This window comes from Vipera berus (genome assembly GCF_964194415.1).
Source record: "Vipera berus genome assembly, chromosome: 3".
NCBI classification, from domain to species: Eukaryota; Metazoa; Chordata; class Lepidosauria; order Squamata; family Viperidae; genus Vipera; species Vipera berus.
Window position 1 is genome coordinate 210,986,804 of NC_138204.1, and position 72,089 is coordinate 211,058,892.

General features: G+C 40.8%; 2 protein-coding genes and 1 pseudogene across 5 annotated transcripts in view; all 3 read left to right on the forward strand.

Annotated features, from left to right (window-relative positions):
• LOC308665540 (mas-related G-protein coupled receptor member H-like) overlaps positions 1-2,575 on the forward strand; it is a gene marked incomplete at both ends in the record, with an annotated part of 18,545 nt that extends 15,970 nt beyond the window's left edge. The window contains one exon of the mRNA XM_081323602.1: positions 1,605-2,575. Within this exon, the coding sequence (XP_081179728.1) occupies positions 1,605-2,575 (971 nt within the window). The remainder of the gene's footprint in view (positions 1-1,604) is intronic.
• Positions 2,576-21,731: 19,156 nt separating this feature from the next.
• On the forward strand, positions 21,732-57,312 carry LOC308666144 (mas-related G-protein coupled receptor member H-like). 3 transcript variants are annotated; one of them, XR_014026043.1, is made up of 3 exons: positions 21,732-21,852; positions 31,598-33,202; positions 56,809-57,312. XR_014026043.1 is itself a non-coding variant. In XM_081324724.1 (2 exons), the coding sequence occupies exon 2, from the start codon at positions 31,644-31,646 to the stop codon at positions 32,586-32,588; it is 945 nt and encodes a 314-aa protein (XP_081180850.1). In that variant the 5' UTR covers positions 21,732-21,852; positions 31,598-31,643; the 3' UTR covers positions 32,589-33,228. The 3 variants fall into 3 exon arrangements, 1 of the variants encoding a protein (XP_081180850.1); XR_014026044.1 differs by having other exon boundaries at positions 21,734-21,852; positions 31,601-33,202; XM_081324724.1 differs by lacking the exon at positions 56,809-57,312 and having other exon boundaries at positions 31,598-33,228.
• On the forward strand, positions 53,508-58,652 carry LOC308665541 (mas-related G-protein coupled receptor member H-like; annotated as a pseudogene). The gene is made up of 2 exons: positions 53,508-53,580; positions 57,477-58,652. The product of its transcript is annotated as a mas-related G-protein coupled receptor member H-like (transcript).
• The last annotated feature ends 13,437 nt before the right edge of the window (positions 58,653-72,089 follow it).

Below are 72,089 nucleotides of genomic sequence, written 5' to 3' on the forward strand. Positions count from 1 at the left end.
CAGCCTGTTGGTGCAGCTGGCTATACTCCTATATCTCCTACCCGATGGTAGGAGAGTAAAGAGATACCGTCCAGGGTGTGAGTCGTCCCTGAGAATTTTCCTCACTCTTCCAAGGCAAAGAGCCCTGGCGATGTCATCCAGTGGTGTCAGGGAACAGCCCACAATGTCTTGTGCTGTGCTCACTACCCTCTGTAATACTTTCCTATCCGCGGCTGTCAGACCAGCATACCAGACTACAATACCATACGAGAGGATGCTCTAGGATGCTCTCTATAGTAGACCGGTAGCGTCTACTAATAAGAGAAAGATGTGCCTGCTTTGATTATCTACTCACGCTGAGGTCAGAAATAAGATTCCACTTAGCCGAGGGAATTGAATGTTTCTGTGCTTCAGTGTAGGGCTCCAATGCAGGTGGTTTAATGGGAGATCTCTGCTTGATATGACATAAGATTGTTGTTGTTAGCTGCGAAGTCGTGTCCGACTCATCGCGACCCTATGGACAACATTCCTCCAGGCCTTCCTGTCTTCTACCATCTTCTGGAGTCCATTTAAGCTCACGCCTACTGCTTCAGTGACTCCATCCAGCCACCTCATTCTCTGTCGTCCCCTTCTTCTATTGCCCTCGATCTTTCCCAGCATTAGGCTCTTCTCCAGTGAGTCCTTCCTTCTCATTAGGTGGCCAAAGTATTTGAGTTTTAGCTTCAGGATCTGGCCTTCTAAAGAGCAGTCAGGATTGATCTCCTCTAGGACTGACTGGTTTGATCGCCTTGCAGTCCAAGGGACTCGCAGGAGTCTTCTCCAGCACCATAGTTCAAAGGCCTAGTACCTAGTACAATTGTTTCCTTGTTTTAAGAGGAAAGGAATGGTTTTTGGAGTACATAAAAAGTTTGGGTATGAAGCATGGAGATTTTCACCTACAATCCTCATCCAGATTATAGCATTCAATTGTTAGGAAACACATACACAGGGTGGTGATTTAAAAATAGTCTAGATAGATAGCTCAGCTGAAGGAGAAACATTTCTTGGTGTGTTGAGAGCAAATGCAACAAATACATATGAAATGCTAATTTTATATTAGTAAAGCTGCCGGTTAATTTTGTACAATGTGCAAAATTGGATGAAAACAACAGAAAGCAATATTTAGAATAAATCTATGCCCAATCATTGCATGATACTGCTCTCTGAACTTTTATGGTAGAAAGGAAGTTTGGAGATTTAAGAAGTACAAGTATTTCTCTGGTACCTAATATAGTGATTGAAGTCAATGGCTGTTTCTCACCTTCATTTTCAGTTCAGGCTTTATTTCAACTCTTCCACTCAATCTGCCTTTTGTAACATTACAAAAAGGACTCGTGTAGAAACAAGACTTGTGGATGAATACAGATTAAAGCGGCATCAAGCATGAATGCATTGATTTTTTTTTTCCATTTCTAATTTATTTTGTTTTAGTTATTCATTAATCCATGTGAGGCCAGGCTGAAATAATTCTTTAGCTCCATGTCAGGGGAAAAAAAAGAATGATATCCTATATCTTTTCTTCCAGCAGGAGTCGCTATATACATCAGAACACCAAATTAATAACTGTCCATCGTGCTGAATTTTAGTGCTGTCCTTGCTGAATGCTAGAATGGAATATAACATATCACACAATGCAACGGAGAGCTTCCACAATAGGACCAGTCTTCCAGAAGATCAAGGCACAATTCCTCTAGGAGTGTTTTTGATGATCACCATAACTCTAGTTATCTGCCTTTGGGGACTTGTGGGAAACGGAGGCACCATCTGGCTTCTTGGGTTCCACATTAAGAGGAATAATTTCTCAGTTTACTTCCTGAATCTCTCCATTGCTGACTTTGGTGTGCTCATAGGTCTGAGTGCTATTGATATATATTGGCTTATAGCCAAAGCTAGTCATATAGAATATGGTGATCCACTAAAGACATTATTTCGGGGTCTTTTCTTGTTCATGTACAGTACTGGTTTATGCATCTTGACTGCTATGAGCATTGACAGGTGCACTGCAGTTTTTTTCCCACTTTGGTATAAAATGCACCGTTCCCGGAAAATGTCCACCATTGTATGTAACATAATATGGGTGTTCAACTTCCTATATTCTTCTCTACATGTCATTCTCTTGTTAACGACTGGATTTTACATGCTAAGGTTCTACCAATTTCTCCTGAATGCCCTACTGCTCACTCCTTTGATGACTCTGTCTACAGTAGCCCTTTCATTGAAAACCTGTCTACTACCTTCTCATCATAAGCAAGGAAAACTTTGGGTCACCATCTTGATCACTCTTCTCTTTTTTCTCTTTTTTGCTTTTCCGATGAATGCTATTCAGTATCTCTCACTCTATTATCCCCAGTTTGATAATCCTTATGTCTATGAATATGCCTATATTTGTTCTTCCTTAAATAGCACCGTTAACCCACTCATCTATTTTCTGGTAGGAAGAGGCAAACAAAGACCATCTAGAATGGTAATCAGAGTGATATTTGAGAGAGTTTTTAAGGAAGAGGAAAGCCGTGGAGAGGAACTTGAAACCTCAGTCACGGCCAAATTAGATGCATAAGCGAGATTCAATGCTTTAGAAACAGTAAATCCAGCATATCTAGAGAACTTCTAATCTCTTGGACCATAGAGGATCCTTAATTCCAGCCTTCACCTAACAAGTCAATGAAAAGTGGAAAATGAAATCCAAAATCTGGAGATGTTTAGGTCACATAGGGATCTCTACTGTTAGAATACGGTACAAAGACAATTTTTAAGAATTTGCTTATGCCAGAAATTATTTTCTCTCAAGCATGATAAGAGAAGAATTAATGGAGAAGTTGTGATGTGTTCCAGAAGTTAAAATAAGCATAACACATAAAATGTTTGGTGGCATTAACCTTTTAAGACCACAAGATTCTTATAAGAGGATATATAGGGGGGGACAAATGATTATGTTTTATTCTGCCTTCTCAAATAAGGTTTCATTTGGATTCTATGCATGATGAGCTCCATTGTGACTATACTGAAAATGATATACTAAAGATAGATATACTGGAGGGTGTTCAAACAGTGGATTGGGCTAATCAGGGGTAGGCAACCTCAGCTTTTTTATGACTCGTGGACTTCAACTCCCAGAATTCCTGAGCTAGCCATGTTGTCTCAGGAATTCTGGGAGCTGAAGTCCACGAGTCATAAAAGAGGCGAGGTTGCCTACCCCTGGGCTAGATGATTAAAGGCCATCAATTTTTGTATGCATGGATGCTTCTGATACATAATAAAAAGATATGTGTGTGGAGAAACTCAATTTTCCTGGTTTTCCCCCATCTTTCATTGATGGTCCTTTTAGACAGGAAATCAAGAACTGAAGGACCATGGACACTTGATGAATATTCTTTGTTGAGCATTTGTGTCATGAAGAAGTTGCCGAAGAGAAAAGCAGCTTCAGTATTCTGTATAGGATTTTCTAGTAGCAGTGAAATGTTTCCTTCTGCACATTAGAAATAACATTGCAAGCGTAAACCTACTAACTAGCAATGCATTTCAATAAACGGCTTGCCTTAGTAAAGAAATCATTTGTTTTCTATTATTTATGTATTTATTCATCATATTTATATTGCTGTTCATCTCACCATCAAGTGACTGGATGGCATACTGGGTGGGCAGAAGTAATTGGGAAGAAGTGGTCCCTCAAGTAACCTGGCTGCATGCCATGTAGGACTTCATCCACATTTTCACAGTCTACAAGCACTGAGTTTAGACATACACACCATTACTTACTTTGCCAGAAGCAGAGATCTATAATTGGGTATAATCAGCATACTCATGATATCTCAACCCATAGCAATGGATGAGCTTACCCAGTCACCTTATATAGATGTTAAATAGGAGCTAAGAGAGAGACTGACCCCCTACAGCACCCCACACAGCATGGGATGAGGGCAATATCTCTTCCCCTCAAATCACCATGAACTGGAATTGAGTCCTAGAAAGGGAGGCAAACTAGCATAAGACCAGTCCTATGACTTGATCCATAAGGATATCAGGGTTGATGGTACTGAAGTTTCCAAGAGGCCAGGTAGGACAAGGATGGATGGACAACCACCATCCCACTCATGGCAAAGATCATTCCAAAGTAGGACCAATACCGTTTCCATCCCATACACAGGACTGAATCCTGATAGAAATGGATCTAGACAATCTGCTTTATCTAGGGCCCTCTGATATTGTTGTGCAATCTCCTTCTCAATCAACTTCAATTAAAAAAGGGAAGGTTTCCTACAGGATAAACATTGTCCAGTATAGTGGGGTCCAGCAATAGCTTTTTGAGGATCTATGAAAAAGAAATCCTCTTTAAAAGACAGTGGAAGAACCCTCTCATTCAAAGAACTTGCCACCACTAGAACCAGCTTTCACAATACACCCCCCCATGTGCTGCAGTTATGTTTGTAACACACAAGGCAACTAAACCCCTCCAAAACATCCTAAGCAAATCGAAAGACCCAGCAGCCTCAGAAGAAAGCATCTGTCATCTACAACATAAAGTGAAAGGACTGTTGGAAGTCAGCACCCACCCACTCTCCTAAAGAAGGAAATATTTTTTTGGGGGGGATATTAAAAAAGGGCAGAATGTTATATTTCCCCAAAGGAATAATACAAAAATCTTAGAAAGCTCCAAGTCTCCCTCCCCCAAGCAGAAACCAAGTAGGCCAGCTTTTAGAAATGAAGATTTGATAATCCTTTCAGAAAGACTGTAGCCAGAAAATTTGAAGCTGATGGGATTAAAAAGACAAAGATCCATAGAACCAACAACCTCTCACCCAAAAAATCAACAGAGGACATACAGTCATCAGCCACAGCTGCAGGGAAGCAGGATATGAACTTCAGGACATAATAGGATTAACTCACCACCATCAGAATACTAAAAGGGTACACTGAACCTCAGGTCAAAGTTCATGCCACAGGAACAACTTCAAACACAAAAGCCCAAGAAGGTATAAAAATCCAACACTCCCAACAACAGTTGGTCAGCTGCTCCACAGCCACATGTCTTATGGTTCTGCTATTCAATAAACTACAAACTTCTTTCCTAAAGCAGTCTCCATTTTGTTTATTCCCAGCTTGGACTGGACTCTGATAAAGATTTTTCTTTCAACAGGACTGTAACAGCAACTATATTGAACAAACAGACAAAGATTACCAGAGCACATCCATGAACAACAACTAGTAGTCAGAAGACATGATGAAAATTGGATTGGATCCTGCATGATGAAAATGGATAGTGATTAATATTTATATATATTTATATGTAAGGTTGTAGGTATGTACATATGTTGTATATAGCATGGTTACATGTGTATTATGTATGTGTACACTTTTGAGAGCAGGCAACAGAATTTTATTTTCAGGAACCAATTTCGTTGGACACCTGGGAGATAATTTGGGTCAGAAATGTTAAATTTACCCAGGCTCAAAATTTAAGAGAAAATTTTTACAAAATGTTTTATAGATGGCATCTGGATCCCAAGAAGTTGTCCAACATGTATCCTAATCTGCAGTCTAAGTGTTGGAGGTGTGGTAGCTTAGAAGCTACCTATTTCCACATGTGGTGGACTTGTAGAAACATAAAAGCCTTCTGGATTAAAATTTGGTGGAACATTCAAAAGATTTTTAAGAGGAAGATAAAGTTTTCCCCGCAATTGTTCTTACTGGGTATCGTTGTAAATTGTGATGTCAAAGAGACTAATCTGATGTTGAATATGATAACGGCAGCACGGTTACTGGTGGGACAATATTGGAAGAAGGACAATCTGCCCACGGTAGAAGAATGGGTGTTTAAAGTTTCTAATCTTGCAGAAATGTCCAAGATTTCTGCTTATTTAAAGGATCACTCACAGGAGAGATATATTTCAGTTTGGAGGAGATGGATAAATTATATTGAAAACAAATATGGGACCAAAAAGTTCCATTTAGCTTATGAGTAGAATTTAGTGGGATATTGTTATTGTTAGTAGTTATGCTAAGAGAGAGTTAAAGCGCAGTACGAATTTGGTTGATTGTATATTGTGTAAATTTTTATTTAGAATATGATTGTTGTAACTATAATCCTGTATTTAGCTCTGGGAAGTGGGGGGGGGAAGTGGGGGGGTTGGGGTGGGAGGGATTTGGGGATATATTGTAAAATATTGTAAAACTCTTTAATAAAAAAAAAAGAATTTTATTTTTAATGTGTGCAATGTGCCCACACATTTGTATTTTCTGATGAATGGAGTTAGATACTTACACAAACTAGCTGACATGGGAAACCTGTCTATGCTCAGCAGGGCAGCTATCATGGTCTTGTTGAAATATAAAACATTTATTTCCTGGAAGGAGAAACAGTTTTGCCTGCACAGATGCTCCTAGTGGACTTCTGTGGAGTCCAAAGATATTGCCCCAAGTAAATATCATGCTAAAAGGAGAAGAGGATGAGATGATTAGATAATGTCATCAATGCAATGAACATGAATTTGGGCAAACTCCAGGAGACAATGGATGATCTGCTATGCTATGGTCCATGGGTCATGAAGAGTGGATGAGACTTAGCAACTGAACAGCAATAATAGCTTTGTTCCCTGTGCCATTTGTCTGGTAAACTCACAAGATTCATGTTTTTCACCATACGCATGTATACATAACCCAAACTAGACTGTTGTTTCTCTGTGTCATATAATATGTGGGTATATGCATAATTCTGTATTTATTTATTTATTTATATTTTTGTCATATTTAGGTAGTGTATGTCAGAGGTGGTGACCCTCTGAGAGCTGTACGCAATGAAATTTCATTTTAATTTATGCCGATTAATGTACATTCAAAGTGACAAGAGAGTTATTATTCTATTCTATTCTATTCTATTCTATTCTATTCTATTCTGTTCTGTTCTGCTCTGCTCTGCTCTGCTCTGCTCTGCTCTGCTCTGCTCTATTCTATTCTATTCTATTCTATTCTATTCTATTCTATTCTATTCTATTCTATTCTATTCTATTCTATTCTATTCTATTCTATTCTATTCAACAATAAATATCATGCTAGCAGTAAATGCTTTTATTTATTTATATTTTTGTCATATTTAGGTAGTGTATGTCAGAGGTGGTGACCCTCTGAGAGCTGTACGCAATGAAATTTCATTTTAATTTATGCCAATTAATGTACATTCAAAGTGACAAGAGAGTTATTATTCTATTCTATTCTATTCTATTCTATTCTATTCTATTCTATTCTATTCTATTCTGTTCTGTTCTGTTCTGTTCTGTTCTGTTCTGCTCTGCTCTGCTCTGCTCTGCTCTGCTCTGCTCTATTCTATTCTATTCTATTCTATTCTATTCTATTCTATTCTATTCTATTCTATTCTATTCTATTCTATTCTATTCAACAATAAATATCATGCTAGCAGTAAATGCTTTTACTTGCCACTATTCTTCTTAAATTCATTTAATGGAATAAACTTGAAAGAAATGAATGGATAGCATCATGAGAGGTGCTTAGAGGTATTTTTTTACCTATGTTGACAATTTCTGCTATAGTTGGGCAGACGGAAATAAATTAATAACTATTTTTAATCAGTTGTCCTATTTCTCTCAACTTTGCCAAATGTGATTTTTTTTTCTTGACTATCATCTGCTTGTACCACACATTAAAAATATGTGAGTTTCTCTTGCTACCATCACCTTAAGAGAACAATATGTCATACTAGTCCAATATTAATTGATTCTTGTGGATCGTTATTCTCAGAGGCCATCTCCAGATTCATCACTCAGAGGCATCTTTTTTCAGTCAAACCTTCTCAGTGCCTGATATTCACAACTATACATAATCATTGGAAAGACCATTGTGCTTTAACTATTCTGTTCATTAGGTAAAGGTAAAGGTTCCCCCGCACATGTGTGCTAGTCGTTTCCGACTCTAGGGGCCGGTGCTCATCTCTGTTTCAAAGCCGAAGAGCCAGCGCTTGTCCGAGGACGTCTCCGTGGTCATGTGGCCGGCATGACTAGACGCCAAAGGCGCACGGAACGCTGTTACCTTCCCACCGGAGTGGTCCCTATTTTTCTACTTGCATTTTTACGTGCTTTCGAACTGCTAGGTTGGCAGAAGCTGGGACGAGTAACAGGCGCTCACTCTGCTACGCGGCACTCGGGATTCGACCCGCCAAACTGCCGACCTTCTGATCAACAAGCTCAGCGTCCTAACCCACTGAGCCACCGTGTCCCTTATTCTGTTCATTAGTGTAATAGAAATATCCTTATTCTCCATAAGGATAAGGTCATTGTCTTCATCCCTAGAATTAATTTCTATTTACTTTTCCAGCCCACTCCTCATCAATTCCTTGAGGTCAAGAAAAAGAAATTCACCACCTTCATCTCTTCATGATCAAAGTTCATTCAGAATGCAGGTTATCTTTCCCTTTGTCTTTTTTAATATTTAGCATTAATGTAATGTTTCCCTTTAACTTTTTGTTTTCATAATGAGTGCTTTTATTAGATAACCAAGAGACATCACCTGCATATATTGAATGACTGATGCTTCAGTTTATCTGCTTCTGCTTTTTTCCTTCTTCTTTAATTAATAAAAGCTTATGGCTTGCCACTACAATTAAATACTAGGTAGTAGTTGGATTCATTCCCTCTGCTTTCAAACGGTATTTTCTTGTTGCATCATCATTTTGAGGATGCTGGAATGAGCAAGGCTAAAAGGACAAACTGAACTAGGCGAAATAATTGCACCAACTCAAACTTCCCCCAGTTTTGTAACATTAATTGTTCATGAATGAGGAAAGGCATTTCCAGGACACTTTCTTTACAAAATGACTTATCTGTTAACCCAGGGGTGTTAAACTCAATTTCATTGAGGGCCGCATCAGCATTGCGGTTGCCCTCAAGGGGCCGGGTGGATATGGCCTGGGTGGGCGTGGCCTACTGGGTGGGCGTGGCTAGAGTGTGTATGGTCTACTGGGTGGGCGTGGCCAGCTCTACATCGTTCGCATCAAGGGTGCCTATGGGGGCCTGGGCAGGAGTGGGACAGATCTGAGGGTCTCTGGCAGAAGGAGGGTCTCTGGGCTAGGGCCAAGGCAGTGGGGGCCGTTCCCTCACTGTTTCCAGGATGGCTTCGTGGGCCACATGAAACCACTTTGCGGGCCGCATCCGGCCCCCGGGCCTTGTGTTTGACATGTCTGTGTTAACCAGTAGGGTCAACCTAAAGTTTCCTTTGAAGATCAAAAGCACCAAATTGGTGCTACCTTTTTCCTAAGTTCACCTGAAAGGAAACTTTCATAGTGGAAAAATGTTTTCTAACATTCACTACTGCAGTATCTTGAGATATCAGTTATCTAAACAGTTGTAGATGATGATCTCATGGATTCTGTCACTGTCTTCTCTCATATCCTTCAATTGAATCTGGCAAAGAGTTCAATAGCACTATTCCTACATAGGATATCAGATGTAGCAGCAAACACATGTGTTGAGACCAATTTATGTACCTTTTCTCATCAGATTATTCCAGAACCAAATGATTCTGGAATAATCATTCTGGATTTCAGGATTTGTAGCAGTGACAATAATGCACATCTGGAAGCAATAGTATTGCCACACACACACACACTTTTGATCATAGCAATGTTTAATTGACTAAGCCAGTTTGATCTAGTGGTTAAAGCACCAGCCTAGAAACCAGTATGAAAGCTGGTTGAATGACTTCGGGCTAGTCACTCTCTTCTCTATCAGCCCAACTGACCTCACAAGATTGTTGTTATGGGGGAAATAGGAGGAAGAAAGAGTATTATGTATGTTTGCTGCCTTGAATTATTTATAAAAAGTAATAAAGGTGGGGAAAAATAACAGTCATTCAGTCATTCATTCATTCATTCATTCATTCATTCATTCATTCATTCATAACAAATCTCAGTGGGAAATACCTTTTAAAGAAGGCACATCCACACGTGCATTAATGATTCACCTGTGAAGATGGTTACCAGCATCAAATTCCTGGGTGTGGAGCTAATGAGTAGGCTGGCTTGGTCGCTGAATAGTGAGAAAGTGGTGAAGCAGGCACAGCAGTGCCTGCATTTTCTGCATCACCTGAGAAAAGTTCATCTTCCTTCCCCTGTCCTGACCACTTTCTACAGAGGGATGATTGATCGAGAGCATCCCGTCATACAGCATCACAGTCTGGTTTAGAAGCACCACTGCTTCAGACAGCAAGGCGGGGCAGAGGGTGGTGAGGATGGCTGAAAAGATCATTGGCAGTTCCCTCCCTTCCATCCAGGACACAGCATATAAATGTTGCTTGAGCAGAGTCCACAAGATTGCCTGGAACACTACACATCCTCTTCACGACCTGTTTTCCTTGTTACCTTCTGGGAGGAGGGGGTTTCGTGGTATCCCAAGCAGAACATCCAGATTAAGACACAGTTTTGTTCCATACCTTGTGATTTCTAAAGCATCCTCCTTCCGTTATGTATTCAAGATGGACAGTGATTAATATTTATATGTAACTTATATGTAAGGCTGTAAGTCTATACATATGTTGTATATAGTATGTTTAAATATGTGTTTATTCCAGGTAGTTTTGAGAAGAGAAGAGAAGAGAAGAGAAGAGAAGAGAAGAGAAGAGAAGAGAAGAGAAGGGAAGGGAAGGGAAGGGAAGGGAAGGGAAGGGAAGGGAAGGGAAGGGAAGGGAAGGGAAGGGAAGGGAAGGGAAGGGAAGGGATAATTAATATGGTATGATATCACATGATACATCAATATTAGTGTCATGTTTGTCTTCATTTTTATATATTGTTCTGCTTCTTGCCATTAAGTGATATTCAATAATTAATGCATATTTAAATTATCTACGTATTACTGAGGTTATTATTTGTTGTAATATATTTTGTAACAATATTCTGCCTGTGTACTTTTAGTAAATAATTCAGCTGATGAGTTATTATAAAAATGATATAAATGGTTTATCACAATTTTGCAATGTTTCTGGACTATCTGAGACATTCATATGATTGGAATGTCACTGGAAAAAGCCCTTTGCTGAGCAATAGTTTATTTTCCTTTCTAGAACTTTTCTATTTTCCATCATAAGGAATTCATACCAAGAAAAATCCAAGAATCCAAATAGTGAGTATAAACTCTGTTTTAGCTCTGTCAAATATATTTTAAAAATGCAGTTGTGGGATTGTGATGAACTCACCAAATTTATCTATTTATTTGGAAAAACAAATTAATACAACTGCCGAACTCACACACACTGTAATATTATTCTATTCCATTCCATTCCATCCCGTTCTTCTAATATGACTCTGATGAGTTGTTATAATGAATGATATAAATTATCACAATTTTGCAATGTTTCTGGACTATGTGAGACTTCATATGATTGGAGTATCATTGGTATAAGTAATTTGCTGAGCAATATTTCAAACATCTATTGCTTCTCTGCTGCTGGAAAACCTCTCTCACGGTCTTCTTCCCAATCTTTCTGCAGAGACCAAGATCACCATCAAAAGTTGATCTGATTTGTCCCTTGTTGGGTCTTGCATGAAGCTCCTACTTGTAGTAGGTCCCTCCTTTTCCTTTTCAGCCTTGGGTAGAGATCTTGTCTCTCTTAGTTTTTAGTTCTCTTCATCCAGGTAAACCACCCGTTGACCTTTCATCTCTCTCTCTGACCTAGAACTAACAACTGTTCCATCCCCTCAGTTAATTCCACTTTCCAACTTTTCTCTCTGCTCTCATTCTCTCCAATTTTGCGTCAGACTAGCAACGTGTTTTCCCAGCAATTGAGAAGTGGTTGCTCCTGCAAGACTCAACATCTCTATAGCAGGCTGGACAAATGGGACTCTTGTCTCAACATCTCTGCATACCAACCCCAAATAACAGTCAGATCAGCTTAGCATTCCTCCCTCTTGCTCTTCAAGGCCAGAATGAAGAGTGTTCTCCCCATTTTATACTCCATTTGTTGACTCATACCAACAGACGTGTGATGCCAGTGGGTTGGCTCATATGCCATAGTCATTACCTTCAATCTTCCTTCATGCATTTGTTTTTAACTGTGTCTTTATCTATTCTCTCTGATTCAGCCACAACATTGTACTCTTTTTCCTACTGGTTTGACATTACTGTTAAGGAATTTGTTGTGCAGAGGTCTCCTTGTGCTACCAAAGAGTTGCACAGACAAGGAAGGGTACTGAGAGCAGCAAGAGTCACACAAGAGTACACTGAGTTGTAAAAACAAAAAGTAGTTTACTTTAAGGTGGTGTAAGAACAAAAATGCACAGTCAAAAATAAACAGTCCAGGTCATAAACAATAGCAACAGTCCAAGGAGTAATCCAAACTACAAAGTCTTCTTACCGGTCCAGAGGTCAATACACAGTTCAGGTTTACAACAGTAGTAAACCAACAGCAGAGCAAAAACAGTAATAGTAGAGAGCAGTGAATTCAGAGAGAGAGAGAGAGAAGCTACGTTACTAGCTCCCTCTTATGGCCATGAGAACACTTACACACCCATTGGCCAATTAACAACTTAAAGACATAGCATTATGGTTAATATATTTTCAACCCAACATTGTAGGCTAACACCATATGCCTAACAATTACTATATTCAAACAACATTTATGCAGCACTCACTCATTCCCACCAAAACATATTGTGTTTTATGAGACACAGTTTTTTAATAACCTATTCCCTTCGATATTTTTCATGAGATATGCAATTTCTATCTTCATAATCATAATAATATAGGTATCAGGATGTAAAATATATTTTACAGTTCTATAGTCATCTATGGGAGCAAATAATTGATACTGGGTGATCATGGAAAACTAAGGTTTGATTACACCACCCAGATTCATATTTTGTGAGATGGGAAGCTATAGAAATTTGATAAATAAATAAATAAATTAGCAGGATTAGCTGCAAAGATGGTCAGAATATGAACAGAAGAGCAGAAGGAATAGCTAGCTAGAAAAGCACCCCAGAAGAAAATGCAAACCACATATTTACAATGTCTAATAAACTATATGATTATACCAATCTAGTCACCAATGTGGCATTTGTAATGGAGGAGAATTTTGCATGCAGATCATAGATTCGGGCTATACCTGGTTAGTACTGAGATGAAAGACAAAATTCCATGGAAAATACAATGCAAAAATGGTATTTTTATGTTATCCTGCCCCAGCGGCAAGAATAACATTCTGACCTGGTGAATGTATATAAGTTCTAGGGCTTAAGATACACTGAGAAGGCGAAGAACAGAATTCTGACCAGTTTATGAACTCATGTGAACTAAGTTATAAAATAATCCTAAACCTAGTATTGAATAAGAGTGATTGCCTGGCCCCAAATCACAACATGAATCTCCACTGACATTTTGACCTTCGTGGCGCTTCTTAACCTCTAGTTTGGATAAAAGCCATTCAGCAATATTGAAGAAAAGGGATATGAAAATTCAGCTTCACTTTTCTTGATCAAGAAAGTGCAAGTTAAGTGAGTTTGTATAAACCGTGTAATGCATGAATTTCTGCTCCATCTCCTCCTAGCATTCACTTTCTTTACTTCACTTTTTACAAAGTGCCCTTTTCCAAAATAATCTGTTCAAAGCTTTACAAGACAAGCTTCTGCTTCTGAAGATACCTGTTCTAGATAACTTGCTGATAGCAACCCTGAATAGCAAAAGCCTAATTATATGCAAGGAATCGTCCTTTGAGATCAGCCCAAGCAGAATCTTTCGCAGAATTAGCCCTGCTCAAAGCAGAATTTCCAAGGGTCAAACTCTGAAAGACACATGAGACAGATCTCTTATAGTTAAGATTGGGAAATGCTCTGAAACTGTTTTCCTCTGTTGTTTCTGCATTCAGACCTTGCACAAATGCTCCGAGAGTGAACGCCCATCAACCACATTCATGGACTCTCGCATGACATCACACCAAGCAAGGAGGAGAGGAGGCCAACGCTGAGAGAAAATAATGTAAGTGTGGTGACCCTGTGTCCTTAATTATAAAAAAAAACAGACTCCCTTTTTTCAGAAAGCTGCTCTTTATTAGAATATGCATTCTGGTGAAGACTGTCTTGGTCTTGCTCTTGAATTTTGTTTTGTAAAACAAATTTATCAACAATTCAAATGTGTAGTCCTGATGAACCACTTTCAGATGTATCCCTTTTTCAGATGTCTTTTTCCCCCACCCAAGAAAATAGTGTCATGTTAGTAAAGAGGGAAAGGGGCCCTTCAAGGTTGACCAGCCCTTCTTCTGAGGTCCTTCAGTTCTGAGGTAACCTCTGCCTGGGGTGACCATTGACTGGAAAATTCAGTCCAATGGCTACTGTCATCCCCTTCACTACAAACTGGTTTCTCCCTCCACATCAGCCCTCTGAAGAACTGGAGGGGAGGATGGAAAGTCACCCACACCCCACCAAGGTCTGGCTAAATCCAGAAGGGAACCCAAGAAAAATTGTCCGTCGGAAGCTTGCCACAAGAACTCTGTGGGTGCCAGAAGGCCAGGCTTGGAAAAAAAAACCACTTTACTAAAGGTGACCAAAAAAAGGATGTTTCCACACACAAAACACACAGTTTAAATATGTAAAACAAAAACACAATTTGCTACAATGTTTGAGGTAACTCTCATCCAAGATGCCCCCTCACTCTCTCATCAAAGATGTTCCAAGGTTTCCCGCCAAAAATCTGACAGAATCCCCTTCTTTCCCCTTATTGGCTCCCAGTGATCAGGTGACTTCCCCTGAGCATATCAGGCAGCCTGATGATTTAAAGGGCCAGCTGCTCCTTGCTACAAGGGGGTAGCCCAGTGTGCAAAGAATTGAATTCAACCAAGAGATTGTTGAAACTTTGGAGGTTTACTTGGGAAAGGAGGAAAAGGTTATATGATTCTGACTTAAGGGCTAAGATCTTCTTTGTTCCAGTTATAATCAGAAGCAAGTTTGTTGGGAATGCCAAAAATAATTTTGCAAAGCCGAGTTTCTCAACTACAGCAAGTTTAAGATGTGTGGACTTCAACTCCCAGAATTCCTCAGCCAGCATTTTGAGAATGCTGAATTCTCAGTTCATTCCCACAATGACAATTCTGGGAGTTGAAGTCCACACATCTTAAAACTGCTGACATTGAAATACTCTGGTCTGGAAATTGGTCACTCTCCATTTTCTTTCCACCATCGGAGATCAAAATTTATATCTTTATCTGAAATTTATCTGAGAACCAGTGGTTAAGGTGCTGGCCTAGAAATCGGGAGATTATGAGTTGTAATCCTGGTTTAGGCATGAAAGCTGGCTATGTGACTTTAGCCAATCACCAGGAGATGGTGAGTTCTAGTCCTGCCTTAGACATGAAAGCCAGCTGTTGACTTTGGTCCAATCACTTCCTCTCAGCCCAGTTTACCTCACAAGGTTGTTGTTGTGGGGAAAATAGGAGGAGGAAGGAGTGTTAGATATATTTGATGCCTTGACTTACTCATAAAGTAATAAAAGCAGGATAAAAATATAATAAATAAATAAATACTTTGCTGGGTGTCTTCTATTTATTTACCTTTATTTACATTAAAGGTTAATGTTTTCATTGGATTATTCATTATATTTGGGTGGACCTTTAATTGTTCTTTCATTCTAAATAACTTTCTAAAACAGAGATTTTCAACTTCAGCAGATTTAAGATGCATGGACTTCAAATCCCAGAATTCCCCAGCCAAGCATTCTGAGTTCTAGACCAGTACACCAAACTGGTGTCTCACGCTCTTCAGTTCTAGGTGTTTTGGGGGGGAACATTTTTTAATGGGTGTGATGTGATAAAGCCCAAGAAATTCCCTCCTTACTGATTGTTGTCATTTTATTTGTTAAATGAGCACCAATATAAAGTGTTACCACATCTGGGGAAAGTTCTTACTTAGTTCCTGTTTTTGCTGATTTACTGTATGCCAGTCAGATTTTATGAGGTTGAGTAAAAGAGTCAGGAGAATTGGGGGGGGAAAAAGCAATTCAAAGTGAAAAGATGATTGGTGGAGAATACATTTATTCACTCATTCATTAAACGTATAGGACACTCTTCCATATAAATGTTGTAGTTGTAAAGTTGGCTAAAGGGGTAACATATAAAGTGTTACCTTCCACATCATTTTAATTGAAGTGGGATTTCTGAAATTGATGATTTAAGAAATAAATATTTCCTTCCAGTTAAAAGGTCCAACCCCCTTGAGCGGTGGGGGGGGGTTGGACTTGAAGACCACCACCTGTCTGCCTGTCTCATATTCTTAACAAAAGATTTTGGCACTTCACTCAGAGATTCAAATCCTTTCCGACACTGTTAAAATTGTTTAAAATTGTTTTCATGGTTAATTTCATGGGAGTGGGAGGCACCGTTTTACGGTGGTTCTCCTCCTACCTCCAGGGCCGCTCGCAGTCGGTGTTGACGGGAGGGCAGAGATCCGCCCCGAGGTCTCTCATTTGTGGAGTCCCTCAGGGGTCGGTTCTCTCGCCTCTCCTGTTCAACATCTATATGAAGCCGCTGGGCGAGATCATTCGTGGCTTCGGTGTGGGGTATCACCAGTACGCTGATGATACCCAACTTTTTCTTTCCACCCTGAACCAACCCAGCGATGCCCTCTCTGTGATGTCCCGGTGCCTGGAGGCGGTTCAGGTCTGGATGGGGAGAAACAGGCTTCGTCTCAATCCCGCCAAGACTGAGTGGCTGTGCATATCGGCATCTCGGGTTAACCAAGTTATTCCACCTCTAACGATGGGGGGTGAGGTGTTACCCCCCGTTGATAGGGCTCGCAACTTGGGCGTCCTCCTGGACTCACAGCTCAATTTTGAAGATCACATAGGAGCCGTGACCAGGGGGGCTTTTGCACAGGTTCGCCTGGTGCGCCAGTTGCGTCCCTATCTGGACCGAGACGCCCTACGCACAGTTACTCATGCGCTTGTGACCTCCCGTTTGGACTACTGTAACGATCTCTACATGGGGCTGCCCTTGAAGACCACTCGGAGGCTTCAACTGGTGCAGAATGCGGCCGCGCAAGTTGTAATGGGGGTCTCCCGATACTCCCATGTAACACCTCTACTCCGCGAGCTGCATTGGCTTCCGGTTGCCCTCCGGGTGAAATTCAAGGTGCTGGTTATCACCTATAAAGTCCTACATGGCCTGGGTCCGGGGTATTTGAGGGAACACCTGCTGCCGTCATCAAACGCCCTTCGCCCAGTGCGCTCCCACAGGGAGGGTCTGCTCAGGGTCCCACCGGTAAGAGATTGCCGGCAGGTGACACCCAGGGATAGGGCCTTCTCAGTGGGGGCGCCTGCCCTCTGGAACCAGCTGCCGGTGGAGCTGAGGACTGCTCCCGACCTCCGATCATTCCGCCGGGGCCTGAAGACCTGGTTCTTCGAGCTCTCGGGCCCAGACTGAGGAGAAATTTTAATTTGGGGTTCTTTTTAATCGACTACAGGGTCAATTTAATATTTTTAATTTGGTTCTTAATTTTTGTATTTTGGATTTTTAATTCCCTGTAAACCGCCCTGAGTCCTCAGGGAATAGGGCGGTATATAAATATAACTAAATAAATAAATAAATAAATAAATTTCTCATCAACAATATATAATATGAGTATATTTTTATGTAACTACTGACAGCAGAAGCTAGAAAGAATAATAAGTGGAATTGATTGCATTTGGAGAAGTGAAAGAGAGAGAGAGACAGAAAGATGGAGACAGACAGAGGCAGACAGGAACAGGGGCAAAAAAACAAACAAAAATAAGATGCATTGAATAGCAGTTTCTGTATTGGATTTTCGGTTATTATGGCGTCAAACTACTTACAATAATCAGTATGTTCTTTAAAATATATTTAATCTGGCAATCAGTGCATGGTTAGTTTAAAGGGTGAAGAATATTGGCTAATTATAATAGATGATCGCACTAGTTGGTAACATCTGATCTATATTTCATTTTATAAAATACTCCTGCCTGCCAAGTAAAGCTGGAAAAAAGATACTCATCAAACCAAGCTCACTACATTCTCATTTCTCAACCTAGTTAAGATGTCAAACATCTTCATTCTAAGTTGGTTTCTTTCCCCCCCAAAAAAAGTAGCAGTTTTCCTCTAAGAATTGGATGATTGTGTACATTCTCTTAAGGAAATTGGGAGGCTACTTAATGAAGAGGGTATTCACAGTTATGGACAAGAGGACAGCATTAAAAGTTTCAATTGCTCACAGAAACTGCTGCAACGTTTTCTAGATACTGCTCCTATTCTTGATCTTAAAAATTCCACAACCTCTATTTCCTATGCTCACCACCCAAAAAAAAAACGGCTAAAGTCATATTCCTCAAATCAAGATATTTATGCTGAACTTAAAACTAAATTGTGAGCAAAGCACTGGGTGCGTGTTGGCCAACATCTCAAAATAATGATGAACAAAGGGTAAGAAAACTGGACAACAAGGGGACCCCCCCTCTATATTTCAGGGAGGAGAAGAGCCACATAAAGTTGGGTGATGATGCAGGATGCAAGGAGTCATGTTTTATCCATGAAAATAGCTATCTTTTCCTGGGTTTCTTATATGGGTTAAGTGAAATTCTTTTCCATTGTTCATTAAACCCCATCATACCTATTTTAAGGATTATATTCCTATTCTAATAATGAAAAGAAATAGCAGTTCTAGTTCTGGGGGCACTGAGGTTGGAGACACCTCCGAGGGCGTCAAGAAATTTGAGGTCACATTGGTAATAAGCAAACATGGATTTCCATCTTGAGTTGCTTCCAGTAAATTTCCGATAAAGGAACTGAATCTGCATTTGTACACAAAATGTTGCCATGCTTCTTCTTTTACCCAAAAAGGCATGAATTTGGGGAAATGTACATTAGCTCAATTTAAGGCATAGTGTATAAATCTGTATGCATATCAAATTATATAGTAATTCCAGAGAGGTTTCTGGAGGCATTGCTAATGCCAATTGACTTCCAAACCTATAAACATTAAGCATCTTTCATCCCCGTTCAAGATGACAACCTATTTTGTAAACTGAGCTAGCCCATTTTGCTCATTATCTTCAATGAAGATCTGAGCTTTTTTCAGTGTTAATTTGACTACTCTCCAGGGATGGTCAGCAGAACATTCTGTCAAAGCAATTCTACAATGCACTTTGCAAATCTTTTTCAATTCCATCCCAACAACATCTCCATTATATGGCTTTATCATATTAAAGAGCAATTCTGTTTTGTATTTGCTCAGATGTGCTATAGTTTCCTTATTGGTATTGTTGTTTTACTATCCCTGCCAGATTTAAAAATCCCGTTTCTGGAAAAAAAAAAGGTCGGCAGTTTGGCGGGTCGAATCCCGAGTGCCGCGTAACAGAGTGAGTGCCTGTTACTCGTCCCAGCTTCTGCCAACCTAGCAGTTCGAAAGCACGTAAAATGCAAGTAGAAAAATAGGGACCACTCCGGTGGGAAGGTAACAGCGTTCTGTGCGCCTTTGGCATCTAGTCATGCCGGCCACATGACCATGGAGACATCCTCGGACAAGCGCTGGCTCTTCAGCTTTGAAACGGAGATGAGCACCGGCCCCTAGAGTCGGAAACGAGTAGCACGCATGTGCGGGGGAACCTTTACCTTTACCTTTACCAAGTGTACTTTTTCCTTCTCCCTCAAAGCACAATTGCAGTGTACATAGTAAATCAGTGTTCGTCCAAAATCCTGAAGAAAGAAGAAGAACTGAAGAAGCTTCTTGGATAAGAAGTGAAACTTTTTCAAGGAAAAGCGAAGAAAGTCCAGTTGCCATTGGAAAAGCACTTTTGGGATAATCATGTTTATGTTTATGTTTTTATGTTTTTATTTGATTTGTATACCGCCCTTCTCCCTAGGGACTCAGGGCGGTTCACAGGGCATATATAAATAACGATACAAAAGTTAAAAAGAAATTAAACCAATGCCCAGTTAAAAAACAATAATACAATACTAAAAACACCAATTTAAAAAACCCATAATCCCCCATCAGGCCAGACCAGCTAATTCAAACAAGTGGGTCTTCAGGCCGCGACGGAAGGTTCGGAGGTCTGATGTCATCCGGAGCTCCACCGGCAGTTGGTTCCATAATGCCGGAGCGCCCACAGAGAAGGCCCTCCCCCTGGGGGCCACCAGTCGGCATTCCTGATCGGGGGCACCCTGAGGAGGCCCTCTCTGTGGGCATGACCTAGATGACTGAGAATCTCCATAGACATTTAATTTCATTGGAATCTGTCTTTCTTTTTTTTATTGCAAATTTTATTATTTAAAACTTTGGACAAGGTGTTAATGGTCTGACATTCCTTCTTGTCTAACATCATTTTTGTGTTTTATATACATATATACATTTTATGTACATATCATTTATATATAGTTATACAATATTCCATCCTATCGACCACCTCATTCCAGTAATATGTGAAATCAGCATTTTGTATATATCTATTGAGATCTTCCTTTCTGTTCCCACCATAGGTAAAACTTATTCCAAATTTTGTAGTAATCTGACTGATCTTTATTTTTTACTTCCAAAGTTAACTTGTCCATTTCTGCGCACGCCCAAATTTTATTTATCACTTCTCTCTCATCAGGTATTCACTATTTTTCCATTTCTGGGCGAACGTCATTCTCGCTGCTGTGATGATGTGTATCATTACTGTATATATACTGTAACTCTTCTTTAGTGTGTTTCTCTGTTGTTATGCCAAGTAGGAAAAATTCTGGTCTATAATCTACTCTCCATTGGCATCTGTCTTTCGAGGACTTTCCAAAACTTTTCATCAGTCAATTACAGTCCACCATCTTCCCTCAGTGGCACCCAAAATTGAAGTTGAACTCTGTGCTTTTAATCAGAGTTTCAAAAATTTCCTCCAAGAGCCTGTGCTGTCCGGAACAATTTCAGATGATTGATGCCTGCATATCTTTTGGAGCTTTAAAAAGGTAAAGGTTCCCCCCCCATGTGCGTGCTAGTCGTTTCCAACTCTAGGGGCCGGTGCTCATCTCCGTTTCAAAGCCGAAGAGCCAGCGCTTGTCTGAGGACGTCTCCGTGGTCATGTGGCCAGCATGACTAGACGCTAAAGGCGCACGAAACGCTGTTACCTTCCCACCGTAGTGGTTCCTATTTTTCTACTTGCATTTTTACATGCTTTCGAACTGCTAGGTTGGCAGAAGCTGGGACGAGTAACAGGTGCTCACTCTGCTATGCGGCACTCGGGATTTGACCTGCCAAACTGCCGATCTTCTGATCAACAAGCTCAGCGTCCTAACCCACTGAGCCACCGCGTCCCTTTGGAGCTTTAGGCACTCAATTATTGGACTTTCATAAGCAGCTAATCCCATACTTGGACATATAATTGGAATCCTCCTCAATGTAGCATGTTCGATCTGGCTCTATCTTTCACATTATTATTGTTGCTTTGAAGTTATTATGGTTTGTTCTTATTATTCTGGTATTGGTGGCACCTGGCATTCTGACAAAGCAGGTATATTGGCAAGCTTTCCTCTATTAGCACACTTAACCTCGTAATATTCATTGCTTTCAGAGCTCGCTGAAAAAATAGTTCCTCATTTCCTGGCAGGAATGATTTCAAAAAAGGATGCACTTGTTTCCTAATAGTTGGGCACCCAGACCTCACTTATTGTGGGTGTGTCTCTCGTGCTCCACCTCTCCTGAACATACATAAAGCAATTCTGTAATATTTTCTCCTCAGGGATGAGTGAGTGGCCATAATTCTTCTGAAGCCAGCATTGAGATTAAGACGAAAAGCCTTGACATCTAGAAGAAGACCTTGCAGTAGTCTAGAAGGAGAATTTCTAGTAGTCTTCTTCAAAGAGAAGGTAAGACTTTCCTAGAAACTTTACATTTTCTATCTGTAATCCTTCATCGTATACTTTTCCTCCAAAGAGTTTGATGGAATCTTCTCGAATTCTTTCTAACCAAAATGTCTCAAAATAACCTTAAATGTTTGGGTTTTTTTTTGTTTCTATTGATCTGTCATCACCCCTTTCTATTACCTCTGTAGTGGCACCCACTAGCGAAATCTAAATTTTAACCATTCATCGTGGTAATATTTCCATTGAATAAAAGTGCTAATGGAATAAATAATTAGATTTGTTAGATAATCCCTTTATATGCTTTCATGATTCCCAATATACATAAGAGAATTTTGTTTTGTTTTTTTAATTTCATGTGGTTTCTTCTTTTTTCTACCTCAGAGTCCATCTGACCCGTTTCATAGGCAGACTGTGATTGCTTTTAAACTATGCAATCCATGCATCCTCCTCACCCATGTAAAGAATTTTACATGCTTTGAATGAGTTTCTGCTAATGTAGACATGCTGTATATTTCTCATTATAAATATGCTGATGCATACTTTTTCCTAATATAGGTATTCTGCCAACACTATTCCATAATATATATTTTTTAGTTTCCCCCTGCTATACATATTTATATATTTCAGATAATACAAATATCCAGTTTAGGATATTGGGAAATAAATCTGGGTTCAGAAATTTAAAGTGGACATTTGTTGACATTTTAATGGGAATTTACCCAAATGCCAACTAAGAAGCTTTTCCTACTTCCTAACTTCTGAACCGTTTTTCATGCTCTTCTATCACCAACATACCTGGCTATCTCACTAGAAGAGAAACCCTAATAGCAAGGTTCTAGTAAGTGTTATGAGCCAAAGAGCAGGAGGTTTCAGTCCAAACTGGGGAAGAGAAAGCATTTCAAGGCTGCAATCAGTTATTTAAAACATTTGTGGGTGGGTGGGTGCATGCCTTCTACTCAGTCTCAACTCCCAGTCTAAAGAAAAGAAATAGGGGAGACATGGTAGCAGTATTCCAGTATTTAAGGGGCTGCCACAAAGAAGAGGGGGTCAAATTATTCTCCAAAGCACCAGAGGGCAAGATAAGAAACCATGTTGGAAAATGACCAAAGAGAGAAGCAACGTGGAATTAAGGAGAAAATTCCCAACAGTGAGGACAATTAACCAGTGCAACAGCTTGCCTCCAGAAATTGTGGGCGCTCCATCGCTGGAGATTTTAAAGAAGAAAGAGACTAGACAGTCACTTGTCTGAAATGGTATAGGTTCTCCTGCTCGAATAGGGGGCTGGACTAGAAGACCTCCAAGGTCCCTTCCAGTTCTATTCTATTCTATTCCTAACAATCACATGGAGAAGTCCATGAAGTTTCCTTGGCATCATTCTCTGATTTGCCAGCCTTCCAAGGGCTGAGAGAGAATGAGTGGCCCAAAATCAAGCGATGCTCTGAGCCTAAGAATGAACCCCTGGCTTCTAGTCTGATGCCTTAATTACTGTGCCAAACCATAAACCAATGTTCCAAATCAGACCTTTTGGGCACAGGTATAAATCAAATTTAATTATAAATCAAAATGTAAGCTTTGACTAAATGACTAATGGAAGAGAAATGTTACAGCATTTTTGCCTGGAGAGCTGAATGATGGTGATGGAATGGGATTGCTTAGTTAGGTGATCCAAAATACTCAGGTGAAAATGAATTCATTTAATCCAGAAACAGCACAGTAGCTCATACTTATAAGATAAGCAAAAAAAAATGTGACCCATGTGAAAAAGGGAAGGCCAATCTTCTATAACACAGTTGTGAAATAATGCCAGTCTTGTGGGTGGAAGTGTAACAGCTGATTGAGAAACGTTCAGTGATTTGATATTGCTAAAAACTGGACATGTTTTACAGCAAGTGGCACATTCACAAGAGAACATTCTGTATTCTCATTTATTAAATGTAAATACCAGGAGTTTTGATATTGCAAAGCAGGAATTATGCAAGCTTAACATTTCCAGAACTTTCAGCATACGCACTGCTGACAATGCTAGCGTTAATTATGGAAACTATGTCAGTGTTTATTAAAAAGACACTGAAAAGAAACAAATTTAGTTGTTGCAAGGGTACACTACCGGAGAACCTAATTTGAGAGTGAAGGTTCATTCTGTGAGCTTGTGGGTTGGTTTCCAAACGTTTCATTACCGGGCTAGGTAATGTATTCAGCGGAGTTCAGGGGATGTCAGCATCAGTGTTCTTCTGTTTATGAGGACTTCAGGTGTGGGTGTGTCAAGTGAGGGTTGAAGCCCTTATAAACAGAACACTGATCCTGACATCCCCTAAACTCTGCTGAATATGTTACCTAGCCTGTTAACGAAATGTTCAGAAATGCTTTGGAGAATAGCTTAACTCCCTCTTCTTTCTGGCAGCCCCCAATATCTCAGGGGCTGCCCCAAAGAAGAGGGAGTCAAGCTATTCTCCAAAGTGCCTGAAGGCAGGACAAGAAGCAAGAGATGGAAATTAATCAAGGAGAGAAGCAACCTAGAACCAAGGAGAAACTTCCTGACTGTTAGAACAATCAACCAGTGAAACAACCTGCCTCAAGAAGCAGTGAATGCTCCAACACTGGAAGTTTTAAAGAAGAGACTGAACTGCTTGTTAACTATTTAGATTACCTTGCTAGGCCCCAAACATGGGACAAATCTTTATTTCCTGTTTCAGCCTAACCGAAGGCCATCGACAGGCAGTAGTCACAACAGTGACAGCTCATATTTGTGTAATTTTTTTTAGATTGCTAACAAAGAATTAAAGGGAGACTGATATGCATTTCAAACTCCAGCACTGGAATTTTTTTAAGAAGAAATTGGACAGCCATTTGTCCAAAATGATATAGGGTTTCCTGCCTGAGCAGGACATTCGACTAGATGACCTCAAAAGTCCCTTCCAACTTTTATTATTATTATTACTATTATTATTATTATTATTATTATTATTATTATTATTATTATTATTATTATTGTTGTTGTTGTTGTTGTTGTTGTTGTTATTATTATTATTATTATTATTATTATTATTATTATTATTATTATTATTATTATTATTATTATACCAACCCACAAACTCAGAGAATGAACCTTCACCCTCATCCTACACCCAAGCTACAGATATTCGCCACTATTGCAAAACCTAATTTGGATGCAAATGTTATCATTTTCATTTTCTACTTGATGTCCCATTGCCTGGAGGCGGTCCGGGTCTGGATGGGGAGGAACAGGCTTCAGCTCAACCCTGACAAGACTGAGTGGCTGTGCGTGTTGGCATCTCGGGAAACGCAGAATATTCCATCTCTTAATATGGGGGGTGAGTTATTACCCCCCGTAGATCGGGCTCGCAACTTGGGGGTCCTTCTAGATTCACAGCTCTCCTTAGAAGATCATATAGGAGCTGTGACTAGGGGGGCCTTCGCCCAGGTTCGCCTGGTGCGCCAGTTGCGGCCCTATCTAGACTGGGATGCCTTGTGTACAGTCACTCATGCGCTCGTGACCTCTCGTTTGGACTACTGCAATACTCTCTACATGGGGCTGCCCTTGAGGACCACTCGGAGGCTTCAACTGGTGCAGAATGCAGCCGCGCGAGTGGTGTTGGGGGTCTCCCGATACTCCCATGTTACACCTCAGCTCCGTGAGCTGCATTGGTTGCCAGTTGCCCTCCGGGTGAGATTCAAGGTGCTGGTAATGACCTATAAAGCCCTACATGGCACGGGTCCGGATTACCTACGGCAGCACCTGCTGCCGGCATCAACCTCCCTCCGTCCAGTGCGCTCCCACAGGGAGGGCCTCCTCAGGGTGCCTCCGATCAGAGAATGTCGATTGGTGGCCCCCAGTGGGAGGGCGTTCTCTGTGGGCGCGCCAGACCTATGGAACCACTTGCCGGTTGAGCTCCGGATGGCCCCCGACCTTCGCTCCTTCCGGCGCGATTTAAAAACTTATCTATTTGAACAATCTGGCCTGGTCTGATGGGTTTAGGGTTGGATCTAATTTTAACATAGTTTTAATTATTGTATTATATCGGGCATAATTATTTAATTCCTTTTAACTTCTTTTTTATCTTTTGTATTTATATTCTGATATTTATTGCCCTGTACACCGCCCTGAGTCCTTCAGGAGAAGGCCGGTATAAAAATTTAATAAATAATAATAATAATAATAATAATAATAATAATAATAATAATAATAATAATAATAATAATAATAATAATAATAATAATAATAATAATAATAATAATTTTCAATATTTACAGTTTATTGCATTATTCTAAAAAAGAAAGTACATATTAGAAGCACATATATATGCAGATCAGAATTGTCCCATTATGTGCAGCATTGTTTACTTCTGAGTAAGCCCCAACAGAATTGGAGAATGGGAAATTCTTACCATTAGATTTACTCTGCATTCCCAATCAAGGATTTGTCTACTAAGCAACTTTTAGAAGTCAAACTCATTTACTCGCAATTTTGCTTAGTTCTTGCTATTGTGACACAATTGTAACAAGAAATGTCCACCATAGCGTTACAACCAGCGCTAAATTCAGAGTCTCATTTACTATTGAAATCTTCACTATATAAAGTGCCCAATGTTTATATTGTTTCACCATCTTTACTTGTCACATAAAGCGTGAATCACTTAAGTTGATTAGTAAACCATTCTTATTTAAGAAGCCCAACTAGCATTGGATCCTCTTGGAAAGCTATGCAACATCAAAAGTGGAAGGAGATTAGTGGAAAATTAAAGACAAAGGACAGACAGACAGTGGTTAAGTTGCTGCTAAGAAAACAATCAACATGCCCATGAAATTATCACACCATTAATTTTGACCTAGGGAGGACTTAAGAACATATTTAGTTAGTTTCTAGTTTCTAAGCAAATCAGTTAAATTTCCCCATTCTTAACTAATCTGGAAATGATAACATTGTTCTTCCTATTGTGTAATTCTCCAAATGTTGATCATTTCAAAGATTGCATCCAGCAAAGCTTAATTTAGGGGAAGTTGCACATAAAATGGTTTATTTAATGGGAAATAGAGGGCAACTAATGATTGTTCAGGAAGATTGCATATAAAAATAAATATGAATATTTATATGCTTAATTAGCCATAGGTGTTTAAGCCAAGGAAACGCAGAGGTGGTTTGTGAAGCAGACTTAATAGATTTATGCCTGAATAGCGATGAAACTCATGCAACTCTCTCACAGCTTCTTGCTCAGGATTCATTTAGCTCAAGGTTTATTTACCTTTAAAGATTCATTTGTTTATTTAGTTTGCATTCTTTTCCCCCTCATTTGCATTTATTTAAATAGCAGCACACATTTGGTTCCTCAGAGACAAAGCACGTACATAACTCTTTTGTGTGTGTGCACGCGTGTGCACATGCACTTATGTTTGTATGCTTGCTTTGTCTTAGTATATTTAGGTGGGTTTTTTTTTTTAATCTTTGGGATTTGAGTTTCTGTAACTAATGTATTACAGTGTATGTGTGCATATTTCTTTGATGGCTCAGTCCCCATACAAATATACAAAATATGGCTGTCAACAATAATACTAATCACAGGCTAGAAGAACATATTTTTAACTGAAAAGACAATAACTTCATTTATTGGTGAGTGAGAACACTTATGGATTTTTTGTGTAAAAAGTTTAAAAATGAACTTATAGTTTATCGTTTTGTTGATTAGACTGCAGAAAAGAAGATTAGAAGCAACTTCTTTATATTGTTCTTCTTTCTTTTTGATCTTTCTGCTAATCTTTTTCTTTGAACAGTTTTTTTCTTTCATTTTTTTTTTCTTTTTCTCTTTTCTTTTTTTAACTCTTAATTTGTATTGGGAAAGTCCCTGCAGTTTTCTTGCCAACACTTTTGTAAATGGTGTTTGTGTATGTGTGCATTTGTGTTTGCATGTATATGTGCATCAGTGTTTGTATGAATATTATATATATAATATTATGCCTCTTGCTTACCTGCATGTCCATTGCTTATTTTGCAAAACCTTCAGGCTTGCATTTAACCTTAATCTAAGGATCTGTGAGAAAGTACAAATTCTATGCAATGAAAATATTCATCCAAGCACAGCCTGTTGCTCATCGATATCCATGCACAAAAACAGTAGAAGCAACCACTTGTAGAACAGTAACTTGTAAATTAAGCAATATTTAGTAAATAGCAAACTCATTTTTAATTATTTACTAAGTTGATTTGACCTTAGTGTTAGGCATTTTTTGTATTTTTCCCATTATTGCATTTTTCTCACAATTATTATTCTTTTTTTAAAAAATCTGATAATCAAGACTTTGTTTTGGCAAAAAAAAAAAAATTCAAAGGAAAAGAGAATTTTGGAGAAGTTTTCCTGAATGGAAGTGTGATATTCTGGAACTTAACTAGGGGAAATAATGCATCCATTTTCTCTGCCCAGAATGTTACTGAAGAATATCTGAAAATATAGAAACTACCTCTGCCATCAGTGTATATTATGCACATATGTCTATTTATTTATTTAACAATATTTATACCCCACCCTAGTTCTTGCGGAGTCTAAGTGGGTTATGAGATTGTAAACCCTAAGAACAAAACGGAGTTCATTAAAATTGTCAATAAACACTCTTATAGGCACAAACAGTAAATTAATTTAAGGACCAAATGCATATTTTAAAAAAATGTTGGCTAATTTGTAAAATACCATCATCCTCACTTCTGGAAGGAGAGTTTTCTATGGAATGGAGACCACCACCAAGAAGGCTTGTAGTTGGGTCCACACACCATGTACTGAGACAGTTTCCAAAAGGAATTTTTAAAGGACACAAGACACACATAGCCTGGCCAAAGATGTTATAATCAAAATCTAAAATGAGGAAGCAACAGAAAATGCAAATAAGGGCATATTTATAGTGCAAGATTTAACTGCATCGTGAGAGATAGAAGATAGTCAGTAAACTGACTTACTTCTTCCTCTATTATTCTTCCTCTTGATTCCTCAATCCAAGCATCAAAAGACATTTCACTAAAAGCATTGTTTATACATATCCTATTTATGTACTGCTGTTTTCCTGTCTTTTTGTTAAGTGCCTCTGAAAGATTTTTTTTTTCATCTAACAAGGCAAAACAGTTTCACCAAAAAGCATTAATGAAAGCTTCAGGACAAAGGTGAAAGCAACATAAGCAATTGAATCTTTGCTCATTGTTTGAGAAAACACCACTTCGTTTTTGTTGTTTATTTTAAAAGTATAATTAGTCCATTGTAGGAGATATGACATCTTGAAAGAAAATCTAATAAAAGTGAATATAGGCTGGTTCCCCGTTTTAACCCATCAGACCATTTTTATCTTGTACATTTTCCCCTTTCTTTTATTCTTGTTCAGAATAGAATAGAGCTGGAAGGGACCCTGTGGGTCTTCTAGTCCAGCCCCCTGCTCAAGCAGGAGAACCTATACCATTTCAGACATGTGACTGTCCAGTGTCTTCTTAAAAATCTCCAGTGATGGAGCACCCACGATTTCTGGAGGCAAGCTGTTCCACTGGTTAATTGTCCTCAATGTTAGGAAGTTTCCTCTTAATTTATTTATTTATTTATTTATTTTATTAAATTTATATGCCACCCTTCTCCCTAAGGACTCAGGGCGGTGCATAGCAATAAAAATTAAAAACATAAAATAGAAAATTTAAAAAAGAATTAAACAATAAATACAATAATTATATGACGATTTAAAAACCAGTAAAAAGCTAATTAAAACTGTAGTCAGTCCAGGCCTGCTTGTTGGAACAACCACGTCTTCAGGTCACGGTGGAAGGACCAAAGGTCAGGGGCATCCGCAGCTCTGGGGGCAATTCATTCCAAAGGGTCGGCGTGCCCACAGAGAAGGCTCTCCCCCTGGGGGTCACCAGCCGGCATTGCCTGGCCAACGGCACCCTGAGGAGGCCGACTCTGTGGGAGTGAACTGGGCGATGGGAGGTTGACAATGGCAGCAAGTGGTCTCGCAAGTACCCCAGTCCTAAGCCATGTAGGGCTTTAAAGGTTATAACTAGCACCTTGAATCGCACCTGGAGGGCAACTGGAAGCCAATGCAGCTCGCGCAGGAGTGGTGTAACATGGGAGTACTGAGATACTCCCATAAGCACCCGTGCGGCTGCATTCTGCACCAGTTGAAGCCTCCGGATGCTCTTCAAGGGCAGCCCCATGTAAAGAGCATTGCAGTAATCCAAACGAGAAGTGACGAGGGTGTGGGTAACTGTGCATAGGGCATCTCGGTCCAAAAAGGGGCGCAACTGGCACACTAGGCGAACCTGTGCGAAGGCCCCAGGTTGCTTCTCTCTTTGGTCAGTTTCCAACCATTGTTTCTTGTCCTGCTCTTTGGTTCTTTGGAGAATAGTTTGATGCCCTCTGTAATGTATTGGGATTTTACTTGAACTGTTTCACGTGTCTGTTTGAATGCTGCTTAAGGTTGCTCAATTGGTGTGTCTGTGTAACGGTCACTGACTAGCCAGACTTGCTGTCTCCAAGAAGATCATTGGATGATTTGGGGCGGGAATGGGTTCCTTTAAACCTATTGACTGCCACCTAGTGGCCAACCATATAAGTAGCTGTGCAGAAGCCTCTGTTTCAGTTCTGTTCCTGTTTGCCTCAATAAAGCAATGTTCCTGTTTGCAACCTCTCGTCTCGCTTACTGCCAGCAAAGAACTCACTACACAACACCCTCTTCTTTGTGGCAGCCCCTCAAATACATTGCTATCATGTCTCCCCTGGTTTTTTCTTATTTTTAGACTAGCCAAACCTCCTCCTTCCCTTCCTTCTTCTTTCCTTCCCTCTCTCCGTCTTCCCTCCCTTCCATTCATTAATCCATGTTCCTTACTATTTACCACTTTTAGATTTGAGGTCACAATCTTCCATGTTCCATGAATACACCAGATGGGACCATAGATACTAATCACCACCACCCAACATTGCTTTGATGAATCAAAGCTTTCACCTAACACATTTTATTCAGACACACAAGGGAAAATTACCACCCTTAGTTCAAACCATAAAATCTAATAGTAAGGACAGGACTGATCAGTATGGGTACTTTTGGCCAGTTGACCACAAGTATAATCAAAACCCAATTCTACTTCGAATATGCTCAATCTAGTCTATCCGATTGCTAATTCAGAGACAATCTTGCAAGCCAACATGCCCTTGCTAACATGCCACCAATTAGACTTAGATGCAATATTCTCACATATTCTGACATGCAATCAATATAAAGCCCTACATGGCCTGGGTCCGGGCTATTTGAGGGAACACCTACTGCCGGCATCAAACGCCCTTCGCCCAGTGCGCTCCCACAGGGAGGGTCTGCTCAGGGTGCCGCCGGTGAGAGATTGCCGGCGGGTGACACCCAGGGATAGGGCCTTCTCAGTGGGAGCGCCTGCCCTCTGGAACCAGCTGCCGGTGGAGCTGAGGACTGCCCCCGACCTCCGATCATTCCGCCGGGGCCTGAAGACCTGGCTCTTTGAGCTCTCGGGCCCAGGCTGAGGAGAAATTTTTAATTGGGGTTTTAAGTATACAGGGTCAATTTAATATTTTTTAATTTGGTTTTTTAACTTTTGTATGGTGGATTTTTTAATTTCCTGTAAACCGCCCTGAGTCCTCAGGGAATAGGGCAGTATATAAATGTAACTAAATAAAATAAATAAATAAATAAATTTTTAGGAATGATGATAAAGCCTAATGCCAATGTTTCTCTTCTGTTCCAGCAGGAGTATCTGAAGCCCCAGAAGGAAGACAAAAGACTGGAGCATCATGGATATGGCATCCCCCTCTCCATTCAGTGTCTTAGCACAAATCAACGAAACATCCAGTGGTAAAAACAGAACATGCTATGATTCTGGCATAACTGATGAAGTGCTTATTTTTGCAATTTTCACCATGCTCTTTTGTGTGTTGGGAATGTTGGGCAACGGCCTTGTTATCTGGCTGCTGGGATCCAACGTTAAGAGGAACACTTTCGCCATTTATATTATCAACCTCTCTGTTGCGGACTTTGGTTTCCTCACCGCTGAGCTGATTATCGAAATCCACTGGCTTTTTACACACTTGTATTGTGACTTTCCCTACGAACTCTTCCAAACGGTCCTGCTGTTAATGTACAGCGCTGGGCAATTTCTCCTGACAGTCATCAGCATGGACAGGTGTATTTCGGTCCTTTTCCCAATTTGGTACCGATGCCACCGGCCGGTGCATCTGTTCACCACTGTGTGTGCTGTCATCTGGGCCGTCTCCTTCATCCTCTCTTCAATTCACTTCACAATTATAGCTGTGGGTGGATTTGGAAAGAGTTATACTCTGATGTATCAGTTCATTGTTAATGCTGTGCTTTGTCTCCCACTTATGACAATCTCCAGCGTTGTCTTGTTTGTCAAAATCTGCTTCATATCCAAGAGCCAAAGGCGGAGAAAGCTTTTGACGGCTATTTTGCTCACTCTTTTCTTCTTTTTACTCTTGGCTTTTCCACTAAATGCCTTTTATTTTATCCTGTACGTTTTCAAATATATACATCCCAACCTTGTACATTATGGCTACTTGTGTACCTGCATCAACAGCGGCATTAACCCCCTGATCTATTACCTGGTGGGGAGGCAGAAGGGTAAAACCCGGAAGGGCATCAAAGAGTTGTTTCAGAAAGTTTTCAAGGAGGAGGAACTCTCTACTGATGAACTGGAAACTTCGGAAGGTTCCAAGATATGAACATTTTACTTTCACTATTGTCATTCAAAAGATACATTCGTTTCTTTCCAACCAAGCTCTTTTTTTTAATTTAAAAGAAACTGGTCTTTATGCTGATTAATTTCTGCATTTATCCAGAATTCATGCAGACAATTATCTTTGTGGGAAACAAAACATTTCTCAAGTTGGACTAACCTATTTATCAAGTATTCCTTGAAGACTAATTAGCTTGGTCTTCTTCAGTCTTCTCCAGTTTGAGTGGCCTTCAATTTTGTGTATTTGAAATTTAATGTCGATCCAGTAGGACCATTGTTGAGAATTTTCAAAGCTGACATTCATACCTTTGGAAGGTGTCCATCATAGGTGCCCACATGTGACTTTCAAAATATCCCAGGTTCTGTCAGCTACATGACCAAAATGACATGACATGATGATAATGGAACTCTAGTTCAACACTATCTGGAGGATCCTATATCTGTATCTCTGTGAGACCAGGATTCATCAACTCAGTTGAATCAAAAGGTGGACAGCTGTTACAACAAGGAAAGACCTTATAAACTCACATTTAAATGAAAACATTTTTGGCTGATTCCAGAAGAAAAGAATCAGAGAAAAGACTGAAGCAATTTCAAGTGGTAATATCTACAAATTGATCTTCCTACATGTGTATATATATATATATATATATATATATATATATATATATATATATATATATATATATATATATATATATATATATATATATATATATGTATGTATATATATATATATTGTACTTATAACAAATGGTTGAAATGTAATTGCTGTAACTTTATTGTCTGTGCATACAGATGAGATTTAAAGCTTTCACATCATTAGGGCAGATACAGAAGCAACTGCAACTATATCTTTTATAGAAGGAAAATAAATAATATTATTTACTCAGTGTATTCCCCCTAAGAAGCTAGCAAGAAAGCTTGGAGTTGCTCTGGACTTTTTTTGCTTCTTGTGAAAGTGTAAATGACTATTTTAGAAAAAAAAATCCTTATGGTTCACGTGCTATGGCTCAATGCAGAGAGAAATGAATCTTGCTATGTTATAATCACATGGGGCTACCCATAAAGACAATTTTAAAAATTTCAAATGGTGCAGGAAGGGTAAGGATAGCTACTTGGCATTCTGATTTTATTATATTTAATGTCAATATCAGTGTCTGCCTATTCAACTTAAGAGAGAAGTGGTAGGTATCAAATTCCTAAATGGTTCTGGGTTAACATTTATAAGAACGTCTCTTCTCTCCTATCAACAGAAGGCAGTTTGCCTGCCTTGGGAAATAAAGTAAACATTCTAAGCTTTGTGGTTTCATATTTTAAACTCATTTAAATTACACAGGCATCACAATTATAGAAATCAATAGATGCTTGAACCTGTGTCTTAGCAAGGTTATTTTAGCCTCAAGCAACTTCAGTTGCACCAAGGGACAATTTTTTCTTGCAGTAAAAGCTTATAATATTTTATTTTTCATACGGTTAAATAAAAGTTTATATCTTCAGATGTGGACGTTTCTGTTAATGCAGCTCTGCAATAAAGTAGATTTTTGCTCATCTGGTCACGTTTCCTGCCTGGTTTACCCAGGACAGACAACACAGGACAGGGGACAGATGGTTAAGCACACAGCAACTAAATGCTAGATGAATTGAAGACAAGAGAATGCCCGAAGAGAATGTGATTTCTTTGCTTCTTTGTCCTGTCAGGCAAAGGAGCAACAACTTGCTTCTGCAGAGCACAATGCTACCAGGTGGCTTCTTCTCTCACTGCACCCAGAATGAAAGTAGAAGGGGAACCAAGAGAGGCTTTTGGCTTCCCACCATCTGCAAAGGGGGTGTCACCATGGCTTGTGTGCAATGGTGACATTGCACCGGGAGCAGTTGTAAGAGCTGCCGAGGGCAGGAGAATTGTTCCAAAATACTTCAATCATCTGGGGCAGGCACAGTGCCGATGTTGTTGTTGTTAGTTGCGAAGTCGTGTCCGACCCATCGCGACCCTATGGACAATGTTCCTCCAGGCCTTCCTGTCCTCTACCATCTTCTGGAGTCCATTTAAGCTCACGCCTACTGCTTCAGTGACTCCATCCAGCCACCTCATTCTCTGTCGTCCCCTTCTTCTATTGCCCTCAATCTTTCCCAGCATTAGGCTCTTCTCCAGTGAGTCCTTCCTTCTCCTTAGGTGGCCAAAGTATTTGAGTTTTAGCTTCAGGATCTGGCCTTCTAAAGAGCAGTCAGGGTTGATCTCCTCTAGGACTGACCGGTTTGATCGCCTTGCAGTCCAAGGGACTCGCAGGAGTCTTCTCCAGCACCATAGTTCAAAGGCTTCAATTCTTTGGCGCTCAGCCTTTCTTATGGTCCAGGTTTCACTGCCATACATTGCAACTGGGAAGACCATAGCCTTGACTATACGCACTTTTGTTGACAGGGTGATGTCTCTGCTTTTTAGTGTGCTGTCTAGATTTGACATGGCTTTCCTCCCCAGGAGCAAGCGTCTTTTAATTTCTTGGCTACAGTCCCCATCTGCAGTGATCTTGGAGCCCAGGAAAATAAAATCTGTCACTACCTCCATCTATTTGCCAGGAGTTGAGAGGGCCAGATGCCATGATCTTGGTTTTCTTAATGTTAAGTTTCAACCCAAGTTTTGCACTCTCCTTCTTCACTCGCAACAAGAGGCTCTTTAGTTCCTCTTCACTTTCTGCCATTAGAGTGCTATCATCTGCATATCTTAGGTTGTTGATGTTTCTTCCGGCAATCTTAATTCCAACTTTTGATTCATCTAGCCCTGTCTTTCTCATGATGTGCTCTGCATATAAGTTAAATAGGCAAGGCGACAGTATACAGCCTTACCGGACTCCTTTCCCAATTTTGAACCAATCAGTGGATCCATGTCCAGTTCTCACTGTTGCTTCTTGGCCTGCATATAGGTTTCTCAAGAGACAAATAAGATGGTCTGGTATGCCCATCTCTTTAAGGACTTGCCACAGTTTGATATGATCTACACAATCAAAAGGCTTTAGCATAGTCAATGAAGCAGAAGTAGATGTTTTTCTGGAACTCTCTAGCTTTCTCCATGATCCAGCGTATGTTAGCACTTTGATCTCTAGTTCCTCTGCCTCTTCGAAATCCTGCCTGTACTTCTGGTAGTTCTCGATCCACATACTGCTGGAGTCTAGCTTGTAGAATTTTAAGAATAACTTTACTAGCATGAGAAATGAGTGCAATGGTGCGATAGTTTGAACATTCTTTGGCACTGCCTTTCTTTGGAATTGGAATGTAAACTGATCTTTTCCTATCCTGTGGCCACTGTTGAGCTTTCCAAATTTGCTGGTAAATTGAGTGTAGCACTTTTACTGCATCGTCTTTTAAGATTTTGAATAGCTCAGCTGGAATACTGTCACCTCCACTAGCTTTGTTGTTGCTCAGCTTTTCTAAGGCCCACTTCACTTCACATTCTAGGATGTCTGGCTCGAGGTCAGTGACCACCTCATTGTGATTATCAGGGACATTAAGCTCATTCTTGTATAGTTCTTCTGTGTAATTTTGCCACCTCTTCTTAATCTCTTCTGCCTCTGTTAGGTCCCTGCCATTTTGGTCCTTTATCATGCCCATTTTTGCATGAAACGTTCCCTTCATCTCCCCAATTTTCTTGAAAAGATCTCTGGTCCTCCCTATTCTATTGTTTTCTTCTATCTCTTTGCATTGTTCATTTAAGAAGGCATTCTTATCTCTTCTAGCTATTCTTTGGAATTCTGAATTTAATTGGGTGTATCTTTCTTTTTCTCCCTTGCCTTTCGCTTCCCTCCTTTCCTCAGCTATTTGCAAAGCTTCCTCAGACAGCCATTTTGCTTTCTTGCATTTCTTTTTTTTGGGATGGTTTTGGTTGCTACCTGTTGTACAAAGTTGCGAACCTCTGTCCATAGTTCTTCAGGCACTCTGTCTATCAGATCTAATTCCTTAAATCTATTTGTCACCTCTACTGTATATTCAACGGGGATATGATTTAATTCATACCTGACTGGCCTAGCGCTTTTCCCTACTTTCTTTAATTTAACCCTAAACTTTGCAACAAGAAGCTCATGGTCTGAGCCACAGTCAGCTCCTGGTCTTGTTTTTACTGACTGTATAGAGCTTCTCCATCTTTGGCTGCAGAGCATATAGTCAATCTGATTTCTGTGTTGACCGTCTGGTGATGTCCATGTGTAAAGCCGTCTCTTGGGTTGTTGGAAAAGAGTGTTTGCTATGACCATCGTATTCTCTTGACAAAATTCTATCAGCCTGTGCCCTGCTTCATTTTGTACTCCAAGGCCAAACTTGCCTGTTATTCCAGTTATCTTTTGGCTTCCTACTTTAGCATTCCAATCTCCCATGATGATAAGGACATCATTTTTTGGTGTTACTTCTATAAGGTGCTGTAGGGCTTCATAGAACCGGTCAATTTCATCCTCTTCAGCACTTGTGGTTGGGGCATAGACTTGGACTACTGTGATATTGAATGGTTTGCCTTGGATTCGAACTGAGATCATTCTGTCATTTTGAGGGTTGTATCCCAGTATTGCTTTTCCTACTTTTTTATTGACTATGAAGGCTACTCCATTTCTTCTGAGGGATTCTTGCCCGCAGTAGTATACCTGATGGTCATCTGAATTAAATTCACCCATTCCTGTCCATTTTAGTTTGCTGATACCTAAGATGTCAATGCTCAGTCTTGTCATCTCTTGTTTGACCACGTCCAGCTTTCCTTGAGTCATGGATCTTACATTCCAGGTTCCTATGGAGAAAAAATCTTTACAGCATCGGACTTTCCTTTCACCACCAGACATATCCACAGCTGAGCGTCCTTTCGGCTTTGGCCCAGTCGCTTCATTCTTTCTGGCGCTACTAGTACTAGTCCTCTGCTCTTCCCCAGTAGCATATTGGACGCCTTCCGACCTGAGGGGCTCATCTTCCAGCGTCATATCGTTTTGCCTTTTGGTACTGTCCATAGGGTTTTCATGGCAAAGATACTGGAGTGGGTTGCCATTTCCTTCTCCAGTGGATCACGTTTTGTCAGAAGTCTCTGCTATGACCTTTCCGTCTTGGGTGGCCCTGCACGGCATAGCTCATAGCTTCATTGAATTACGCAAGCCCCTTCGCCACGACAAGGCAGTAATCCATGAAGGGGACAGTGCCGATACCAACATGAAAATTCAGTTGATTTCTTCCAACATGGAACTTCACCCTCTTCCCAATAGGTGGCTCCCAAGAATGGTGAGAGATGCAAGTAGTCACCAACAGGGGGCGTACTGAAGAAAGGAACATTACATAAATTGGGTACTGATTTTTTTTTGCTTTAGGGGTGGACTTTCCTTTTGAGATTGACATTTGTTTAGTGAATTGTTGATAGTAAGTGAGAGAATGTTGAGAATTCTTCAAAGGAGATTAAGTTGAGCTTTTGCATTTTTGGCTTTATGCAGTTTCTATTGTTGTTTAATGATGTGGAAAAATATGCATTGCACCTACCTAGCATTGCAAGGTTGTTTCAGCATCACAAGCTGGCTGATGTGCTAAGCAACCAGAGGAAGGATACCTCTCATGATCCCAGCTTAAAACTCATTCCTAAAATCTTGTTGCATATGATCTGTGGAAAAATGGGAACCAGGCAAGAGAAGTGGTTGTGTTCCTTTATATCAGGGGTGTCAAACTGGTGGCCCGCAGGCCGGATGTGTCACATGGAAGCCGTGCCCACCCCACTGCCCGCAATGGCAAAACCATCCCAATATGCTACGCGACGCCATGTGACATCGTGAGCTTGACATGTCTGCCTTATATGGATGAATGGGTGAATGGTTTGAGAAATACAAAGTCTTGCTTCACCCAAACCCACTTCGAATTGCTTGCTGCAGCAATTGGGTAATGATATAAGCTCTGGAGTGTGTTAAGAAAGCTTTATGAAACTAAAGGAACCCTAATTAAGGGAAAAACCAAAAATTGAGACTTTAGAGGGCCTTGCAAAGAGATTGGACTTACAACCAGGGCTTTCTTTTCTCATAGAACGCTTAGAACGGAGTTCCGGCACCTTTTTTGGATAGAACCTTGTAAGGTAGGCAAGGCGGGTTGTATGACATGTTTGAGTTCCGGCACCTTTTTCTTTTCAAAAAAAGCACTGCTTACAACAATCTGAATCACATAAACTCAGTCTAGCCCAATTTATGGAGATTTCATTCTTAGAGTGACATATAAGAAAAAGAGCCCTAGCAACCTCATAGATGAACCCTGTGAAGAAAGAATCAGAGAAGAACTATGGTTGCGGGAATTGAGTATGTCTAATCTAATGAAAAAGGGACGCGGTGGCTCAGTGGGTTAGGATGCTGAGCTTGTCGATCAGAAGGTCGGCAGTTTGGCGGGTTGAATCCCGAGTGCCGCGTAACAGAGTGAGCGCCTGTTACTCGTCCCAGCTTCTGCCAACCTAGCAGTTCGAAAGCACGTCAAAATGCAAGTAGAAAAATAGGGACCACGACGGTGGGAAGGTAACAGTGTTCCATGCACCTTTGGCGTTTAGTCATGCTGGCCACATGACAATGGAGATGTCCTCGGACAAGCACTGGCTCTTCGGCTTTGAAACGGAGATGAGCACCGGCCCCTAGAGTTGGAAACGACTAGCACGCATGTGCGGAGGAATCTTTACCTTTACTTTTTAGTCTAATGAAAAGAAGGATTAGTAGTGACAGGATAGCAGTCAAATAAATAAATAAAAATACATAAATATTGATCAGTTCCAATGCATTGCTCCCTGTCAGAGTGAAGCCCAGAGATAACACAGTGAAATATAATCAAGTCCAGTCCTTTACCTGCTTACAACTAATGGCTTCCCATCCTAATACTGACCAGATCTGATCCTGCTTAATCTTTTTCAAGAACAGATACTTAAAGCTAAATCATGTACATTGTTCTGTGCTTTAGCTTGTTGGGTAGGAGAGATACTGGGTGCTGTTTACTGCTGGTTATGTGTGAGAGTAGTGTGTCAATCCAATTTATTGTGGTTCCAATCCACATACCGTCTGGGGCTTAATACTATTATGAGCCACTGTTGTGTGTAAACAAAATGAAAACAAGTCTATGTGTAAGGTTTGTAGGAAAGACCTTGGAGATAGGGCGAAGAGGTGCTGCCAGGGAACAATCAGGTAAGAGATAGCATAGCTGACAGAGACATAGTGGGCAGAGCAAGAGGCTCAGGAGAGACACCCCTTCCCCAATATTGATGCCAATCTTACTAGGCATATCAGACAGGGCCAGATAACTAATTCTACTTTATTCTAAAACTTTATTGTAAAATTACATTAACAGAATATTGCAAATCTGATAGTACAATTCTCCTGTCATCTCCTTTACAACCCAAGAAACTAGTTAAAGTCCTTTTCTGAGCCTCTTGCCTTCTGAGCTGTGAGCTCTGCTATCTCTTATTCTCTCCTAGGTGGCATCTCTTTGCCTTGTCCCCCAAGGTCTTTCCCACATAATATTATACTTTCCATCTTTCCTTATGTTGCAGGCCAAGGAAAATTACTGGAGAATTGGGGTACGTTGGAGATGTCAGCTTCCCCACATTTGGTGCTGCCAGGCCCCTCTTCACACAGAATGCCCAACTCAACCAATGCAGGTGTCAGGCAGTGGGGCGGACTTACAAAAGCACGACCACAATGTTATATCACTGTGCTTTTGTAAGAGCAAGTAAATTGTAATTAAATAACAAGCTTCTTCTGAAGCAAGTAGGCTGGCTGCCTTCTCATCACCATCACCTTCAGGAAAAGAGCTGCAGCTGAGCACGTTCCCGTAGAAGGGGATTTATGCAATGCCCAAAGTGTTTCTCAATTGCTAGAAGCATCCTGTCCTCTGCCCTTTGTCTCTGATTCTGTCTTGTCCCTGTCCTCAACTTGCTCCTGACCACTAGAGCCTTTGAAAGCTCTAGTACACTCTCTGACCTTCTGACCTTGCTTTTGGTCTCTTCCTTGGCTCTTGGTGCGAGAAATAAATCAATTTAAGCAATTATTTTATTCATGCACTCCCTGTGAACTTCCAGAATCAACAAAATGAAATTTGTCAATAGCTGATATGAATCATGCATCTTACGAAAGGAAACAATGCAACAAAGAAGCACATAAAGCTGCCAGATAGATAATTAACAGCATGCTAAAAATAATAGACCTATTGCTTTTAAAGAATAGTAAACCAAACAAATCCTTTAAGATATAGAGCTTTAAGAATGCACAAGAAGGACAGCCCAAAGTCTGCAGGTACACATATATGGAAAGTTAAACTATCAGATTTAGATAAGATCATTTCCCCACTAAAACTGTACATTTATGAAGAGATAAACACTTCAAAACATATTTACACCAAGACACTTTTTTTTACTTATAAATATCCCCTATCTGGAAACTTCAAATTGTAATCTACCTCAAGATCCAAAACAATCTTGACACGTAAACCCTAGGTGCTATCTAACAGAATGAAATTCAATGTAGAAAAAAGTAAGGTTCTACACTTAGGTAGGTAAAGGTAAAGGTAAAGGTTCCCCCGCACATGCGTGCTAGTCGGTTCCAACTCTAGGGGCCAGTGCTCATCTCTGTTTCAAAGCCGAAGAGCCAGCACTTGTCTGAGGACGTCTCCGTGGTCATGTGGCTGGCATGACTAGAACGCCAAAGGCGCACGGAACGCTGTTACCTTCCCACCGTAGTGGTCCCTATTTTTCTACTTGCATTTTTACGTGCTTTCAAACTGCTAGGTTGGCAGAAGCTGGGACGAGTAACAGGTGCTCACTCTGTTACGCAGCACTCGGGATTCGACCCGCCAAACTGCCGACTTTCTGATCAACAAGCTCAGCATCCTAACCCACTGAGCCACCGCGTCCCACACTTAGGTAAGAAAACCCCAATTGTATAAGTATAAACTAGGTGAAACTTAACTTAATACCAGGAACAGCAAGAGAGATCTTAGAGTCCTATTAGAAAATCATTTAAATATGACCCAATAGTGTGCGGCAGCAGCCAAAAAAGCCAAAATGCAATCCTAGGCTGCATTAATAGAGAATCAAGATTATGTAAAGATCTAGTATCACTTTACAAAGCCCTAGTAAGGCCACACTTGGAATAGTGCATCCTGTTTTGGTCACCAAGATACAAAAAAATAAATAAATGTTGAGACTCTGGAAAGAGTGCAGGAAAGAATAGCAAAAATGATTAGGGGGCTTGAGGCTAACATAGAAAGAATGGTAAGAGGAATTGGGTATGTCTAGTCTAATGAGAAGGAAGGACTCACTGGAGAAGAGCCTAATGCTGGGAAAGATTGAGGGCAATAGAAGAAGGGGACGACAGAGAATGAGGTGGCTGGATGGAGTCACTGAAGCAGTAGGTGTGAGCGTAAATGGACTCCAGAAGATGGTGGAGGACAGGAAGGCCTGGAGGAACATTGTCCATAGGGTCGCGATGGGTCGGACACGACTTCGCAACTAACAACAACAACAAGTCTAATGAAAAGAAGGGGTGGAGGTGGGGAACATGATAGCAGTGTTCCAATATTTGAGGGGCTCCTACAAAGATGAAAGGGTCAAATTATTTTCCAAAGCACTGAAAGGCAAGACAAGAAACTAAACCAAGTTGGAAACTAACCAAGGAGAGAAACAACTTAAAACTAAGGAGAAATTTCCTAACTGTGAGAATAATTACCAAAGAAATACTTTGCCTTCAGAAGCTGTGGGTAAAATCTTTCAAAACAAAGGCTGGACAACCATTTATCTGAAATGTTATAGGGGGATTGAATTAGAAGACCTCCAAGGTCCCTTATAATTCTATTATTCTATGTTCTACCTTTGAGCACTGCCATTATGCTCTTGAGTAAATATTCATCCTTTCCAAGCAGTGTATCCAGTATTATTCTTACATGATCCCAGGAATGGACAAGAATTCTTCTGACATCGGTAGACAAATACCTATTGAACACTCTCCCTTGTGGTAACACCAATGCTGCTTCCTTAACTCACATTCTGGGGTCTGCCTATATATGCATGCTTTTCTTGCTGTGCTCTCAATCTTCTTTCTATAATCTCAGACCTCAGCGCACTCCCACCATGCCCATGATTCTGCTCTTTAGCTTGCACACTGCACATTTACACATATGGACCCTGCCTGCCAAATGTTCTTGTATTTCTTTTTCCCCCTAAAGCCAAATCACATTTCTCACATTTTTGAGTTTACATGAATAACAGAATAAAAAAATGGAAGGAACCTTGGAGGTCATCTAGTCCAAACCCCTGCTCAGGCAGGAGAACCTATACCATTTCAGACAAATGGTTGTCCAATCTCTTCTTAAAAACCTCCAGTGTTGGAGCATCCACAATTTCTAGAGGCAAGTTACTCCATTAATTAATTGTTCTAACTGTCAGGAAATTTCTCCTTAGTTCTAGGTTGCTTATCTCTTTGGTTAGTTTCCATCTGTTGCTTCTTGTCCTGCCTTTGGGTGCTTTAGAGAATAGCTTGACTCCCTCTTCTTTGGGGCAACCCCTTAGATATTGGAACACTGCTGTCTTGTCACTCCTAATCATTCCTCTTTCTTTTCATCAAACAAGACATTCCCAATTCCAGCAACCGTTTCTGATATGTTTTAGCTTCCAATCCCCTAATCATCTTTGTTGCTCTTTTCTGTATTCTTTCTAGAATCTCAACATCTTTTTTACATCATGGCAACCAAAACTGGATGCAGCATTGGAAGTGTGGCCTTACCAAGGCATTATAGAGTGGTATTAACACTTCATGTGATGAACATGATTACATGATCTGGATAGCTTCCACATTAAATTCTGTCTAGCCCTCATGATATTAATAACAAGTTCCCAGACATTAGAAAGCAATACTTTTTTCACCTATGATCAAGATTTATACACAAGGTTCTTCCTAAAGGGGAAAAAGAAGATCTACTCCTCCATTTTCTTTTCACTCAATTCTTTCTACCGTCAACTAATTCGAAATAGGACCTTTGTACAAACAATTCACTCCTTTCAAGGAGAAGACACCACTTGGTATATTGCTTTCCATGAGTTCTTTCAGAGGGAGGTGAGTGAGGAGACATTATCAGGAAATTGCAAATGCCAGTTCTTGCATAAATGCATTTTGTGCCAGAGGTACAAAAGGGCAGAGTTGGCATCATGACATTGCAATGCATGTCTCATCACCGTGTCTTCATCATGATAGGAACAAATGTTTATGGTTGAAGTTTTTTCATTAGCATAGTGTAAAGCAGTGGGAAATGTCCGTCTTTCAAATGCCATACATTTGGATCAAGACTTGTTATACTCAATCTGGTCCTTAGTCCTATTTGAACAGCAAATGTATAACACTCTTGCAGCTTTAGCAAGTTTGAGGGTCCAGATATATTAACCTTAGATTGTTGCTTCCTGCTTTGAAAGCCACTAGGCCTATTTCATTATTAATGGCTAAGCAGTTACATTTTGATCCTGAATTACATGACAAATTGACATGGTGGAATACAATAGCATACAATTTATATGGAATAAAGGCTAAGGAAAGAACCGCTTTGACTATTTGTGCTGGTTATGGTTTCCAAAGATTTAATGACTCAGAGCTAAACTTGTATTGGATGAAAGAAAAATAATAAGATTGATTGATAGACTGATCGATCAACCAATTTGACCACTTAAATCCTCCCTTATCAGTCATAGCAAATGCCAAAGCAAAGAAAGCAGAAGGCAAGTGAAATAACGCAGCCTCTTCTCTCACTGTTGCAAACCAGCTTCATAGTGGTATAATGCTTCAGTAAAATGAAGATATACTTTGAAAATGTGCGTATTACCAGAATCATGGATGAGACAAAAGAAGTGAGATCAACAATAATTTTTATGCTAATTATCATCAGTTTTTTTAATTACAAAAAATATCACAATTTGTGCAGAAATAACACCACGAACTTAAGAATCAAACCCCAAGTACAAATTATCCCATTCTTTAAAAATCACCCCATTCCTACAGTATCCAAAATCAGATATGGATACTTTATGTTTCATATCTACTATCCACTCTTGTTCCTCTTGATGACCTTGATCTTTGGATTGTTGTCTTACAATCATATATCAAAAAATGCCCACAGAATGAAAGAGGAGGAATGAATTCCTTTCACAGTTTTGGCTTTAAGAGGGGTTGGACTTAGACCATTTGTGAGAATGTAATGGCTCTTGGCTGATGACTCATTTAACTCTGCCTCCCAGCTCTGCCTGGTCTTTTCCTACACTTCAGGTTCAATTTTTTATGATCAAAGTCCAACCCCTCTTAAATTCTGTTAACCCTTATCTGGTGCCAATTTAAATTCTTGTGTATAAGCTTGAGCAATAAATCATCTGAGCTGCAACTTAATGCATGGTCCTGATTCTTTGTGCCTGACAAAAATTATCTAAATGTAACTGTCTTTTCTCTTCTGGAATGCACCTACTTCTTTCTGGGAATCCAGACTACATTCACCCCATTTCTAAAATTTCACCAGCTGGTCCTAAAGAATGCTAGAAAGAGCTCTCTCTCTCTCTCTCTCTCTCTCGCTCTCTCTCTCTCTCTCTCTCTCTCTCTCTCTCTCTCTCTCTCTCTCTCTCTCTGTGTGTGTGTGTGTGTGTGTGTGTGTGTGTGTGTGTGTGTGTGTAAGCACATGCATATGTTGAATCACTCTTGCAGAATTCTCTAATCAGAGCACATGTCAAATTTCAATATGAAGTCTGAAGCTTACCAGAAGTGTGGCCTGCTCAGCCTCTGAAACTAATTCTGGCAGACATCATGAAAGTAGATATTTTTCATTGTTATCTCTGACTACAGGCAGAGATTGCAATCTCTGTGGTTTCCTCGGTGTTATCTGTGGTATCTCTCTGTGTCATCTCTGTAGTAATCATCTATAACAGAAGAATATGATATGGGGGGAAGCATATTGACAGATATCAAGACAGATGAGAAAAACTCATATTTCTCCATGATTGATGGTCAATTTTGAATGAAACTGTATGTACATATTTATCTGGGGTTAAATGGAAATGTAAGAGTTTGAAGCTTGGATGTAATAACGAAGGTGCTAATAGCCACATTGTGTATTATTACTACTGTGTATTACTACAGGTAGTCCTCAACTTAACAACAACAATTGAGTCCAGAATTTATGTTGCTAAATGAGAAATTTGTTAAGTGAATTTTTCCCCATTTTATGACTTTTCTTGCCACATTTATTAAGTGAATCCCTGCAGCTGTTAAATTAGCAACACAGTTATTAAGTGAATCTGACTTCCCCATTGACTTTGCTTGTCAGAAGTTCTCAAAAGGGGATTACATGACCCCAGGACACTGCAACTGTCATAAATATGAACCAATTGTCCAGCATGCAAATATGAATCACGTGACCATGAAGATGCTGCAACGGTCATAAGTGTGAAAAATCATCATAAATCACTTTTTTCAGTGTCATTGTAACTTTGAACGGCCACTAAATGAACTGTTGTAAATCAAGGACTACCTGTTCATAAATATGTTGTGTATTTTACACTTCAATATCTGCACGGGTGCCCCTGTAGGCCTCTGTTCTCTGCACCAAAAGCTTTCTCAAAGGAACAGAAGCCTTCTGGGATGTGATCTTACACCCCTGCAGGCTTCCATTCTCCATGCCAAAAGCTTTTGCAAGGGGGATGGAGGAAAACAAGATCTAAAGAAAACAGTTTCACTTGCATATGAGATAGCAGGACAAGAAGCAACGGATGGAGACTAATCAAGGAGAGAAGCAACCTAGAACTAAGGAGAAACTTCCTGACAGTTAGAACAATTAACCAGTGGAACAACCTGCCTCCAGAAGTTGTGGATGCTCCAACACTGGAAGTTTTAAAGAAGAGACTGGACAGCCATTTGACTGAAATGGTCTAGGGTTTCCTGCCTGAGCAGGGGGTTGGACTAGATGACCTCCAAGGTCCCTTCCAACTTATTATTATTATTATTATTATTATTATTATTATTATTATTATTATTATTATTATTATTATTATTATTATTATTATTATTATTATTATTACAGTCACTTTTTAGCTATATACCTCTGTGCACTGCTGATTTTAGAAAACTGAAGCAGCTAAGGGGAACTTAAGGGGTGGTAAGGAGAGCATTTATTTATTTATTTATTTTATTATATTTATATACCGCCCTTTCCCGAAGGACTCAGGGCGGTTTACAGGGTGATTAAAACAAAAAATACAAAAGTTAAAAACAGTTAAAAAAATTATATCCGTCCCTGAACAAATAAAACCCCAGTTAAAATTAAAATGAGGTATCTCAGTGGGTGTGGGAAGGCCTTGGATCGCCAGAGGTAAGTAGTCTTTTCCGGCACTAGCCCTCCCCGCCCCCATGGTCTTCCCCACCCTGAGGTACCTCATGCACACTTAATGACCCGTGCATTCAATTAACATTCAATAAACAAATTCATTGGAGAGAGGAAGGATGGGGTTCATTCGTTTAAAGTGATTCAAATAACATTACAACCATATTAGGGTCATAACTCGAGCACTACCAGTATTGAGCAAATTATAGTAACACCTATGTAACACCAATCCTACACGAACAATTAATCAGTGGAAGGACTTGCTTCTAGAAATTATGGGTGCTCCAACACCTATAATTTTTAGTTTTAAAATTTTTAGTTTTAGTTTTTAAGAAGAGATTGGACAGCCATTTGTCTGAAATTGTATAGGGTTTCCTGCCTGAGCAGGGGGTTGGACTAGATGACCTCCAAGGTCCCTTCCAACTCTATTTATTTATTTATTTATTTATTTATTTATTTATTTATTTATTTATTTATTTATTTATTTATTTATTTATTTATTTATTTATTTATTATTGGGACTTATATGCCGCCCTATCTCCCAAAGGACTCAGGGCGGCTAACAACAATAACGTACAATAAATACAGAAGTTAAATAAAAAATAAAATTAAAGGCCCCTGTAGAATAAATAAAAATTAAAATTAAAATAAATTAAAAATTAAGAGTTAAAAATTAAAAACATAATTAAAATCCCTGTCAGTCCAGGTCAGCCAGGTGGAAAAGGAGTGTTTTGAGGCCGCGGCGAAAGGACTGGAGATCTGGGGCCATCCGAAGCTCAGGGGGGAGATGGTTCCATAGGGCTGGCGCTCCCACAGAGAAGGCTCTCCCCCTGGGGGTCGCCAACTGACATTGTCTAGCCCAGGGGTGTCAAACTCAATTTCATTGAGGGCCGCATCAGCATTGCGGTTGCCCTCAGGGGGCCGGGTGGGTATGGCCTGGGTGGGCGTGGCCTACTGGGTGGGCATGGCTAGAGTGTGTATGGCAGACATGTCAAACACAAGGCCCGGGGGCCAGATCCGGCCCGCGAAGTGGTTTCATGTGGCCCACAAAGCCACCCTGGAAACAGTGAGGGAACGGCCCCCACTGCCTTGGCCCTGGCCCAGAGACCCTCCTTCTGCCAGAGACCCTCAGATCTGTCCCACTCCTGCCCAGGCCCCCATAGGCACCCTTGATGCGAACGATGTGGAGCCATGCCCACCCAGTAGGCCATACCCACTCTAGCCACGCCCACACAGTAGGCCATGCCCACCCAGGCCATACCCACCTGGCCCCCTGAGGGCAACCGCAATGCTGATACGGCCCTCAATGAAATTGAGTTTGACACCCCTGGTCTAGATGCTGTTACAAGTCTGGATGGGGAGGAACTAGATCAGTCTCAGTTCCAACAAGACCTCGGAAGGATGGAAGGCTGAGTCAACCTTGAGCCGGTCAGGATCGAACTGCTGGCAGTCGGCAGAGTTAGCCTGCAATCCTGCACTTTAATCACTGCACCACCATGGCTCTACATTATAATTCATGGAGATATTTTATCAAAAAGCAGAGAAGCTTGTTGAGAGAAAAATCTTCATCCGGGTCCAGTCCAAGCTGGGAATAATCAAAATGGAGACTGCTTTAGAAAGAAGGTTGTAGTTTATTGAAGAGCCAGACAGAAAGATGGCTCTGAAAAAAAACAAAACCTGACCACATGGAGCAGAGTGGTGGACTTTTATACCTTCTGGGGCTCTTGAGGTTGTTTCCTGTTCCTGTTTGAGGCTTTGTATTTCCTGTGTCATGTACTTTGACCTGAGTCTGAGTGTGCCCTTTTGGTATGGGTTGGTTAATCCTATTATATCTCCTGTCCTTAGAATTTGGGTGGGGGTATGTAGATTTTAGGGGTCTTTGTCTTCCTAATTTCTTCAGTTTCCAGCTGGAAGGCTCAGACCTTTCTGAAAGGATTATTAAATTTGCATTTGTAAAAGCTGGCCTCTGCCTAGGGGCTGGGGCTGATCTCTGGGGGCTGGTTTCTGTCTTTTTTAAAAGAACTTCTCCATTATTATTTTGGAGAAATATATTCTGCCTTTTTAATATTACCCCAAATATTTCTTTCTCTGGATTCTTCCCACAAGCTATTTTTCAACAACTTTCAGTGAATTCTGCGATAAATGATTCTTTGCTGGCAGAGGGCCACAATTATTTCCTATGTATATTTTTCTTTGATTTATATTCCATTATTTATTTTGTACAGTTCAGGCTCCCACTCTCTATTTTCCACACAAGAATTGCAGGTCTGTGAACTGGATTGAGCTGAGTCAGAGACTGTCCCCAAATCAACTGTTTTTGAAGAAGAAAAAAAAAACTAGAGTTCATGGTTGTCCAAGGTGCTTTTTTTTTTCTTCAATAGGCAACTGGAGTTTCTTTGTTTTTTTTCTTGAAGACATTTTGCTTCTCGTCCAAGAAGCTTCTTCAGTTCATAGACATAGAGCTCATGGTGTCCTGGTTTCTAGCATAGCACCTTGGAATCTACACCAAACTAATGTTATAATATCCTATATAATATCTTACTTTACTTCCTATTGGGAAAATGCTAGGTTGGGGTCTGTGTGATTTTTTTAGTTCAGTTTTTTTTAAATTAACTAGCCAAAAACTTGCTTTTCACTCTGTGTAGGAATAATGTTCTTCTGCTTGTGTGAAAATCCTTTGAAATTCTAATGTATTTGGGACACTTAACATGACTGTTCAATTTACTGATTTTCATTTTAACTTTAAGGCTGTGTTTATTTCTTAAGGTATTGATTTATCTTAATTGATGGGGGAGTTAACAATGTTGTAAAGCTGGCTAATAGGGTAACATATGTGTTATAAGCAGTGGTGGGATTCACCCAGTCCACACCACTTTGGCAGAACCAGTAGCTATTTTTTGTTGCCCAGGCCCAGAATGGACTTCCAGAAGCGGCATCCACACAGAGAACTGGTTGTTCACATATTTAAATCCCACCACTGGTTATAAGTCACTTTATATGTTACCTCTAATAGTCAATTTTACAAGTTCACCATTTATATGGAAAAGTGCCACATCATCACACTGAATCATTTCGCTTTTTCTTTGAAATTCTCCTGTCGCTCTTTTACTCAACTTTATGAATTGCCACTTCCATACAGTAAACCAGTAAAAAAAGAAACTTTGTGGTCGTTGTTGTTAGCTGCGAAGTCGTGTCTGACCCATCGCGACCCTATGGACAACGTTCCTCCAGGCCTTCCTGTCCTCTACCATCTTCTGGAGTCCATTTAAGCTCACGCCTACTGCTTCAGTGACTCCATCCAGCCACCTAATTCTCTGTTGTCCCCTTCTTCTCTTGCCCTCAATCTTTCCCAGCATTAGGCTCTTCTCCAGTGAGTCCTTCCTTCTCATTAGGTGGCCAAAGTATTTGAGTTTCAACTTCAGGATCTGGCCTTCTAAAGAGCAGTGAAGGTTGATCTCCTCTAGGACTGACAGGTTTGATTGCCTTGCAGTCCAGGGGACTCGCAGGAGTCTTCTCCAGCACCATAGTTCAAAGGCCTCAATTCTTTGGCACTCAGCCTTTCTTATGGTCCAACTTTCACTGCTATACATTGCAACTGGGAAGACCATAGCCTTGACTATACACACTTTTGTTGGCAGGGTGATGTCTCTGCTTTTTAGTGTGCTGTCTAGATTTGCCATAGCTTCCTCCCCAACAATAAGCATCTTTTATGGTAGCATATTGACCCCCAACAAACTGGGTCCTCATTTGACTGACCTCGGCCTCGGATGGAAGGCTGAGTCAACCTTGAGCCCTGTCAGGATCTAACTCCAACAACAAACAGCAAGATTGGACTTTCCTGGGCACATCACACCTGTTCAAAGATGCCATACAAAACCTTGAACTGAGTGCCTGAGATTCTACACCTAGCTTGGTGTAGTGATTAAAGGCATAAGATTGTGAGTTCTAGTCCTGCCTTTGTCATGAACCCAACTGGATGACCTTGGTCAGTCTCTTTCTTTCAGGCATATGAAGAACGGATGTGCAAACCACTTCTGAAATCCTTGCTAAGAAAATTACACAGACTTGTCCAGTTGCCAGTAGGCAAGGTTGTTTTGAAGTCACCAAGAGGAAGGAGACATGAAATCTTATGACTAATAGGACAGTTCTGTGTAAATCTTTACCTGGCTGTTCTGTTTCAGAACTGAAGAAGCCTCTTGGATGAGAAATTTATTTATTTATTTATTTATTTATTTATTTATTTATTTATTTATTTATTTATTTATTTATTTATTTATTTATTTATTTATTTATTATATTTTTATACCGCCCTTCTCCCGAAGGACTCAGGGCGGTGTACAGGGAAATAAATATAAAAAACAGAATATAAAAGTTAAAATACAATTAAATATAATGCCCAAATTTAAAATTTAAAACAATAATTAAGAACATATTTAAAACCCCAACCCTAACCCATCAGTCCAGGCCAGATTGCTCAAATAAATACGTTTTTAGATCACGCCGGAAGGAGCGAAGGTCGGGGGCCATCCGGAGCTCAACCGGCAAGCGGTTCCACAGGTCTGGCGCGCCCACAGAGAACGCCCTCCCCCTGGGGGCCACCAATCAGTATTCTTTGATCGGAGGCACCCTGAGGAGGCCCTCTCTGTGGGAGCGCACTGGACGGAGGGAAGTTGACGCCGGCCGCAGGTGTTGCCGTAGGTAATCCTTCAAATGTCTTCAAGGGAAAAAAAATACCAAGAAAGTCCTTTTGGAAAGGACAACCATGACCCGGATGGTTGAGAATCTTCATTGATGTGCTTCAGCAAAGGTTCAGGTGATGCAACATCTCAAGGTTGCTTTGCCAACCTGCTTCTCAAAGTGAAATACAGTAACTGTGTTGCTTTTTGAAACAAACTATCTTGCAGTCATTTCTTTGGAATTCTAACCACAGGAGAAAGTTGAGAGAAATCTCTTTAACACATATTCTGGATAGAGATAGATTTGAATGGTGCTGGCCTGTTGCTTCCAGGCTGGAATAATGTTCTTATGCTTGCGTGATAATCCTTGGAAATTCTAATGTATTTGGAACACTTAACATGACTGATCAATTTACTGATTTTCATTTTAACTTTAAGGCTGTGTTTATTTCTTAAGATATTGATTGATTTTAATTGTTGGGGGGAGTTAACAATGTTGTAAAGTTGGCTAATAGGGTAAAATATATGTGTTATAAGTCACTTTATATGTTACCCCTATTAGCCAACTTTACAAGTCCACCATTTATATGGAAAAGTGCCACATCATCACACTGAATCACTTTGCTTTTTCTTTGAAATTCTCCTGTCACTCTTTTACTCAACTTCATAAATTGCCACTTCCATACAGTAAGCCAGTAAAGAGAGAATTTGGAAAGAAACTGAGATAAGCCTTCTTCCCCAGTCCTGACACAGAATGGCTCAAGTTCATATGAATTGGTTCAATTTTATTTCTTCAAACTTAATCCCTTGTCTTTCTTTCTAACAGTAAGGCAAGGAAACAAATAAAAAACCCACTCAAACATGACAAAAACACTAATGAAAACGTTTTTAAACTTCTAGGCCTAAAGCAAATAAAAGCTACTCAGCAAACCATTGAATATCCTAGATCATGATTTTCAAACTCAATCACATTGCATGACGTATTGTGACTTTTTTTGCCTTTGCGGAGCTGGGGTGGGCGTGGCCTGTGTGTGATGCATCTGGCCAGTGGGCCACCAGTTTGATACCCCTGTCCTAGATAAAGATAAAAAAAAATGTCCATACACAATACAGGATACAGAATGAGCAATCTTCTAGAGAAGAGTTTCTCAACCTCAGCAGTTTTAAGATGACTTCAACTCTCAGAATTTTCATTCAAGGACAAACTCAGAATCCAGCCTTCTCAGAAAATCCAAAATGTTCTTCACAGCGGTGTTTCTCAACGTCCTTGACTTTATATTGTGTACTGTTATTTATTAAATTCTAAGACATCCATAAAAGGGACATGGTGGCTCAGTGGGTTAGGACACTGAGCTTGTCGATCAGAAGGTCGGCAGTTTGGCGGGTCGAATCCTGAGTGCCACGTAACAGAGTGAGTGCCTGTTACTCGTCCCAGCTTCTGCCAACCTAGCAGTTTGAAAATGCAAGTACAGAAATAGGGACGACTACGGTGGGAAGGTAACAGCGTTCTGTGCGCCTTTGGCATCTAGTCATGCCGGCCACATGACCACGGAGACGTCCTCGGACAAGCGCTGGCTCTTCAGCTTTGAAACAGAAATGAGCACCGGCCCCTAGAGTTGGAAACGACTAGCACGCATGTGCGGGGGAAACTTTACCTTTACCTAAGACATCCATCTCCCCTATAAGAAGACTCTGGATGTCTTACCAGTTATAAAATAAATAGAAAAATAACTGAAATATATTTAAATATTAACACTATGCAGATTAAAAATTTAAAACTGTACCAAAACTAAAACTAAGAGATAGACGGCATGGGGATGAGATCTTCTTACCTAGTTGATCATCTCCAATGGGGGCCCATGACAATTCACCAAGGTCAACTCGACACGGCCAATTCACTGTGGGACAACTCGCTATGGGACAAGCGTTATAGTAATATCAAAGATAGAATCATTAAAGATGCAAAAAGAGGGGCAGAATGAAATGTGAGCTGCAAAAAATAGAACATTTTTTTTAAAAAAATATTTTAAATAATTAAATAGAATTGTTAAATTGTCCCAGAGCAAGTTGTCCGGTGGCAAGTGGTCCTGCAGTGAGTTGGCCATGAGTTTTCCCATTCTGTTCCAGTAGTGAGTTACACCACCACACAAGCACACATTTTAAGATATGCGGACTGCCTGGCTGGGGAGTTCTGGGAGTTAAAATCCACACATTATAAACCTGCCTGCTGAGGTTCAGAAATCCTGTTCTAGAAGGTTATTTTTGGGGTTTCCAACAATGTTGTTTCTGATTACACCTGAACAAAGAGAAGGACCTTAGCATTCAGGACAGGATCATATCACCTCTTCCTCGTTTCTCAAATAAAACTTCAAAGTTTAATCTGTCTGTCTGTCTGTCTGTCCGTCCATCCATCTATCCATCTATCTATTAAGTTAACTAGTTATAAACCTACCTATATTCTATCACTCTATCAATCAATCTATCTGCCTGCCTGCCTGCCTCTCTCTCTCACACACACTAATCTATCATTTATCACTATCTCTCTTTCTATCTCTATCTCTTTCTATCATCTATTTAACCTACTTATCAATCTACCTAATTTTACCTACCTATTGTCTGTCTATCTATCTGTCTGTCTGCCTGCTATCTATCTATCTATCTATCTATCTATCTATCTATCTATCTATCTATCTATCTATCTATCCATCCATCCATCCATCCATCCATCCATCCATCCATCCATCCATCCATCCATCCATCCATCCATCCATCTATCTATCTATCTATCTATCTATCTATCTATCTATCTATCTATCTATCTATCTATCTATCTATCTATCTATCTACCTACCTACCTACCTACCTACCTTTCTATCTATCTATCTATCTATCTATCTATCTATCTATCTATCTATCTATCTATCTATCTATCTATCTATCTATCTATCTATCTATCTACCTACCTACCTACCTTCCTATCTATCTATCTATCTAATCAGATTGCAGCTGGTACTTTAAATCATCAGCCTGCCTGAGACATCCAGATGAGAGTCACCTGATCCCTGGGAGCCAATAAGGGGAAAATTCTGTCAGATTTTTGGCGGGAAAATTTTGGTGAGAGAATGAGGTAGAGTCCTGGAGGAGGAATTACCTCAAGCAAGGTATGAAATTGTGTTATTCCACTACAGTCACAACTGTGTTGGGGTTGTGTGTATTTAAATGGTGTATTGCGTGGTGTGGAAATTTGTCTTCTTTGGGCACCTTTTAATTGTCTTTTTTTAAACTTATCAAGGTATAAAATGCAAGTAAAAATAGCAATTTGGGGAAGTGGGAAAGGGGAAGAGGGAAGTGTGGTATAAAAGGGAACAAAAGGGAAAATATTAATCTGTAAACCAAAGTAAAGCTGAGTTTTCCTCTCCTTGAATATTGGTGCACTGTTTTTATCCAGACTAGAAGTTAAGAAGTGCCATGAGGCACTAAGAGACCTTGGAAATTCATGTTGTGATTTGGGGCCAGGCACTCACTCTTTTTTGGATTAGGGTTAGGGTTGTGATTATTTTGTGGCTTAATTCACATACCGTATATACTTGAGTATAAGCTGAATTTTTCAGCCCACTTTTTGGGCTGAAAAATTCCACTTCGGCTTATACTCCAGTCAACAAAAAAAAAACTTACCGAGGACTTGTGCGCGGCCGAGGCTTTGGTGCTTCCGGGATCGCGCGCACCTCTCCCAAGCCACCGCCATCCGGAGACCTGCCGAAGTTTGGGGAGGTTTGGGGAGGTGCACGCGCACCTCCCCAAACCTCCCCAAACGTCGGCAGGTCTCCGGACCTCCGCGCCCTGCCTGCCTGCTTCTTTCCGCTGCGGAAAGAAGCAGGCAGGCAGGGTGCGGAGGTCCGGAGACCTGCCGACGTTTGGGGAGGTTTGGGCGCCTCCCCAAACCTCCCCAAACGTCGGCAGGTCTCCGGACCTCCGCGGCAGGCAGGGCTGGATCTGTGCTCCACAAGCCTCTGCCGCAAGTGTCTGCCGCCGGCGGTTCCAGCCTCCGCCGGCAGCAGAGGCTTGCGGAGCGCGGATCCAGCCGGTGGCAGAGGCTTGCGGAGCGCGGATCCAGTGGGGGGGAAAAGCCCTTTAGCAGGATTTGCCTGCATGCCGGCGGAGGCTGGATCCGTGCTCCACAAGCCTCTGCCGCCGGCTGGATCCGCGCCCTGCCGCCAGCAGATGCTTGCGGAGCGCGGATCCAGTGGGGGGGAAAAGCCCTTTAGCAGGATTTGCCTGCATGCCGGCGGAGGGTGGATCCGCGCTCCGCAAGCCTCTGCCGGCGGCAGGGCGCGGATCCAGCCGGTGGCAGAGGCTTGTGGAGCACGGATCCAGCCTCCGCCGGCATGCAGGCAAATCCTGCTAAAGGGCTTTCCCCCCCACTGGATCCACGCTCCGCAAGCCTCTGCTGCCGGCTGGATCCGCGCTCCGCAAGCCTCTGCCGCCGGCGGAGGCTGGAACCGCCGGCGGCAGAGGCTTGCGGCAGAGGCTTGTGGAGCACGGATCCAGCCTCCGCCGGCGGCAGAGGCTTGCGGAGCGCGGATCCAGCTGCCGGCGACAGAGGCTCGATCCGCCGTTCTGCAAGCCTTCGCCGCCGGTTAATACCCTGTATTCAGCTCTGGTAAGTGGGGGGAAGGGGGAGAGAGGGGGAGTTTGGGAGGAGGGGGAGGGGGAGCTCCACGGTGCAAAAATAAAGCCCTGCCGCTCTTCGCGTTGCTTGCCCGACTGGCTGTCACGGGACCGCACGGATCGCCTCGCTCCCACCGGCAGCTGATTCCTTCAATCTATCCATCCATCCATCCATCCATCCATCCATCCATCCATCCATCCATCCATTTTGCTTACTATTTGAAGTCACAATCTTCCATGTTCCATGAGAACACCAGATAGACCATAGATGGTCCATAGATGGAAGGTGACCTCCACTACCCATTATTGCTTTGATGAATCAAGGCTTTCACATAACAATTTTTAGTCAGATAAACAAGGCCAGATCATCACCCTACAAAACCTCATCCTTGCAGGCTAATTGTGAGCACAGGATTGCTAATCTAGAGACTACCTTGCAGTATGCAGTTTTAGAGACTAAGACTAATGCCAGTTGTTTCTCTTTTGTTCCAGCAGGAGTATCTGAAGCCATAGAAGGAAGAAGGAAGAAAAAAAGACTTAATCAAAATGAATATGATGACCCCCTCTCCAGCACAAATCAATGTTTCCAGCTGCGAAAACCAAACCAGTTTTCCTGAAAAAGATGAAGAAGTGCTTATCTTTGCAATATTCACTCTGCTTTTTTGTGTGTTGGGAATGTTGGGGAATGGCTTTGTTATCTGGCTGCTGGGCTGCTCCGTTAAGAGGAACACTTTTGCCATTTATTTTCTAAACCTCTCTGTTGCAGACTTTGGCTTGCTCACCACTGAGCTGATTATCGAAATCCACTGGCTTTTTACACACTTGTATTGTGACTTTTTTTTATTTTTATTTTTTAATCCCATTTATATCCCGCCCTTCTCCGAAGACTCAGGGTGGCTTACAATCTAAGAAGCACATATCAATGTGCTTAGCAATAGCCTTCATTCTATGTATATGCCTGCTTATTAGGGCTTTCGCCCCCCCCCCCAGCGGCATTATTACAAAGTCAGCTTATTGCCCCCAACAATCTGGGTCCTCATTTTACCTACCTCGGAAGGATGGAAGGCTGAGTCAACCTTGAGCCTGGTGGGATGCGAACCTGCACTAATTGCAGGCAGCTGGTGTTACTTAAGGAGGCATTAGCCCACTGCTCCACCCAGACTTTCCCTATGAACTCTTCCAAACAGTCCTGCTGTTAATGTACAGTGCTGGGCAATTTCTCCTGACAGTCATCAGCATCGACAGGTATATTTCGGTCCTTTTCCCAATTTGGTACCGATGCCACCGGCCGTTGCATCTGTTCACCACTGTGTGTGCTGTCATCTGGGCCGTCTCCTTCAGCCTCTCTTCAATTTACTTCACAATTGCAGCTATTCATGGATATGAACCAAAATATACCATGAAGTATCACTTCATTGTTAATGCTGTGCCTTTGTCTCCCGCTTATGACAATCTCCAGTGTCACCTTATTTATCAAAATCTGCTTCGTATCCAAAAGCCAAAGGCGGAGAAATCTTTTGACGGTTGTCTTGCTCACTCTTTTCTTCTTCTTGGTCTTGGCTTTTCCGCTGAATGCCTTTTATTTTATCCAGTATTCTCCAAATGATATACATCCCAACTTTGTACATTATGGCTACTTATGCACGTGTATCAACAGCAGCATTAATCCTCTGATCTATTACCTAGTGGGGAGACAGAAGGGTAAAACTCAGAGGAGCATCAAAGACTTGCTTCAGAAAGTTTTCAAGGAGGAGGAAAATTGTTCTGATCAAATGGAAACTTCAGAAGGTTCCAAAATCTGAACTCTTTAATTTCACCATTGTCATTCAGAAGATACATTCATTTCTTTTCAAGCAAGCCCATAATTTCCTTTTTTATTATTTAAAAGAAACTGAACTCTATACTGATTAACCTGTGCATGAATCCATAATTTGTGCAGACAATAATCTTTGTGGAAGATCCAAACATTTTTCAAATAACCTATTTACCTAGTATCTCCCACCTGAAGATTAATTAGCTTCCTTTAGTTCATCACATGAATTCTGATGCCATATACCTATTGTGAATTTAGATAGCAAGGTTACCCACCATCTTCAAAATATGGTTGAGACATGTGCAGAAATAAGCTTCCCAATCAACTAAGCAATCACACTGATATTACATTTATTGATATTTACTTACTAAAGGACGCTTACCAAATGTGCACAGCCAAAATCTATTTTTAATTCAAATCACAGTTAGAAGCTATATATCCCCTGAGAAAGCAACTTGCATAGTCCTTAAAGCTCCATCTGCTGGTGGAAAGCTTAGTAGGAAATGAAATAAGAATAATTACAGTAGGTGCTAAAAGAGATTCTACCTGAGGTATCTCCAGGGGAAATCAACTTTGGATCTCAGGACTTGCTACTGTTTTTTTTTCACAACAGCTGTACATTATTCTTCAAAATTATCAATAATAATTAATAAATCTATAAATGTACTCTAATCAGTCATAACAGGTGGTATCATGTAGCCTAAAAAGATGTCACATGAGTACTTGGATTGGATAACTCCAGCAAAATCTAGGACAATTACTGAATGGTGGGGTGTCTGTTGTGGGTATGCTGCAGTACGGTATTATATCTTTTCATCAGGGGATTCAATAAATCTATCCCATCATTTGCAAATGATTTTCTGGAGCCAGTTTGGCCAGGTGATTAAGGTCCCAGGCTAGAAAACCAGAGTACTGTTACTTCTAGTCCTGCTTTAGGCCTGAAAGCCAGTGGGGTGACTTTGGGCCAGTCATTCTCTCCCAGCCCAATCCACTCACCAGTTATATGGGACCATATAACTGATACTGGGTGAGCATGGAAAGTAAGTTTTGATTGCTGTATACTGCCCAGAGACACTTCTCATGAGATGGGAAGCTATATATTGATAGATAGATAGATAGATAGATAGATAGATAGATAGATAGATAGATAGATAGATAGATAGATAGATAGATAGATAGATAGATAGATAGATAGATAGATAGATGGATGGATGGATGGATGGATGGATGGATGGATGGATGGATGGATGGATGGATGGATGGATGGATGGATAGATAGATAGATAGATGATAGAAAGATAGATAGATAGATAGATAATAGATAGATAGATAGATAGATAGATAGATAGATAGATAGATAGATAGATAGATAGATAGATAGATAGATAGATAGATAGATAGATAGATAGATAGATAGATAATAAATGGAAGAGAAAGAGAGAAGCAAAGCAGGTTTAGCTGGAAAGATATTCATTATATGAACAGGAGAGCAGAACGAATTTTAGGACTTAGGATAGCTGTCTAGAAGAGCTCCCCAGAAGAAAACGCAAGCCACATACTTACAATGTCTCACAAACTATATGATTATACCAATCTAGTCACCAATCACCTGGGATGGGAATTTTACATGCAGATGCTGGCTACACCTGGTTAGTGTTGGGATGAAAGGCACACAAAATTCCATGGTAAAGACAAGACAAAACTACTTTTCTACTGTACTAACGAAATCCCATTCACCCTTGAAGGGCATTTCTACGTTGTCCTGCCTGATGGCAAAAATAAGAAGGTCCTGACCTGATAAACACATAAAGTCCAGGACTGTCAGTCATACCTAGAGGCTGAAGCACAGAATTCTGACCCGTTTATAAACTTATGTGAATTAAGCCACAAAATCATCACAACCCTAACCCTAATCCAAAAAAAGAGTGAGTGCCTGGCCCCAAATCACAACATGAATTTCCAAGGACTCTTAGTTCCTCATGGCACTTCTTAACTTCTAGTCTGGATAAAAACAGTGCACCAGTATTCAAGGAGAGGAAAACTCAGCTTTACTTTGGTTTACAGATTAATATTTTCCCTTTTGTTCCCTTTTATACCACACTTCCCTCTTCCCCTTTCCCACTTCCCCAAATTGCTATTTTTACTTGCATTTTATACCTTGATAACTTTAAAAAAAATTTAAAAAGGTGCCCAAAGAAGACAAATTACCACACCATGCAATACACCATTTAAATACACAAAACCCCAACACAGTTGTGACTGTAATGGAATAACACAATTTCATACCTTGCTTGAGGTAACTCCTCATCCAGGACTCTACCTCATTCTCTCACCAAAATTTTCCCGCCAAAAATCTGACAGAATTTTCCCCTTATTGGCTCCCAGAGATCAGGTGACTCTCATCTGGATGTCTCAGGCAGGCTGATGATTTAAAGTGCCAGCTGCAATCTGATTAGATAGATAGATAGATAGATAGATAGATAGATAGATAGATAGATAGATAGATAGATAGATAGATAGATAGATAGATAGATGGGTTTTTTTCTCATAGAACGCCCAGAACTGAGTTCCGGCACCTTTTTTGGATGGAACCTTGTATGGTAGACAAGGTGGGTTGTATAACATGTGTGAGTTCTGGCACCTTTTTCTTTTACAAAAAAAGCACTAGATAGATAGATAGATAGATAGATAGATAGATAGATAGATAGATAGATAGATAGATAGATAGATAGATAGATAGATAGATAGATAGATAGATAGATAGGCAGGCAGGCAGGCAGGCAGGCAGGCAGGCAGGCAGGCAGGCAGGCAGACAGACAGACAGACAGACAGATAGACAGACAAATAGATAGATAGATAGATAGATAGATAGATAGATAGATACATAGATAGATAGATAGATAGATAGATAGATAGATAGATAGATAGATAGATAGATAGATAGATAGATAGATAGACAGACAGACAGACAGACAGACAACAGGTAGGTAAAATTAGGTAGATTGATAAGTAGGTTAAATAGATGATAGAAAGAGATAGAGATAGAAAGAGAGATAGTGATAAATGATAGATTAGAGAGAGAAAGAGAGAGAGAGGCAGGCAGGTAGACAGATAGATTGATTAATAGAGTGATAGAATATAGGTAGGTTTATAACTAGTTAACTAAATAGATAGATGGATGGACGGACAGACAGACAGAGAGATGAAACTTTGAAGTTTTATTTGAGAAACGAGGAATAAGTGATATGATCCTGTCCTGAATGCTAAGATCGTTCTCTTTGTTCAGGTGTAATCAGAAACAACATTGTTGGAAACCCCAAAAATAACCTTCTAGTACAGGATTTCTGAACCTCAGCAGGCAGGTTTATAATGTGTGGATTTTAACTCCCAGAACTCCCCAGCCAGGCAGTCCGCATATCTTATAATGTGTGTTTGTGTGGTGGTGTAACTCACTACTGGAACAGAATGGGAAAACTCATGGCCAACTCACTGTAGGACCACTTGCCACCGGACAACTTGTTGTGGGACAATTTAACAATTCTATTTAATTATTTAAAATATTTAAAAAAAATGTTTTATTTTTTGCAGCTCACATTTCATTCTGCCCCTCTTTTTGCATCTTTAATGATTCTATCTTTGATATTACTATAATGCTTGTCCCACAGTGAATTGGCCGTGTCGAGTTGACCTTGGTGAATTGTCATGGGCCCCCACTGGAGATGATCAACTAGGTAAGAAGATCTCATCCCCATGCCGTCTATCTCTTAGTTTTCGTTTTGGTAGAGTTTTAAATTTTTAATCTGCATAGTTTTAATATTTAAAAATATTTCAGTTATTTTTTCTATTTATTTTTTAACTGGTAAGACATCCAGAGTCTTCTTATAGGGGAGATGGATGTCTTAGGTAAAGGTAAAGTTTCCCCCAGCACATGCGTGCTAGTCGTTTCCAACTCTAGGGGCCGGTGCTCATCTCCTTTTCAAAGCCGAAGAGCCAGCGCTTGTCCGAGGACGTCTCCATGGTCATGTGGCCAGCATGACTAGATGCCAAAGGCGCACGGAACGCTGTTACCTTCCCACCGTAGTGGTCCCTATTTTTCTACTTGCATTTTCGAACTGCTAGGTTGGCAGAAGCTGGGACGAGTAACAGGCGCTGACTCTGTTACGCGGCACTCGGGATTCGACCCGCCAAACTGCCAACCTTCTGATTGACAAGCTCAGCGTCCTAACCCACTGAGCCACTGCGTCCCTTTTATGGATGTCTTGTTGTTGTTAGCTGCGAAGTCGTGTCCGACCCATCGCGACCCTATGGACAACATTCCTCCAGGCCTTCCTGGATGTCTTAGAATTTAATAAATAACAGTACACAATATAAAGTCAAGGATGTTGAGAAACACCGCTGTGAAGAACATTTTGGATTTTCTGAGAAGCTGGATTCTGAGTTTGTCCTTGAATGAAAATTCTGAGAGTTGAAGTCATCTTAAAACTGCTGAGGTTGAGCAACTCTTCTGTAGAAGATTGCTCATTCTGTATCCTGTATTGTGTATGGACAATTTTTTTTTATCTTTATCTAGGACAGGGGTATCAAACTGGTGGCCCACTGGCCAGATGCATCACACATAGGCCACGCCCACCCCAGCTCCGCAAAGGCAAAAAAAGTCACAATACGTCATGCAATGTGATTGAGTTTGAAAATCATGATCTAGGATATTCAATGGTTTGCTGAGTAGCTTTTATTTGCTTTAGGCCTAGAAGTTTAAAAACGTTTTCATTAGTGTTTTTGTCATGTTTGAGTGGGTTTTTTATTTGTTTCCTTGTCTTACTGTTAGAAAGAAAGACAAGGGATTAAGTTTGAAGAAATAAAATTGAACCAATTCATATGAACTTGAGCCATTCTGTGTCAGGACTGGGGAAGAAGGGTTATCTCAGTTTCTTTCCAAATTCTCTCTTTACTGCTTACTGTATGGAAGTGGCAATTTATGAAGTTGTGTAAAAGAGTGACAGGAGAATTTCAAAGAAAAAGCAAAGTGATTCAGTGTGATGATGTGGCACTTTTCCATATAAATGGTGGACTTGTAAAGTTGGCTAATAGGGGTAACATATAAAGTGACTTGAAAGGGACGCGGTGGCTCAGTGGGTTAGGACGCTGAGCTTGTCGATCAGAAGGTCGGCAGTTTGGCGGGTCGAATCCCGAGTGCCACGTAACAGAGTGAGCGCCTGTTACTCATCCCAGCTTCTGCCAACCTAGCAGTTTGAAAGCACGTAAAAATGCAAGTAGAAAAATAGGGACCACTACGGTGGGAAGGTAACAGCGTTCCGTGCGCCTTTGGCATCTAGTCATGCCGGCCACATGACCATGGAGACGTCCTCGGACAAGCGCTGGCTCTTCGGCTTTGAAACAGAGATGAGCACTGGCCCCTAGAGTCGGAAACGACTAGCATGCATGTGCGGGGGAACCTTTACCTTACCTATAAAGTGACTTATAACACATATATGTTACCCTATTAGCCAACTTTACAACATTATTAACTCCCCCCAACAATTAAAATGAATCAATATCTTAAGAAATAAACACAGCCTTAAAGTTAAAATGAAAATCAGTAAATTGATCAGTCATGTTAAGTGTTCCAAATACATTAGAATTTCAAAGGATTATCACGCAAGCATAAGAACATTATTCCAGCCTGGAAGCAGCAGGCCAGCACCATTCAAATCTATCTCTATCCAGAATATGTGTTAAAGAGATTTCTCTCAACTTTCTCCTGTGGTTAGAATTCCAAAGAAATGACTGCAAGATAGTTTGATTCAAAAAGCAACACAGTTACTGTATTTCACTTTGAGAAGCAGGTTGGCAAAGCAACCTTGAGATGTTGCATCACCTGAACCTTTGCTGAAGCACATCAATGAAGATTCTCAACCATCCGGGTCATGGTTGTCCTTTCCAAAAGGACTTTCTTGGTATTTTTTTTCCTTGAAGATATTTCATTTCTCATCCAAGAGGCTTCTTCAGTTCTGAAACAGAACAGCCAGGTAAAGATTTCCACAGAACTGTCCTATTAGTCATAAGATTTCATGTCTCCTTCTTCCTCTTGGTGACTTCAAAACAACCTTGCCTACTGGCAACTGGACAAGTCTGTGTAATTTTCTTAGCAAGGATTTCAGAAGTGGTTTGCACATCCGTTCTTCATATGCCTGAAAGAAAGAGACTGACCAAGGTCATCCAGTTGGGTTCATGACAAAGGCAGGACTAGAACTCACAATCTTATGCCTTTAATCACTACACCAAGCTAGGTGTAGAATCTCAGGCACTCAGTTCAAGGTTTTGTATGGCATCTTTGAACAGGTGTGATGTGCCCAGGAAAGTCCAATCTTGCTGTTTGTTGTTGGAGTTAGATCCTGACAGGGCTCAAGGTTGACTCAGCCTTCCATCCATCTGAGGCCGAGGTCAGTCAAATGAGGACCCAGTTTGTTGGGGGTCAATATGCTACCATAAAAGATGCTTATTCTTGGGGAGGAAGCTATGGCAAATCTAGACAGCACACTAAAAAGCAGAGACATCACCCTGCCAACAAAAGTGTGTATAGTCAAGGCTATGGTCTTCCCAGTTGCAATGTATGGCAGTGAAAGTTGGACCATAAGAAAGGCTGAGTGCCAAAGAATTGAGGCCTTTGAACTATGGTGCTGGAGAAGACTCCTGCAAGTCCCCTGGACTGCAAGATGATCAAACCTGTCAGTCCTAGAGGAGATCAACCCGGACTGCTCTTTAGAAGGCCAGATCCTGAAGTTGAAACTCAAATACTTTGGCCACCTAATGAGAAGGAAGGACTCACTGGAGAAGAGCCTAATGCTGGGAAAGATTGAGGGCAAGAGAAGAAGGGGACGACAGAGAATGAGGTGGCTGGATGGAGTCACTGAAGCAGTAGGCGTGAGCTTAAATGGACTCCAGAAGATGGTAGAGGACAGGAAGGCCTGGAGGAACGTTGTCCATAGGGTCGTGATGGGTCAGACACGACTTCGCAGCTAACAACAATGACCACAAAGTTTCTTTTTTTACTGGTTTACTGTATGGAAGTGGCAATTCATAAAGTTGAGTAAAAGAGCGACAGGAGAATTTCAAAGAAAAAGCGAAATGATTCAGTGTGATGATGTGGCACTTTTCCATATAAATGGTGAACTTGTAAAATTGACTATTAGAGGTAACATATAAAGTGACTTATAACCAGTGGTGGGATTTAAATATGTGAACAACCAGTTCTCTGTGTGGATGCCGCTTCTGGAATTCCATTCTGGGCCTGGGCAACAAAAAATAGCTACTGGTTCGGACTGGGTGAATCCCACCACTGCTTATAACATATATGTTACCCTATTAGCCAGCTTTACAACATTGTTAACTCCCCCATCAATTAAGATAAATCAACATCTTAAGAAATAAACACAGCCTTAAAGTTAAAATGAAAATCAGTAAATTGATCAGTCATGTTAAGTGTCCCAAATACATTAGAATTTCAAAGGATTTTCACACAAGCAGAAGAACATTATTCCTACACAGAGTGAAAAGGAAGTTTTTGGCTAGTTAATTTAAAAAAAAAACTGAACTAAAAAAATCACACAGACCCCAACCTAGCATCTTCCCAATAGGAAGTAAAGTAAGATATTATATAGGATATTATAACATTAGTTTAGTGTAGATTCCAAGGTGCTATGCTAGAAACCAGGACACCATGAGCTCTATGTCTATGAACTGAAGAAGCTTCTTGGACGAGAAGCAAAATGTCTTCAAGAAAAAAAACAAAGAAACTCCAGTTGCCTATTGAAGAAAAAAAAAAGCACCTTGGACAACCATGAACTCTAGTTTTTTTTTTTTTCTTCTTCAAAAACAGTTGATTTGGGGACAGTCTCTGACTCAGCTCAATCCAGTTCACAGACCTGCAATTCTTGTGTGGAAAATAGAGAGTGGGAGCCTGAACTGTACAAAATAAATAATGGAATGTAATTCGAAGAAAAATATACTCATGATGTACATAGGAAATCATTGTGGCCCTCTGCCAGCAAAGAATCATTTATCGCAGAATTCACTGAAAGCTGTTGAAAAATAGCTTGTGGGAAGACTCCAGAGAAAGAAATATTTGGGGTATTATTAAAAAGGCAGAATATATTTCTCCAAAATAATAATGGAGAAGTTCTTTTAAAAAAGACAGAAACCAGCCCCCAGAGATCAGCCCCAGCCCCTAGGCAGAGGCCAGCTTTTACAAATGCAAATTTAATAATCCTTTCAGAAAGGTCTGAGCCTTCCAGCTAGAAACTGAAGAAATTAGGAAGACAAAGACCCCTAAAATCTACATACCCCCACCCAAATTCTAAGGACAGGAGATATAATAGGATTAACCAACCCATACCAAAAGGGCACACTCAGACTCAGGTCAAAGTACATGACACAGGAAATACAAAGCCTCAAACAGGAACAGGAAACAACCTCAAGAGCCCCAGAAGTTATAAAAGTCCACCACTCTGCTCCATGTGGTCAGTTTTTTTTCCCAGAGCCATCTTTCTGTCTGGCTCTTCAATAAACTACAACCTTCTTTCTAAAGCAGTCTCCATTTTGATTATTCCCAGCTTGGACTGGACCCGGATGAAGATTTTTCTCTCAACAAGCTTCTCTGCTTTTTGATAAAATATCTCCATGAATTATAATGTAGAGCCATGGTGGTGCAGTGATTAAAGTGCAGGATTGCAGGCTAACTCTGCCGACTGCCAGCAGTTCGATCCTGACCGGCTCAAGGTTGACTCAGCCTTCCATCCTTCCGAGGTCTTGTTGGAACTGAGACTGATCTAGTTCCTCCCCATCCAGACTTGTAACAGCATCTAGACCAGGGGTGTCAAACTCAATTTCATTGAGGGCCGCATCAGCATTGCGGTTGCCCTCAGGGGGCCGGGTGGGTATGGCCTGGGTGGGCATGGCCTACTGTGTGGGTGTGGCTAAAGTGCGTATGGCCTACTGGGTGGGCATGGCCAGCTCTACATCGTTCGCATCAAGGGTGCCTATGGGGGCCTGGGCAGGAGTGGGACAGATCTGAGGGTCTCTGGCAGAAGGAGGGTCTCTGGGCCAGGGCCAAGGCAGTGGGGGCCGTTCCCTCACTGTTTCCAGGATGGCTTTGCGGGCCACATGAAGCCACTTCGCGGGCCGGATCCGGCCCCCGGGCCTTGTGCTTGACATGTCCGATCTAGACATTGAAACAGGACTTTCAGTGTGACTTCTCTCCTGCCTTCAGGCATTTTGGAGAATAGTTTGACTCCCTCTTCTTTGTGGCAGCCCCTAAGATATTGGAACTCTGCTATCATCACCTAGTCAACTAGACATACCCAATTCCAGCAACCGTTCCTTATATGTTTTAGCCTCCAGTCCCCTAATCATCTTTGTTGCTCTTCTCTGTACTCTTTCTAGAATCTCAACATCTTTTCTACATCGTGGTGAACAAAACTGGATGCCGGATTCCAAGTGTGGCCTTTCCAAAGCATTGCAAAGTGGCAATGGAGGTCAGCTATTTTCTCCTCTGCCCTTCCCCTTCTTAACTCACAGATTGAAGCTCTTCTCAGCAACATCTGAGCAGTTTAAATGCAATGGAGGTCCAATCAGCAGGGGCTCAGCTACTTTTCTCCTCTGCCCTTCCACTTCTTATCTCACAGATTGTAGCTCTTTCTAGAAACCTCTGTGCAGTTTAAATGCAATGGAGGTCCAACCTGCAGGAGGTCCAATCAATAATCTGTCCTTGTAGACCAGACATGTCAAACACAAGGTCCGGGGGCCAGATCCGGCCCACGAAGTGGTTTCATGCGGCCCGCGAAGCCATCCTGGAAACAGTGAGGGAACAGCCCCCACTGCCTTGGCCCTGGCCCAGAGACCCTCCTTCTGCCAGAGACCCTCAGATCTGTCCCACTCCTGCCCAGGCCCCCATAGACACCCTTGATGCGAACAATGTAGAGCTGGCCACGCCCACCCAGTAGGCCATATGCACTTTAGCCATGCCCACCCAGTAGGCCACGCCCACCCAGGCCACACCCACCCGGCCCCCTGAGGGCAACCGCAATGCTGATGCGGCCCTCAATGAAATTGAGTTTGACACCCCTGTTGTAGACAAAGTAATTTGTTTACGGATAGGACAGTTTGAAAAAAGGACTGTGAAAGACAGCTGCAAAACAGGTGTTGCACTGAACGGAGCCAGACATTCTGAGTAAAAGGAAATCACAATCTCAGATGCACTGCCCCTGAATGTAGTGCTGCTGTTTCCAATTTTTAGTTGTATGATTTGGGGTGCTATTTTCTTCTGTGCACTCCCCCTTAACTCACAGATTGCCGCTCTTCCCTCCAACCTCTAGGCAGTTCAACCATACTGCCAGAAAGAAAAACCAACCACACTGATATTGCATTTATTTATATAATAAAGAAAGCTCACCAAATGTGCACAGCCAAAAACTATATTTAATTCCAATCACAGTTAGAAGCTGCATACACCCAGAAGGAAGGAAGTTGCAAAGTCCTTAAAACTGCATCTGCTGGTGGAAAGCTTAGCAGGAGATTATTATTATTATTATTTATTAATTTTATTTGTATACCGCCCTTCTCCCGGAGGACTCAGGGCGGTGAACAGGGCAGTACATGTTAAAAAACAGAATACAAAAATTAAGAGAGATTAAACATAGTGCCCACAACTATTACAATAGGTTAAAACACATTAAAAAGTAGTAAAACCCAACCCCATCCCAACCCCATCCCATCAGGCCAGGCGAGATGACGTGAGAAAACAGGTAGTCTTCAATTTATGACCCCATCTGAGCCCAAATGTATGTTGCTAAGTGAGACAGCTGTTATGTGAGTTTTGTCCCATTTTATGACCTTTCTTGCCACCGCTGTTAAGTGAATCACTGCGACTGTTATGTTAGTAAAACCATTATTAAGTGAATCTGGCTTTGCTTGTCAATTTCAATCAGAATAGAGCTGGAAGGGACCTTGGAGGTCCTCTATCCAACCCCCAGCTCAAACAGGAGACCCCAGACCATTTTAGATAGGCGGCTGTCTTGAAATGACAGTCATCAGGTCACAAGACAAATATCATCAGGTCGCAAATGGGAATACAAGACCCCAGGAACAATGCAACTCATCAATATGAGTCAGTTGTCAAGCATCTGAATTTCAGTTAGGTGACCACAGGGATACAGGATGCTTTCACTCAGATTCTTAGATTGCTTCTCTTGCCAGGATATCATCACATATTTCATCATTTCCTTTGCATATTACAAAAAAACTTTATCTTGCTGAATTTGAAGAGATTAAAGAAGTTCCTCTTTTTTTCCTCCACCTTGGCTGCATATATTCTGTCTTCTCGAAACATCTCTACCACAGGCCATCAAAGTGTGAATCCGGATTCATCAAAGACCTTGCATTTTCTGGGCATTCTTTGGTTTTCAAAGATATCTGCTGATCCTCCTTGGCTATCCTCACCAGGTAAACCTGTTGTAAACCAAGAGTGTAGCTCTTGGAAAGTGTTCTATGTTAAGAAAAGCAAAACAGAAGCCTTCTCCTGAATAGGTTGAAAGAAAGGTTGGGATGAGTGTGTGGTGATTTTCTCCATTGTGTTGACTTGAAGAAATCCTACACTTTTTTGGAAATTGAAAGAAGAGATGGAAAAAAAATTTCCCCAAGCTCTTCCTGAAAAGAAAACCAATCCAAATAGATTGGCTAGGATCAGATGGGATTTCAGATGAGAGCTGGGTCAGGATAGGGGCTCCAAGCCAGCCGTTCTTTCCAGATTTGGAGAGAAAAGGAGAGTGAGATTAGTCCTCATTTTATAATATCCTCGGAAACCAGAGAAAGAAGAGGAAGTAAATGTCAAGAATAGCCTTGAGCGGTATAATTTATGTTCTTGATACAGATTGATCCTCCTGTTGAGCAACCAGCCAAAGTGAAGCACTACTAGGTAAGGTAGAGTTTTCAAATATTTGAGAAAATTGTGTTTAAGGCAAATGTCTATGGAGATTCTCATTCATCCAAGTCATGATTGTCCCAAAGGTGCTTTTTCAAGAGACAACTGGGTTTTCTTTTTTCTCTTTGAAGACTGTTTTGCTTCACATCCAAGAAGTTGTTTTTTTCCAGAGCCATATTTCTGTCTGGCTCTCCTCTTCAATAAGCTACAACCTTCTTTCTAAAGCAGTCTCCATTTTGATTATTCCCGGCTTGGACTGGACCCAGATGAAGATTTTTCTCTCAACAAGCTTCTTTGCTTTTTGATAAAATATGAATTATACTGTAGAGCCATGATGGTGTGAGTTGTTACATAAAAGCATGCATACAATACATTGTATGTATATTAATGTGCAGGATTTCAGGCTAACTCTGCCGACTGCCAGCAGTTCGATCCTGACCGGCTCAAGGTTGACTAGGCCTTCCATCCTTCCAAAGTTGGTAAAATGAGGATCCAGATTGTTGGGATGGCAATATGCTGACTCTGTAAACTGCTTAGAGAGGGATGTAAAGCACTGTGAAGCGGTATATAAGTCTAAGTGCTGTTGCTATTGTGTAATATGTAAGGATAAAGGGACAAATAAAACAAAATTTCCTTTGAGTCCAACAGAATTTCTAGTGGCTGCATGGTTATATTTATCAATTTTTGCTGGTTATAAGATGAAAATGGCTTGCATTATTTTCTTCCAAGTGTTTCCTTTTGATACAGCAGGCTAACTTCTAGTACTAGGGTTTTTTTTAGTGGTCTCTCATTCAATGGTAACCAACATGTCTGGATCTTACCTCAGAGATTCAAATCCTTTCTCACATTGTTAAAATACTGAAATGTGCAGTACCTTGCTTTTTTATGATTAATTTCTTTTCCGCAATGTATTGTATGCATGCTTTTATGTACAACTGACAGCAGAATCTAGAAAGAATGATAGGTGGATTTAATTTCAAATGGAGAAATGAGAGAGAGAGAGAGAGAGAGAGAGAGAGGGAGAGGGAGAGAGAGAGAGAGAGAGATGCAGATGAGACAGAAACAGAGATTGCTCATGCCAATAAAATCCTAATTCTATAAACATTACACATCTTGCATTCCCATCCAAGATGGTGGTAAAGTGAACTAGCCTTTCCCCCCATTATTCTCAGTGAACTTTTAAGCTTTTTGTCTGTTAATTTGTCTCCTATCCAGTGGATGGTCAGCAGAATATTCTTACTTAAAAGCAATTCTAGGATGCTTTTTTTATTTGCTTTTTTTTTCCAAACTAATCCCAACATCATCTCCATGATGGATTTTTTTAAAAAAAACCATTTATGAAAACAGTTGAGGGAGAAGTAAGCCAACATCCTATTTTCCAGCCCACCAAGTACAACTTTTTTTTCCTGCCTCCTGGAATAACTACAGTGTACAAAAAAAAGACCCAGTGTTCTTCCAAAATCCTCTTAATTTTATTGGCATCAGTTTTTTTCTAGGACATTCCAAAAATTGTTGTCAGTTTACTCCAGTCCACCATCTTCCTTTAAATGCACCCATATTTAAATTGAACTCTATGCTTTTAATCAGGGTTCCAAAATTCTCTTCCAAGATCATGTGCCCCCCCCAGAACAATTTCAGATTATTGCTTCTAGAACTTTAGTAATTTCATATGTAGCTCATCCCACCCTTGAGGGATAGTAGGGACCCTCTTTGATCTCTTATATCTGGCTCTCTTTTCATTATTATTACTTTGCTGTTGATATTGTTTGCTCTTACTAATATTCTAACCAGTGTTGAAAGTGTTTGGTATTCTAGTGGGGGGAAAAACATATCTGTGGGCTTTGTAACCATTTTTTTCCTATTGTGGCAAGAATCCAGAGAAAGAAATATTTTGGGAAGTATTAAAAAGGCAGAATATATTTCCCCAAAGGTTCTTAAGGCAGAATCCAACCCACCCCCAAGTCTCTCTGCTCCAAACAGAAACCA

Excerpts from the sequence above, each read along its gene's own strand:
- LOC308666144 (XM_081324724.1), top strand. The coding sequence starts at position 31,644 with ATGGATATGGCATCCCCCTCTCCATTCAGTGTCTTAGCACAAATCAAC.